Consider the following 71,831-nt stretch of genomic DNA (forward strand, 5'->3'; position numbering starts at 1 on the left):
TGTTATTCCTATTTCCATATCTTTGCCTGAGAACCCCTTAATTGAAAAATTATAATAATTTGGAGGGAGGGGGTTTATCTTTTCCATTTCAAGGAAGGCTCCTGCTTTCCTTAGCAGACACCTGTCTTTGCAAACCAAGACAGATTTAAACCACAGAAATACGCTTCTGGTTTAGCAAGAATGAAACAAAATAACAAAAAAGAAACCGTGCTTAATATAGCAAAAGAAGCTCCAAACATATGCAAATGCTGTGCATAGCCAAACACATACAAAAATTGTAACTTTAGAAACACAGATGCAGAAATTAGAAGATAAAAGAAAATCACAAAGAAATTAAAAAAAAACCTTCTTCAAATCTCAGCAATACAGATCAAAAATTCTAGTACCAAACACAATTGTACCCCAAATAAAGAAAAAAATATACATGTCGTGGTTTGAGAGGTAGTCAGTTTTTTGGGATGCTGTGGTCAAACCAATAGGTGCTCAGATTTGAATATTGGCACCTGGTGTGGCCACTGAGGACATGGATACGCCTCTGAGAACACAGGAGGGTTAAAAGCTGAGAACTCCCAGAGGGAAGCTCTCTCTTGGGTTCCGACCGTGAAAGAGATCAGACCTTCCCCTGCCCGGCTCCAAGCTGGGTGGGGGAGGGGAAGCCATGCGTCCGGAGGAGGTAGGCCGGGCCTGGGACAGAGAAGGGAGGTGAAGGCCCCTGCAACATGGAAGGGTGGAGGAGCACTGAAAGGCTTTGGGCAGCCCCCCCAGGAGAGAGAGAGAGGGAGAGAGAGAGAGCCTGTGCCTGTGCTTGTGTCACCTTGAAATTTGAAGTGTGAAGGAGAAGGTGAAGGAGAAGGGGGGGGGGTGCTGTGAGAAGGTGCCCAGTAGGGCAGCCATGGGAGTTCTGGACAGGCAGAGCCTGAGATTTTTAACCCTTTTCTTGGATTCTGGAAACCTTACAAATGCTGATTCCTACTGGAGTTGAATGAGAAGAGAGATAGAGATGAAAAAAGAAGAAATGGGCCACGAGAGAAGCTGAAAAGAATCCTAGGTGGGAGGAGATGATGGAGTGGCCTTTGGCTGGACTTTTCTTGTATGGCCATGGACAGAACCATTTTTCCTGTGACACAGAGACTGTATTTAGTGGGGAGGCCAAGGCTTGGAGCCAAGAGAGTGCAGTGATGTGATGTGAAGGAGTGGCATGAACAGAGACGACGGGTGAGGAGGGTGGTGGTGGTGCCCTCCGTCTCCAGGGAAGAAGAAGAAGATCTCTGTTCTCGAGACCCCTCGGCCGCAGGGGGTGCAATTTGGTGGGGGACAGGTGTCCCAAAAGTGAGAGACTGTGCTTTTTTCGGAACTGGGCAAAGCACCCTTTAAAAAGGAAAACCCTAGAAGCAGCTCTGGTCCATGCACAGTGGTGAGAGCACTGGGCATGGAAGGAAGATGTCCATATGGCAAATGATGTCCAGGCAGTGCCACGTGTGACATGGAAACACAAGAGGTTTCAACTGTGTTTCCTGGGGAAGCCGATGGTACAAGAGGGACTCCTCTCTCCTTGATGAACTGAGAATTGATTATCTGAAGGGTGGTGATGGAATGAGAGTTGATGATCTGAGGGGTGGATGTACTGGAAATTTGGTGGGGGGAGGAGGGATGGTTTTGGAAGGTTTTCATCCTGAATTCTGTGTGTTTTCTTTTATAGTTGTAGGTTAATGAAGTTTTTTTCCCTTTTATTCCTAAGCTGGAGCCTGCTTTGCTCTATTTCTGATCACATCTCACAGCAGACACCAGGGAGGAAGCATTTTCATGGGGGCACTGGCATTGCACCAGGCTCAAACCATGACATACCCCACAATCTAAGCTATAGTTCTTCCTATGTAATTATAAAAAAAACCATAAAGAAAAGAGATAAAGAATCTACTGCTTCTCTAGCACGAGTGCATAAATTAAAAACCAGAAAAACTCAAAAAAGATGTTCCACTAAAAAACCAGCTCCAATTACCCATTACCAAATTACCAAATATAATAATGCTGACAACTTATCCAATTCCCTTGAAAAACCCTCCAAGACATATACCCCCCCCCAAAAAAAAAACTTACCAGTCTTAGAGGCGCCCTACCTCTAGCTAAGTAAAAGCTCAACAAAACCATATTTTTTAGACTTTATACATTTGTTAGCCTATCACATCAGAACCACAAAAATATAAGGCCTTGGTCAATACTAATACACAATATACATTAATCCCATCAAAACATATAAAAAACAAAATCTATTTGTATTACTAGCATAACAAAGGGATCACAAATTTTTACTTTAACAAAAACTAATATAAGCCTAACTAAAAAAAATAAAAGCACCCTATTGTAACTAACCCAAAAGCCTCATCTGTTTTAAGTATACATTTCCTCCAGAGTAGATATTTCAAACATCCCAAAAACTTAAATAAGCATTTAAGATAACAGCTATAAAAACAAAAAGCATCAAACAGTCAAACACCTTACCTATACGATCAAAAAACTCATGTACAATAAAATTCCTACAAGTCGAAGAACAAATACCAATTGCAGCCTCAACAATACACTGCCAACAGTACAAAACAACTCAAGATGCTGTAATTCCCATTCATAAGATAGTCCATAAGCTAAAAAAACAAAAAATAGTGAACAAAACCCACACATCCTTCAACAGCCACCTTTAACCTATACACAAATCTAAAAGAAAATAAAAATTAACTATAAACTATCATACCTTAAATGAAATAACTCCACCCCTTTACACTGCTATGCCAAACATGTTAGAGCTCCAATACAAACTAAAGTCCAAAACAACAAAATAGTATGACACTATTGACATCACCAATGCATCTTTCTCCATTCCTCTAGCAAAAAATACAAACCCAAATTTGCCTTCACATAAGTGTACAATATACCTAAAACCAACTACCCCAAAAGTAGCATAGACTAATCCAAATGACACTAAAAAAGAGTAAAGTTCCAAAACATTTACAATACATCAATAACATCATTGTGTAAAAAAAACACAAAACCAAAAATATTTTTAAAAAAGAAAAAAATAATTCAAATTCTCCTAAAAGCCAATTTCACCATAAAAAAAATTAAAAACCTATTCAAAAATCCAATTCCTAAAAATAAATTAACAAGATAAACAATGTCAAATTCCCACCAATTTCATGAACAAGATCACAACAAAGTCTCCACCAACCAACAAAAAATAAAACACAAACTTTCCTAAATGCCATATGATTTTAAAAATACATATTCCTAAATGCAGCCAGACTGTGAGCCCTCTCTACTTAGTCACCCACAAAAAAAACACTTTCCAGCGGGGCCCTAAACAATAACAGACCTTTACCCAAATTAAGCAAAAAGTCACTCATACAATAGCCCTTAGCTCAATCAAGACAAAACCAAATGTAAAGAATGTACTCTACTCTGCAGCTGGGAGCCATAGCCTATCCTAAAGCCTTTAGCAAAAAGTGCCCAGTAAAACTCAAAGCAAACCACTAAGATTTTAGAATCAAAGCTACAAAAAATCAGAAGCCAACTACACTCCAACAGAAAAAAAAAATTAACAGCCTATATGAGAGTCCAAACCATCTCAAAAGTAATAAACACAAAAGCGCAACTCCTTCTAGCATCCCAACTACCAGTGCTAAAGTAAATGTTCAAAAGTTCCCTCTACCCACCATACCACCAATGCCACATAAAACAAGTAGATTACCCTCATCACACAACGCGCCCATACGTAGTGCTTACCTTGGTGTGTTTGGGGCAGTGTAATGTAGTTAATTTGTCAGGCTTTTCTATATTTATATTTGGAGTACTGCTTACTATATTATAGAGATTTTAATTGTTTGGTTTGTTTGATTGTAGTACGTTTCATAGTTATGGATGACTTGAGAAATATTGTTTATGATTGAATTTACTTTTTAGTTTAGTGCTTATTTATCGGTGGCATTTCTATTTTGATGACTTGAGGCATTATGGGCTTATTGAGCGTGAAAAATGCCAATCACTTGTTTTAAAATTTTAAAAGTTTTTTAGTAATAAAATGGTTATAAAAATAGTAATACATATTAGGGCAATAAAAATTTGGACAATCAAAGTTAGGACAATAAAGGACAATAAAAACAAAGACATATGGACAGTCCGGGTGCCTTCTGGGCAATTAAGCCCCGAAAGCACACACACTAACAGAGGATTAACCCTTAAAAGCAATAGCCTGTTGCATATTCATATATCTCATACATGATTCAAAAATTCTTTTCAAACAAAGAGTGTTCTTTGGTTATTGTCAACTTCTTCCTTCATCTTGTTAATCAATCATCTTGATACCTCAAAATCTGGTTCTCCCCAATGAGGAGGCAATAATTCTTTTCTTGGAGTTTTTTTGGTGTCTTGTTACCGTTAACTCTCCTTGAGCTAGTTAGAAATAGTATCTTACATCGGATAGTTTCTATTTTAATATTATGTTATAGCCTAAAACTATATTTAACACACTACTAAAAAGGATTAATACAGTATAACTTTCTAACATAACACATATAATATTCATTTTAATATTTGTGAAAAGCCAATCATATAATACACATTTTTCACATTGATCTAGGAACAGCCCTTTCTTGTGTTGCTAATCTAAGTTTATTTTTGATACTTTTATTTTTGTAGTTTGATTTATTTGTTGATTGGTTTGGTGTTTTTTACTAGTTTTATTTTTTTGGGATATGGGCATTTACATGGTGGACTTTTACAGGTAGTTTTACTATTTTGGTAGTGATTTTTTTTATTTTTTAGTAGCTTAAATTGGTTTTCCCCAGCAATCTATTCTATTTATGCTAAATAATAAGTTTTCACCTTTAAGGCTTGTTCCAAAAGCAAAAAAAAATAAAAAAGAAAGAAAAAGTGCAAAGTTTGTTATCAAAATTACACTTGCTCTCCCACATCCTTCTCCTAGACTGTGTTGTCTACAGCCCAAACAGACGGCAGAACAAAGCTATCCTTTGCTTTTTAGTTAATTTAGCTAACTAAAGCAAAAAAGTTACCTAAACTATAATTTTTTTCTTTTTTTCTTAAAACTGTTTAACCCTACTCTAAGCTAAAAACCCAAAAGGGCACCAACAGGTCACACCTATAGCCCACCGGGCCAGGCCTGGGCTGCAACATTTTCAACACCGAAAATACTAATAACAGACTAAATGAGCTGAGCTACAACCCACAAAGGAGACTTTTAAAGTTTATTATATCTTCAGAGTGACAAAAAGTTTTATTGTTTAATATTGTTCTTTTTTTGTGCCAATTAAATAAACAATTTTTTTCCACTTTTCTAAAAAAAAAAATATTTTCTCAAACCAATTAAAACATGGGCCGCTTAAATCTACTTTCTAAAAATAAACCTTTTAAAAGTTTTCCTCCAAATTTGCCCTAAACCAAGACACCCATCTAGGTCTGAAATGAAGCTTTGATCCTCTGGTATATTTTGGCTCACCTTCTAGGGAGATTTGCCCATCAGGGATCAAAGCTCCTTCTGTTTTTACCTCTCTTTTGGCTGCCTGTTTTGCGTCTCTGTCTGCCAGCTCATTTCCTTTTTCAATTCCGAGCTTACGTTTTGGTGTGCTTTGATGTGCATGACTGCCACTTTCTCAGGGAGCTGGACTGCCTCCAACAGTTTCAGGATCTCTTCTGCACGTTTAATGTTTTTGACCTGTGAATTCAATAGTCCTCTTTCCTTCCAGATTGCTCCATGCGCATGTACAACTCCAAAGGCATATTTTGAGTCTGTATAGATATTTACAGTTTTGCCTTGGGCCAATTCCAAGGCAGAAGTTAGAGCAATTAGCTGCCTTTTGTGCAGAAGTACTGAAGGGCAAAGGTTCTGACTCTATTATTTCTTGGCTGGTGGTGATGGTATATCCAGCGTGTCTTTTACCACTTAGAACATAACTGCTTCCATCCGTGAACTAGCTTTCCGTGTTCTCCACAGGACTATCTTTCAAGTCCGGACAGCTCAAATATGTCACTTCGATGGTTTCAGACAGTCATGATGCACTACTTCCCCTGTATTTCCACTGAGGAAAAAAGCTGGATTGACAATGTTAGTTACTATGATTTTCACATTGTCTTGTTCTCCTATTGTAGACTGATATTTCAAAAATCTTTGTGGGGAAAGCCAATGCCCACCTTTTATTTCTAGTACTGCAGATATTGTATGGGACACTAGCACAGCCATTTTCTGGCCCAGGGTAAATTTTTGGGCCTCCTGGATGTTTAGTACCATGGCTGCAACCCCGCAAACATCCGGGCCAACCTTTCTCAGTTGTGTCCATTTGTTTGGAAAAGTAAGCCACTTCTCGGTGATACAGGCCCAGATCCTGTGCTAATATTCCTAGGGCAATCCCCTGCTTCTTGTGGGAAAAGAGAAAAAATAGTTTACTCATATCTGGGAGTCTCAGGGCTGGAGCCAACATCAGAGCCTTTTTTAGTGACTCAAAGGCTTGTATAGCTCCTTTGTTCCATTGAAGATTTTTTTTTGTTCAGTGGTTGTCAGTGCATATAGGGGTTTAACCAACAGTCTTGTAGCAGCTTGCTACGAGGCGACCTGGTTCTCGGGTACGGCACGGTGACCCAAATACAGAGTCACTCGGTCCATATGCTGCGGACACCAATGTGGTGGATAGCAAATGGCGTTTATTCAAAGGTTTCAGGGGTATTTATGGCTTAGGTAGTTTGTGTCACTTCCTCTGCCCTTGTCCTGGGTGCAGCCAGGTAGCCAAGGTCAGACTGAAGGTGAGGAGGGGTCTTCCTGTCTACGCGTAACAGCCCGAGATCTTCCGGCCGCAATCCCTAACTCTCCCACATTTCCCCCCCCACCATGATTAGTAAAAATCTCATAAAGTTATAAAATGTAAAGGTTACAAAATTTCATGGGTTAGTAGGATTAGTGTAAAATCGTGTGTTAGTAACTTTAGCATGCTTTAAAGTAATTGTCGGCGCTCGAGAAACAAAATGTTTGCCGTTTCTAAACGCCTTTTAACGAATAACACTAGTTTGTTTAATATGCAAGGCCCGAAGATTAGGGTTAGTAAGATTATAGTGATTGGGCCTATTAGGGTAGAAATCAGCGTGGTGAGCCATGGAGACTGGTTGAACCACGACTCGAACCAGCCCTGTTGAGCTTCTCTGTCCATTTTTCTCTGGTTCAGCCGGTTTCTCAGTTCGGCCATGGAGTCCCTGACGACTCCGGTGTGGTCTGCATAAAAGCAGCATTCCTCTTTCAAGGCAGCACACAGGCCCCCCTGCTGCATGAACAAGAGGTCCAGTCCTCTCCTATTTTGGAGGACAACTTCTGAGAGTGAGGAAAGGGATTTTTCCAGCGAAGAGATGGACTTCTCGATCCTTTGCAGGTCCTCATCGATCGTCATTTGCAGTTGGGACAGTCCTTGGTGTTGGGTCGCTAGGGCTGAGACGCCTGTGGCCGTTCCAGCTGCTCCTAGGCCGAGCAGCATGGCTATAGTTAAACCTGTCAATATTTCTCTTTTGTGGAGACGGCTGGTTTGTTCGAAGAGGTAGTACACTTCTTCGTCTGAGTGGTACAGGACTCTAGGAACAATTAGAACTTGGACACAAAAGTCGTTAGAGTGATCGAATTTTTCAAGGAGTACACATGGGCTTACTCCGGATCGGTGACAGACCCACATCCCTGATGCAGCTGGGATCACCCACTGGAACTTCCCTCCCTTAAGTTTGCCAAATTCTTTGCAGACACTGCCCGTCTGCCTCGCCAAGGTTGCATTGCCGAAGCATTTGCCTTGGCCTGTAACCTGACTCAGGGTAATGCCTCTCCGGGGGGTGTCCCACCTGCATTGGCGTGGATTGTTTGACTTTGAGAAGATGAATGGGAGATCGAAGGCAACGCCTTCGTAAAAAGGCGGTTGTGCATCATAGCATAACCAGCATGATTCTGTGAAGTTTGGGTTGGACTGATTTAACGATATGAAGGTAGCATTTAGCATGTTTATGAATGAATTGGAAAGGTTCGGTTCGGCTAGGAGACTGGATGGGGAGACTAGTTCTGACTTCTGCGTATTGGGGCTAGAACTACTGTTAACTGCGATCTCTTCCCTGGGTTTGCTCGCTACTAGAACCGGATTGGGTCCGACTGATTGGGACATAGAGGCTGGGAGTCGGATAATTTGCACATTCACCCACTCTTTTGACCCTTGAACGGCTACTGTCCATGTTCTGCCCGTGGTCCAACTGGGGTGATTTGGCTGTAAAACTGTCATGTTATAGTTAGTGCATTTCCGAAATTTGGGGATTTTATGACTGTTTCGATGGAAATTTCCATGGAAAAAGAAGGGTGTTTTGCAGCCAGTGGGTGCCCAGGTGAACTGTAAGAACCTGTCGGGCTCTTGTGGATCCCACCCTGGCCCTGACGGTCTGGCATCTGTAACAATGGTTTCGCAGCCCCAATGCCCACAGTATCCCCACCCTGGGTGATTGCAGTAGCTTTTTCCTGGGTTTGAGGCTGGACACCAGTAGGTTAGGTATGTTTGTGTGACGTGCGGGGAAGAAGGGTCTACCTTTGGTCGTCCCGGAAACAAGTCGGTAAAGCGGAGTATGAAGGATGGTGTTTGGTGTGGTGACTCCTTTGAGCACCTTGCCACTGCTAAGGTGTCGCATGACCCACCTGAATGGCTGATGAGGGTAGTGGTCTGGGCTGGCTTGCCCTCTGGCGACAAGCCCCAACAGCAAGAGCACACAGAAACACCGTTGACGTTTGGGTCTCACCCGCACGGTTTTCTCGGGCGCTGCTGGACGGCTTGGCGGTCCGTCCTCTGGAACGGGGATGTACGCGTCACGAGGACGCCCCACGAGCATGCCCTGTAAACAGAAACTCACAACTCTCATCAGTCTCATTCTGCTCATGGTTAAGATCGGGCTTGATTGACTTAAGCGGACACCATTTAATGTGCCCGTCCTTTTTGACAGCCGCATATCCCCGCCCCGTGAGCACCAATCTCCAACCCTGTTCCCACTGCCCCAGTTCGTTTTTGATCACCACCCGCGGGCCCTCCTCTAATGCTCGAGGTGCCCAGTGTTTCTGAGCTGGACTGTTTGTTTCATCCCCCCTAGGGTATTGATTTAACGCTAGCAGCGCAGTTGCCAGGATGCGCGCTTGGTCACTCGGGGGAATGGCATTGGAGAAGCCTTCTGCCTTTGCTAGCACTTCTAGCTTAGCTTTCAGAGTCTGGTTTGCTCTTTCGACGATGGCTTGTCCGGTGCTGTTGTATGGGATGCCCTGCACCAAGGCGATGTTCCATTTCGAGGCGAATGTCTGGACTGCCTTTGAGATGAAGTTTGGGCCGTTGTCTGTTTTGATTTGCTTTGGAACCCCAAGCCATGCCATGGCTGTCAGCCAATGTTGGATGGTCGCTTTGGAGTCCGTCTTGAGATGCTGTGTGGCCACAATCATGCCGCTGTACGTATCTACAGTAACTGCGAGCCACGCTCGAGGTTTCAACAGCTGGCATTGTGTAAAGTCTGTTTGCCACACTTCTGAGGCTTTGAGACCTCTGGGGTTGACACCACTCGACCATAGTGGCAACTTCTGGCAGTGAGGGCACGTTGCGACGACGTGCTTTGCGTCTGCAGTAGAGATTCCGCACTTTTTCGCAAGCGCTTTTGCTCCGATGTGAAGGGTTTCGTGCAACTGACGAGCTTCTTTCAGCGTCCATACGCCCTTTGCTGCGGCGTCAGCTTTGTCATTGCCTATCTGGTAGAACCCTTTGATCGGGTCGTGGCTGTTGACGTGGATGACTGATATGGTGCCTTTCCGTGAATAGAGTGCTTCCTCCAGCATCGTTGCCACTGGGGACACTGACACGCCTGGTCCGGACATGGCTAGGCAGAGTTTTGCCACAAATATGGAGTCAGTCACAATGTTAAGGTGTTCCTCTGGGAACAGTCCGCACGCTAGTGCCACAGCTGCTGCTTCAAGCTGTTGGACTGAAAGCGTAGGGTCGGTTGCCTTGACACATTGCCACTGTTCTTCTGACTGCCACACTGCTGCCGCGGTGGAGGTCTGCGATGATGCGTCCGTGAAGATGGTTGGTCCTGCCTGTGGTCGATCGACCACCTTGGGTGGGAGGTCGATATCGATGACCGTGAGCAGCCGAGTCCAAGGGGGTTTCTCTGCGTAGCGAATTTCTCCTCCAAAGCCTGTGAGGGCTATCGCTAGGTACTCCGATATTGTTGTTGACTGCGCAGAGAGCTGTTTGCGGAAAGGCAAGCTTATCTTGGACGGCTCGATGCCTAGATGTCTTAGGGCGAGTTTTCTGCCTTTCATGATGAGGTTGCTGAGGCACTCGACTCCCGGGGAAAAGGCTCGTGACGGTTTCCCCAAGACCACCCATAGTATCGGTTGGGCCTTGTCAGGGGGTCCTTGGGCTAAGGCTCCCACTCCCCCCTTTTTTGTAAAGTGGACATACAGATCGACTGGAGCACTTGAATCCCATCTGGTGAGCATGCTCTCTGACATCTGACGTTCGATGAAGTCGAGCGAGCTTGTCGCTTCTGGTGTCAGGGTTTTCTGCTCCCATGGGTTCTTCCCTTTCAAGAGGTCATTTAGAGGGTCCATGACCTCGGGAGGAATCAAGACGATGTTGCGGAGCCACTGCAAGGACCCTACCAGCTGTTGCATGTCGTGCAGCGTCTTGATGTCCCGGTGGATTTTCATCTGGGGAGGGGTTACGTAGGAACTTGTGATTCCCACTCCCAGGAAGGTCACGCATGGTCCCTTTTTTATTTTTGCACTCGCCACCTCAAAGCCATTCGTCTTCAGGGTCTCGGAGATGGTTGACACCAGCTGGTCCACTTGTCTCGTGGTTGGTGCTGCGATCAGGATGTCGTCCATGTACTGCACGATGGTTACCGTCGGATTGCTTTGCCGGACAGGTGCTAGCGCTCGGTCCACGGTGATCTGGCAGATGGTAGGGGAGTTGAGCATTCCCTGTGGAAGCATCCTCCATTGGAAGCGTAGGTTAGGCCGCTGGCTGTTTGGGAAGACGATGGAAAAGGCGAAACGCTCTTTGTCGTCTTCATGCAGGGGGATAGAAAAGAAGCAGTCTTTGATGTCGAGCACTGCACAGGGTTGTCCTCTCGGTATCATCGAGTTCATGGGTAGCGATGTTTGGACAGGTCCCATAGGCTGGATTCGCTTGTTCACCTCCCGCAAGTCGTGTAGGAGACGGAAGCCTTCACCAGACCGCTTAGGTATCACGAAAATTGGAGTGTTCCATGGACTTGTGGAGGGTTCTATGTGATTCTTGTGTAATTCACGGCTAACCAACTCAAGGAGGGCAGTTATTCGAGGCTTTGACAGGGGCCACTGATCGACCCACACTGGGTCAGCTGATTTCCAAGTCAGCTTGATGGGCAATGGTGGGTATGCTACAGTGGCCCCTAAAATAAATTTGTCACCCTAACATCCAGCAGGGCAAGGGCATCTCTTCCCAGTAAGGGTGGACAGTCCGACATCACATATGTAGTGAGGGTGATGGTTCTTCCCGGTCCTCTCTCGGTGCAGAGGGTTATTGCCACTGGTTGGGCGCTCTTGTGGGCTCGGGACAGCCCTCCAACTCCGCCCACCATGGGGGCTGCTTCTAGCTTCCATGGTCGAGGCCAATGTATGCCTGGGATGACGGTGACGTCTGACCCTGTGTCCACCCAAAAGGGAAGGCAGATGGCCGAGTCGTCCGAGCTGTTGTGGAGACGACACACTGCCCACACGATCAGTGGGTGCTTGCCCACCTTCGCGGCAACGGCCACCCACGGGTCCCGTTCCCATGCTTTCATGGCCAGAGCCACCCAGGGACCTCTTCCCCAAGGGGCTGTTTGTGGTATTCCTGAGGCGCAGGTGGGTTCGGTTGGACCATTGGCTGGGCAGCAAAGTTGGACATTCCCTGAGGGGTTGGCAGTGGTGGGCACGGGAACCCTGTGCCCCATTGAGGGTTGCTGTAGCTGGGCCGTTGCATGTTCCCAGTGGGAGGAGGCTGGATACGGCCCGGCTGCCTCCTCCCTCTGCCGTTTCCCTGATGCTTGGATCTGCATTCCTTAGCTACATGCCCTTTCCTACCGCATGCCCAGCACGGTCCCCGAGGTTTCCCCTGATGTGGGGGAGCAGCTGCTGATGGGTGTCCTAACCGGGGACAGTTTATCGCCACGTGCCCACCCTGGCCACACTTAATGCATGCCATGACACTCGTTATTGCAGTGTGAACTGCTGCTTGGATGGGAGCAAGGTGCTCCTCCTTAGCTACATGCCTGATCATGGCAGCTGTGTTAGATCCCTGTGGCAGTGATCTTAAAATGTCCTTTGTGGCTGAGTTACATTGTTGGCGTAGGCACTCTGCTAGCACTGGACCTTTTGCCTCTGAGGGTAATGTGGAGGCGTCTAAGGCTGACTGCAGACGGTCCACAAACTGAGTGAAGCTTTCACTCTCACTCTGTTTTATTGTAGTCCAAGGTGAAGGCTTGGCTACTACTTTAGAGGCAACACGGATGGCTTCTCGGGCTGCCCGAGTTGTTGTCATAATCTCTGGGGCCCTCAGGCCTTCTGCCTGTGCCTGGGGGGTAATCATTGCAGGGTCTGTGCCCATTAGCCTCTGTATGCTGGAGTCGTGCAGTGGGTGGTCTGCCCCTGTTACCAGGGCTAGCTGTTTAGCACAGTTATCTTCCCACTCCTGCTTAAATAAAATCATCCCTGCCCCGTCAAAAATCATTCGGCAGGTCTGCTTAATATCAAAAGGTAGCATGTCGTCCCCCCCAAAAACGCCATCAATGAGAGTTGAAACCATTGCAGAATTAATCCCCTTATCCGCGATCGCTTTTGTAATCGCCTGCACGTCTTTCGGGTTTACCGGAGAATAGAACCTTTGGTTCCCGCCGGGTCCCCCCACCCGGACCGGAAACACCAGTTTCGCTGACGGGGACCACTCTGCGCATGCAATTTTTATTTTCCGCCAGTCTGTAAGTGGGGTTCGATCTTTCTCTGATGTCCCCTTTACCCATGCGGGAGCGCTGCGGCTAATTGCCTTGCGTGCCGCTGCTGTTCTTTTGTTAGAACTCGAGTCTGAGTCGGAGCTCCCCGACCCCCGCTCCGAGTCCTCCGAATCGGAGCTCGACTCCGAGTCCCAGTCGGAAGTCGACTGCTCGGAGACTTCCGGTCTGCTGCGCCTTTTTCTCGGGCTCCGACCCCGCCCCTTCTTGCGGGGGTCGGACCGTTCCCTCCCCCTGGGGTCCCCCCGCCTCCTGCTGGGGGAGGTCCTTGCCCTATAAGGACCGAAAGTGAGCTGAGCGCTCTGATTGTTCATACGCTCCTGCGCGGGGGCCGCCCCGTCCCCCCGCTCGCCCGCACATGCGTTGTTAAGCGAGCTGACTCCATTTCCGCCCGGCGCGGGTTCCTTTCTGCCCTGAACACACGCCTCCCCGCCATTTTCAAACACATATGGAGGGGGTGCATTCCTGTCCTCCCCTTCGGGGCTCGGCGGTTTCGCCGCCGCCCTCGCCTCCTCCGTGAGTTCCTGCCAAAACGACCGCGCGTTCTCCCCCCCCACCGATGGTAAGCCGATCTGCTCGGAGGGGTCCGGCGTTCGCGGCTTTTCGCTGCCGGTTTGTTCTAAGACCTCCGCGGTTTGTGTCGCCGCGCCCACCCCCAGCTGCGGCGTGGCCAGCAACCACGCTTTCGCAGCTTGCCAGGTGTCCTGCTCATTTCTTGCCTTTTGCAAGGCTTGCACAACCCTGCCCCATGACTTAAGAGCTTTTCCCGAGCCACAGGACATCGTTTCTTCAGCTAAAACCTTAGTACAATGGTCCCATTTCTCCGGATGGAGAATATCCACAGGGCTATCTATCGCCTCTAATTTAATAAGCCTCGAAATAGCAAGGCATAAATCCTTGAGTTTACATTCTATTCCCCACTGAACATGCATTTGGGTTATGACCTTCGCGACGGCTTCCATGTCCCTCGCTGGTCCGGGAGCGTCCTCCCCGCCGCACTAGACCCGCTGTGCAGCCGCCGGCCCCTGTCCAGGTGACTCCCGCACCCCGGGTGCTGGATCCCGGGTTCGGCACCAATATGTAGCAGCTGCTACGAGGCGACCTGGTTCTCGGGTACGGCACGGTGACCCAAATACAGAGTCACTCGGTCCATATGCTGCGGACACCAATGTGGTGGATAGCAAATGGCGTTTATTCAAAGGTTTCAGGGGTATTTATGGCTTAGGTAGTTTGTGTCACTTCCTCTGCCCTTGTCCTGGGTGCAGCCAGGTAGCCAAGGTCAGACTGAAGGTGAGGAGGGGTCTTCCTGTCTACGCGTAACAGCCCGAGATCTTCCGGCCGCAATCCCTAACTCTCCCACAAGTCTATAGTTGTAGATCCACAGCCGGCATCACCCAGTCATCCCCAAAAAGGTTTGTAACTCTTTTACTGTTTGTGGCCTTGCGGTTTGGCATATTGCCTCTTTTCGGGCTTGTCCCAGAGTTTTTTGTCCAGCACTGGTCTCATATCCCAGATAAATTCCCTCCCGCTGCATTACTTTGGCCTTCTTCTTAGATACCCGCTATCCTCGGAACTTCAAGAAGTTTTGCAGACTCACCGTCCAGGTCAGGCAAGCGTCCTTTTTCTTGGTGGCAATCAGGATATCATCCATGTAATGTAACAGCTTCCCTTCTTCAGATGGGGCCTCCCAGGACTCAAGATATTTTGCTAGTTGATTGCTGAATATAGTGGGGCTGTTCTTGAATCCTTGGGGTGACACAGTCCAAGTAAGCTGGGTTTTATGCCCGCTTTTGGAGTTTTCCCATTTGAACGCAAATATTTTCTGGCTGGCTTTATGGAGAGGGAGGCAAAAGAAGGCATCTTTCAGGTCTAAAACATTAAACCAGGTTATTTCAGGTGTCAATACAGTCAACAAGGTGTATGGGTTTGCCACCACTGGATAGAGGTCCTCAGTTATTTTGTTTACAGCTCATAAGTCCTGGACCACTCGATACCACCCATCAGGTTTATGGAAGGTAATATGGGGGTATTAAAATCAGAGTCACACTCCTTTAACAATCCCAGTTGTAAAAATTTTTCTATCACTGGCCAAATTCCTTCCCTGTCTTCCCTTTTCAGGGGATACTGTTTGATTCTTACTGGCTGCCGTCCGTCTTTGAGTTTGACCTCGACCGGCGGAGTATTCTTTGTTCTCCCAGGCACATTAGTGGCCCATACACCAGGATATACCTGGTCTGTGATTTCTTCGCTAATTTTTTCTGTAGGAACACTAGCTAGGAATAAGCTCATTATTTGTATATACTGCTGGTCATTTACCTCCAGAGTAATCTCCCCTTTTTCAAATTAATTACTGCCCCCAATTACTCTAATAAATCTCTTCCCAAAAGTGCCTTCAGGGAGTTAGGCATATACAGAAATTTGTGGATGCTCCATTGTTTTCCCAGTTTGTATCTCAGAGGTTCACAAAAGTACACCTTTTCACTTTGGCCAGTTGCACCTTTTACCATAATATAATCATTTCCCAGGGGCATCAAAGCTTGTTTCAAAACCAAATACATTGCCCCTATGTCGACCAAAAATTCTCCTTTCTTTTGCTCTTTCCCTAGCTTCATTACAACCAGTGGATCTGCTAGGGCGGATCCCCCAGGTCCCTGTCAGTCTCCTACTACAGGGGCCACTATTCTCCTTTTCTGGTTATTCTGTCCTGTCTCCTTATCCTTGGATTTTTTCTGGACATTCGTTTTTCCAGTAGCCAAACCTTTTGCATAACACACATTGGTCCCTGCCTAGTTGGGGTAGTCCCTGTTTGAGTTTTCTTTCTCCCTCCTCCCTGGCGACCGCCACCACCCTTCCTTGTCCCCGCTTGTGATTTTCTTCCCTGTTACTAAACACTCTCCAGGCTTCATCCAGCAACACTTTCAGGTTCCTGCTTTCTGTAGGAAACAGCTTTTGAAGCTTGCACCTAATATCTCCTGTACACTGGCCCAGAAGCAAAGAAACTAGTTGTTGTATTCCTACCTCTGACCCAGGATCCAGAGGTGTGTTACGGTGCATCACATCCCTCAGTCAATCCAGGAATTCAGATGGTGACTCAGAGGGACGGTGTTTGATTGCATATCATGCGGATGAATTTACGGTTTTGGGAATGGCCCTTTCCATTTCTTTTGAGATCCATCCCTGGTATGCCTGTAATTTTTCTGTATGTGCAGACCTGTTTGCATCCCATTTTGGGTCTTGGAGGGGGAGGTATTCTTTAATGTCTTCCCTGTGGTTTTATAATAATCCTCAGCCAAATCCTCTGCAGTTTTTAGTATTGTTTTTCTGTTTCAGTCATATATTCTGTGAAAAATGCGTATTTTATGATTGGCTTTTTGCAAATATTCAAATGAATATTAATGTGTAATGTTAGAAAGTTATGCTGCATTAATTTTCTAAAGTAGTGTGTTAAATATAGTTTTAGGTTATAACATAATGTTTAAATAGAAACTATGCTAGGTAAGATACTTGTTTTAAGAGAGGAATGAGGTACTCGCTCCGAGATAGCAGCCACAGGACACCTAAGTCGTTCAGAGAAAAAGAATTTATTGCTCCATTATCAGAAGAAACTAACTTCTTCCTGCCTCGCTCAGCCCTGAAGATGCCATCAGGATTAAGAGGAAGAAATTGACACTGACCAGACAGAATCCTTTGTTTGAATGGGAGTTATGCATCATGTATGAGATGTATGAATATGCAACAGGCTATTGCTTTTAAGGGTTAGTCCTCTGTTAACGTGTGTCCTTTTTTGGGATTATTTTGCCCAGAAAGAGGTACCCAGACTGTCCATAACTCTTTGTTTTTATTGTCTCATATTGTCCTAATCCTAATTGTCCAAATTTTTATTACTCTAATTATATTACTATTAAACTTTTAAAATTTTAAAAACAAGTGATTGGTGTTTTTCACAATTATGGTAGCAGAGGATGGTTACTAACACCTCGCTGCTGGTGCTTTAGGAGAGTCAGGGTGAGGAAGGCATGCCCTGCCCGATTAGGCAGCCTTGCTCTATTTCCCCTGGTGTGACTGACAGATGCAGGTTACAATCGATGGACAAAAGGAAGCAATAAAACAAAGAAAAGGGAAAGGATTCCCTAAAACCGCGGTAATTGGCCCCTAAGACTAAAGTGTACAAAAAGAACAAAGACCCAAGGATAAAGGATAGGTAAGTACTTCTTTGGACTGGGCGGATAAGGGGGGCGGGGATGAATGTGTGTGAATGAGAGGCGGGCTGGTTATCCCAGGCCTGCTATGTGAGTGATGAGTCTCCCATGCTGTGTTTCCGTCTTTTCGTCTTTTCGCAAGAAAAGCAGCCAGTAAAGATGAAGTGAGTGATAAAAAAGAGTGAGAGAATCCCCCCCCAGGAAACTGAGACTGGGTCTCAGGGAAGGGGTGGGACTCCTTGGAGAGAGGAAGCTGAGGGTTTTTCTGGCATGATCCACTGGGAAAAATAAAAGAAAAAGTGCGGAAGGGGCCCCTAAAAATTCTGCTGGATTGAGGGATAAGAGTGACCAACAGCATCCAGAATTAAAACCTACTGGGTTGAGGGATTAATATTCTAAGAACATCCAGGGTTGGGCAATATTCTGCCCGATTGAGGTTATGACCAAGAGTATCTGGGGTTGGACAACACAGCTGGATTGAGGGGATATCCAAGAGCACTGAGACTGTCCAGTAACACCTAAAATTGTAATTGGTGATTTGAAAGTAAAAGGTATCTTATTGTTGGCTTGTTGTGTGTGAGAGTGAGTCACACAGAAAATCAGCCTCAGCTTCCTGGGCAGGTGGTACTGTGACAGGAGGTGTATGTGACCTGCAAACAGGCCATTGTTCCCCCGGGCGGATGGGGGCAGTGGTAAAAAAAAGGTGTGTGTGACCCGCAAACAAGCCATTTTCCTTCTGGGTATGTGGAGAGGGCCGTGGCTAAAGAGTATGAGTGACACGCAGACAGCCTCACAGGCGAACAGGCACCAGAGGTGACCAGATTCTGGGCCCTCCCCGGAGGCCCATAGATACTGAAACCCAGAGGCCAACCCCAAGGAAAGGGGTGGCCACAGGGACCAGCGATTCTCTGGCGACAGGAATCTGCTTCACGTTCTAAGGGTGTGAAAGAATGTGTGAAAGTGAATGAGAAATAAAAGTGAGTGAATGTAGACGAATGAAACTATATGTAATGTAGATTGTTTATTTTAAAATTCACTATATCTCCTTGGAGGGAGGTGTATTGTATTGAATAGTTTTCTGTCTGAGAAAAAGGGGAATTTTTTTGTGTGTGTAGTTGGAAGAAAGTGGTATTTTGGTTGTTAGAGAAAGTGAAAAGCAGAGGCAGGGGGCGAATAGATAAGATCTTGAAAAATCGGACAGAAAACCAGCAAGTTGGATACAGAAAAGAACAAAAGGGAGCGGAACAAAAGAGAAAAAAAAAAGAAAAAGAGTGGGATCCTTTGCAGGTCTTGCCCCCTCCATTCCCGCTTGTGCCCCTGCTGTTCGCGGCCGAGCTGCCTGTCCCGGGTCCCGGCTCGCCACCTACATCAGCCCCACCAGTCCCCGTCTCAAGCGCGGGCTCGCTGCTCGTGGCAGCTCCGCCTGCCCTGGTTCCCGTCCCAAGTACAGGCTCACTGCCCACGGCAGCTCAGCTGGTCCCTGCCCATACCCCAGCGCCGGCCCCGCCGGTGAATTTGTCCACCCCGGTCCCGGCCGCCTGGTCCGGAGTTGCCCTATTGGCCATGCCGGGAGTCCCTCCTGCCGCATGGTCTATGACCACCGCCCCAACCGCACCAGGGGTCCCGACAGTCCCAGCCGTCCCATCTCCGATCGCTTCCCCCACTGCCCAATCCCCGGATGCCCAGCCCGTACTGGCTGCGCTGGGCGCCGCCGCTACTGCATTGCCTCTGCTGGGAGCTGCTGACTCAGCCGCCATGAGCCATGTGCAGGCTATCCGCGCTCCTATCTGGTATCTCCTGGAAATACTCCCTCCTCTGGTGGTTCCGGCAGCAGACCCTGCCCACGCTCCGCCCTTGGAGGACCGAGCCTCGGCGCTATGCCCTCCCCTCACCTCCCTTCCTGCCCTGAACTCTGTTCCCTTGGTAACCACAGCTCCGGCTCAAAGAAATTCTCTCTCCCTGGAGAAGGCACCTTACCAAAACACTAGAAGTTCAGTAAAAAGACAGCCCTCTCCTGATTCTTCCTCAAAACATAGGAAAAAGGCTATAGAGTATAAAAACAAAAAAGAATGGGATAAAGAGATTGGTCTACTTCCACTAAGAGAGGTCCCAATGGGAGGGGGTGGAACAGGGTTTGTAAATTACGCTTTGACTTCTTCTGAGGTCGGAAATTTTACAAAAGAAATCAAGAGGGTTTTGGAGGATCCCATAGGCACAGCTGAACAATTAGACCCATATTTAGGTCTGAACATTTATACTTGGGAAGAGATGCAGTCTATAATGAAAATATTTTTTTCTCAGGAAGAGAGGCAATTAATCAGAGCAGCTGGAATAAAAGCTTGGGGAAAAAATAATCCGCAGGGGCCCCCGGAGAAGACAAAATGCCAACTACACCTCCTGAGTGGGGTCAAAATAATGAGGAAGGGAGGAAACAAATGAATGATTATTGTAATTTATTAACCAAGGAAATAAAAGAGGTAGCACCCTGAGGGCAAAACGCTAAAAAGGCTTTTGAGGCACAGCAGGGGAAAGAAGAAACTCCAACTGAATGATTAGACAGACTTAAGAGAAATATGAAACAATATTCTGGAATAGACCCTGAAACTGATGTGGGTAAAGCTTTGTTAAGGATTAACTTTGTTACTAATGCTTGGCCAGATATTAGAAAAAAAATTAGAAAAAATTGAGGATTGGCATTATAGATCATTAGATGATTTATTAAAGGAAGTTTCGAAAGTTTATGTCCGGAGAGATGAAAAAAAAGCTAAACTGAAAGCAAAACTTATGGCAGCCACCATGTGAGAAAACAATTTCCAGAAAAATAAAAAACACCCAAGCACTACTCCTAGATATGAAGGTCATAGAGACAGGGGAAAGGAAAATAATAGAACCCTAATACAAACCAAGTCTCAGGAGCATTCCAGGAATGTCTGTTTTTACTGTGGGTGCGAAGGACATTATAGGAGAAATTGTCCTAAGCAGGTAAAAGATCTGAAAATCTTCAAAGAGATGGGCACAGAGGAAGAATAGGGATGTCATAGGCTCTATTTTTAAGGGGACAAATACCATCTGGGTCCCCAAGAAGAAGAATTGGAATTTGTAGTAGACACAGGGGCAGAAAGAACCTGCCTGTTAAATATTCCAAAAGGTTATAGTGTGAGCAAAGATACTGTAAAAGTAACAGGGGCAAAAGGAGAAAGTTTTACAGTTCGTGTCATTAAAGATGTGGTAATTGAGAGGGAAACTAAAATTTGGATGGGGGATGTCTTATTGTTCCCAGGGGCAGGTAGCAACTTATTGGGAAGAGACTTAGAAGTGAAATTAGGAATAGGGGTTATACCAGAAAATGGGAAAATGACAGCTAGAGTTTTAAAATTAGGCCAAGAGGATGAAGAAAAAATCAACAAGGAAGTTTGGGCTGGGGAAGGAAATAGGGGAGGATTAAATATTGACCCCATAAGGGTTACAGTTTAGAGAGAAGATTGTCCCATATGCGTACATCAGTATCTTATATCCTTAGAAGGACGGGACGGTTTGAAGCCAGTAATAGAAGGACTAATAAAGGATGGGACATTAGAACTTTGTATGTCTCCTCATAACACCCCTATTCTCCCAGTAAAGAAGTCTGATGGGAGTTACAGACCAGTACAAGATTTAAGGAAGGTTGATAAAAGAACTTGGACTCACTACCCAGTGGTACCAAATCCTTATACTCTTCTAAGTAAAGTCCCACCCCAGCATCAGTGGTTTAGTGTAGTGGATCTTAAAGATGCTTTTTGGGCTTGCCCACCAGCCAAAGACAGCTGAGATATTTTTGCCTTCAAATGGGAGGATCCAAAAACTGGGAGAAAGCAATAACTAAGATGGACAAAATTACCACAGGGGTTTACGGAATCTCCAAACTTTTTTGGGTGAGCGTTAGAAACAATACTACAAGCTTTCCCCACTCCTCACGGAATACAAATTATCCAATATGTGGATGATCTTTTACTATCTGGGAAAGCTGAAGTTGGAGAGGCTACTATACAATTTCTTAATTTTTTTTGGGAAAAAGGATTAAAGGTATCAAAAGGGAAGCTGCAATTTGTAGAACCAGAGGTAAAATATCTTGGACACTTGATTAGTAAGGGTAGTCAAAAACTCAACCCAGAGAGAATTGCAGGAATTTTATCCCTTCCCCCTCCCTCTTCAAAGAGGGAAATCAGAAAACTACTTGGATTATTGGGATATTGTAGATTATGGATTGAGTGGTACACACAGGCAGTAAAATTTGTGTATGAAAAATTGACAGAGGGAGATTATATAAAATGGACTAAGGAAGATGATGATAAATTAGAACTCAAGTTAAAACTGGCCTCAGTACCAGCTTTAAGCTTACCCTCACTGGAAAAACCCTTTCATCTGTACGTGATTGTAGAAAAGGGGGTAGCTCATGGAGTTCTGGTTCAGGAGTGGGGAGGAGTAAAGAGACCAGTAGCTTATTTACCAAAGATGTTGGATCCAGTGAGCCATGGCTGGCCAGTATGTATTCAAGATATAGCAGCTACTGCAATCCTGGTAGAACAAAGTCGTAAGCTTATTTTTGGAGGTAAACTAACTGTGTGCGCACCTCATGCAGTTTGAAATGTGTTAAATCAGAAGGCCAAAAAATGGTTTGCAGACTCTAGAATGTTAAAATATGAAGCAATCTTAATAGACAGTGATGACCTGACACTAGAAGTAAACAGAAGTTCAAATCCAGCTCAATTCTTCTATGGAGAACCAGCAGATAACCTAATACATAATTGTCTAGAAATTATCCAATACCAAACAGAAGTTCTAGAAGATCTTGAAGAACAAGCCCCTTCAGAAGGGGAAATAATCTATGTGGATGGTTCCTCCAGATGTCTACAAGGAAAAAGAATGTCAGGGTATGCAGTGGTTGATGGAAAAAACATGCAAACTATTGAAAAAGGAAAATTACCTTTAAACTGGTCAGCTCAAACTTGTGAATTATATGCTCTAAAAAGAGCACTGGAATATTTAGCACACAAGAAAGGAGCCATATAATACTGATTCAAGGTATGCCCTTGGAGTAGTACATACCTTTGGAAAAATTTGGCAAGAAAGAGGACTACTAAATTAAAGAGGAAGAGGATTGGTACATGAGGGGCTCATTTTAGAAGTTTTAGAGGCACTAAAATTGCCTGAAAGAGATAGCTATAGTACACATCAAGGGACACCAAAAGGGAGTGACCCCAGAAATAAGAGGAAATAACTTGGCTGATCAGGAAGCCTAGGATGCAGCAGAAAATGGAGCTGAAAGAGTTATGTTAATATTAACTCCAAATGAGGAAAAATTGGAAATTCCAAAGTTTAGTGAAGCAGAGAAAAAAGAATTAAACAAGACAGGAGGGCAACAAGATGAATCAGGGAAATGGAAACTTCCTGATGGGTGACAATTACTTAATAAAATGATTACTAGGAAAATATTAGAAGACATGCATCAGAAAACCCATTGGGGTACCCAGGCTTTGTGTGATCATTTTTTAAGGAATTATGGGTGCATTGGGATTTTTGGAGTAGCAAAGCAAGTAACTGAAAGATGCATAATTTGCCAAAAGATAAATAAAAAGGTAATGAGAAAAACAACATTAGGAGGTCATGAGTTAGCTCTTCGACCATTTCAAAGTATCCAAGTAGATTTTACTAAACTTCCTCAAGTACAAAGATGGAAGTATTTATTAGTAATGACAGACCATTTAACTCATTGGGTGGAAGCGGTTCCCACTGTCAAGGCCACAGCCAATGTGGTAAGTAAAACCCTTTTGGAACAGATCATTCCCAGATATGGAATGGTTAATAGGATAGACTTGGACAGAGGAACACATTTTATGTCAAAAGTGTTACAACAAATAATTCAAGTTTTGGGGATAAAATGGGAATTACACACCCCATGGCATCCACAGAGTTCGGGCTGGGTAGAGAGGATGAACGAGACTTTAAAGAGAACTTTGACTAAATTAATAATTGAAACCCGAATGTCATGGGTACAATGCCTTATTGAGAATCCGAACCCAACCCAGGTCAGACTGGGTGTCACCTTATGAAATGATGTTTGGGTTACCTTTTCTAACCACTCAATATGAGAATGAGGTAGGGAAAATGAGTGTCAAAGGATATGTTAACACCATTGCAAAAACTCTTGAAAACTTATGGTTAACAGGAATAATCCCTCAAACCACACCTTTAGATTTTAAAATCCATAATATTCATCCAGGGGAATGGGTGCTAGTAAAATCATGGAAAGAACAGTCTAACTCCACAATGGGAAGGTCCTTTTCAGGTATTGCTGATGACCGAGGCTGCGATCCGGACCAGGGAATGAGGGTGGATCCATGCCAGCAGAATCAAAGGAGCCGTGGAAGAACCTAAGGAGTGGACAATAACATCAATACCGGGTGATACCAAATTGACTCTTAAATAGGGAATGGGTGGTAATGAACTGGGAAGACCCAAATGATCCAAGAAACATACACAGGATCATACCTAACTGGGAAATAAGATGGAGCTTATATCAGTGGTTTCAAGTACCATCTGGACAAGCTTTGAGATGCCTCCGATACCCTCCTTGGGGAGGAATACTTCCACTCCAAACAGGAGGATCAGGACTGTTTCAGACAGAGAACTCTTGTATTCATTCAGGCCTTAGCCTGTGACTTATATAAAGAGGAGGAGGAGTTGCAACTTCCATCAGTGCCGTATCAAATACCCTGTTTGATTCACCCAAATACCAGACATGCTAGCTGGGTTAAATGTAAATGTTTAAATTGTGGGAAGAATTGGTATTGTAGTTCACATAATCGACACTCGTTGCAGGAAGTGTCAAGTGCCAAATCAATCTCCTATCCAGGTAGAACTCAAAGCAACTGAAATAATAACTTTGTTTTGTGGATGGGAATTATTAGTGCCTGTTGAATGGGAGATACCTGAGGAACGGTGGGAAACCACATTTAAGGAGTGTCGAAAACTATTTGCCTGGAAATTATCTAAGAGAAAGTTACAAGGAAATAAATGGCAAGACCAGATTGGCCTCTGTATTTCACCACCAAGAAGATCAAATACACCTGCTGTGGGTTACAACCTCAGAAGCATTGGAGGTGGGAGTATAAGCCATACTGGACCTCTGTTATTCCTGTTTCTGTCACTCATTTTTTGTCTTTTCCCTTTTGGGATATCGACAAGGCCATGCCAGAGGTGTTACCGCAAGCTATATATGGAAAGACACTGAGGTTCCTTTTTTATTTCTCACATTCATGTCAACAGTCACTATTATAACCCATCCAAATTAGGTAATTGCATGCACAATGGGAAAAATTACTGGATTGCGGAGAACTTAGGAACAAGTGGGAACAGGATGGGAAGTCGATGACCAAAAGAGGAGAGATGGATTTGTTTCACCTACGTTATTGGGAACAAAGCACAAGATTTAGTAAAAGAGCAATTGATAAACACAAAGACTAAGCCAGTACAACCACCCAAACCTGTGCCAATCTCACTTGACGATTTATATACGAAACTTGAACAGCAATTAGAAAAAGACATAGATATCTCAAGAATGGGTAAAAATCAGTTTGTGGAATTGGGGGAAAGAATAAGTAGAGAACTTAACATAACCAATTGTTGGGTCTGTGGAGGGGCTTTGATGTCAGAAGAATGGCCATGGAAAGGCAGCAGCTTAGGCCCAGCTGAGCTCTTTAAGTGAAACCAAGCAAGTATAAGTGGAGAGAAGCAACCAGAGGGGTGGATTTTGAGTTCAATAGTGATAGGGGAAGAATGTCTCTGGCACACTGGGAAAAAGTTCATTCATGAAGTAGGAAAAACTCCCTGTAAAAGAAACAAGGTAAGTAACATAACTTCTGTATGGCGGGTCCCAGAAGAACCAACCATGTACTGGTCCCAGGAAAAAGTAAAAAAAGGAAATTGTAAGTATGATAATAAAATCAGACTTTTTCAATGTAATGATACAGGCAAGAATCCTTACTTTGGCATCCCAGAAATTTCCAAATTTTGGGAGAATATAGAACAGCAAAAGTTTGACTATTGGAAAGCTCCAGATGGCTTATTTTGGATATGTGGAAAAAGAGCATACCCAAAACTCCCCTCTCAGAGGAAAGAGAGCTGCACTCTGGGAATCATACAGCCAGGATTTTTTCTTTTGCCAGGACCTGATGGGGATCAATCAACAGTTTATGAGGATCTAAAGAGAAACAAAAGAGATTTGATTGGAGGATTCCAGAAATGGGGAGATGAGGAATGGCCCCCTGAACGCATATTGGAAACATATGGGCCAGCCACCTGGGCACAAGATGGGAATTGGGGATATTGGACCCCAATTTAAATGCTAAATGGTATTATAAGACTGTAATCCACTGTAGAGATAATAACAATCAGAACTGGTCGGGCAATGGAATTAATATCAAGGCAACAAACCCAAATGAGAGCAGCCATGTATCAGAATAGGTTGGCTTTAGACTATCTATTAGCTGAAGAAGGGGGTGTTTGTGGAAAATTCAATGTATCCAATTGTTGCTTAAAAATAGATGACAATGGAGATGCTGTCCTGGATATAGTCAGTGATATCAGAAAAACTGCCCATTTACCAGTTCAAAAGTGGGAATCAATGCTAGATACTAGCTGGTGGGATAACGTGTTGGGAATAGAATGGTGGAAAAAGTTAGGCTTCTTCCTTTTATGCACTACAGCTGGTCTAATATTTCTTCCTTGTTTGATCCCCTGTTTCATTTGGCTCATCACCAGTGTAGTCCAAGGCATGCAATTAGTTACCATGGATCAAAAGTTGGCTACGACAAACACGGTGCAAAGGATTATGGTGTTAAGGAAACAAAATAATATAGAAGACCCCTTCAGAGAAGCGAGATTGATTTGTCAAGAAAATGAGCAACTAATGAAGGCTAGAAAACCATTAATATTGCTCAAGCCAAATTAATTATTAAAAGAAAGAGGGAGGATTGTGAAAAGTGCATATTATATGGCTCTATGCAGATATTTACTATATGTATTATGTTGTATTGATTAGTAGAGCTGTATTAACATTTTAATAGTGTCGTAAATGTAGTTTTGTAGTTAAAATGTAACTTTTGTAGTTAAAATAGAAACTATGGATGTGGGATATTTTTTTAAAGAAAGGAAGGAGGTACTTGCACCGTGATAGCAGCCACAGGACACCTAAATCTTTCAGAGAAAGAGAATTTATTGCTCCATTATCAGAAGAAACTAACTTCTTCCTGCCTCGCTCAGCCCTGAAGATGCCGTCAGGATTCAGGGGAAGAAGTTGACACTGACCAGACAGAATCCTTTGTTTGAATGGAATTTATGTATCATGTATGCGGTGTATGAATATGCAACAGGCTATTGCTTTTAAGGGTTAGTCCTCTGTTAACATGTGTCCTTTTTCGGGCTTATTTTGCCCAGAAAGAGGTAGCCGGACCGTCTGTAACTCTTTGTTTTTATTGTCTCATATTGTCCTAATCCTAATTGTCCAAATTTTTATCACTCTAATTATAGTCCTATTTTTATAACCAATTTATTACTATTAAACTTTTAAACTTTTAAAAACAAGTGATTGGCGTTTTTCACACAGAGCACAGGCGAGATGCCAGCACTTCTCTACTACACTTCTCTTCTACTACCCAGCTGCTACGTTGAGACGGGCGGTCAGGAGTGCAAGCACTCGCAGCTCCCATACAGGGGTGGTGAGGTCACTCCCCCAACTACCCCCTGCCCCGCCCCACCCCGCCGCCACTCTCCGCCTTTTCCGCCCGCCGAGGGACATTTCAAGGGCACATAGATATAAAAGTATGCATCGGTTACCCCATCGCTCAGAGGCGCGAAGGGTAAAAGACGTCCGGACACTTGAGAAGACTGGCGGGGGAAGCAATTCCCGACATCGCCCCGCCCCGCCTCCTGGGCGGGGCTCGTCCTTATAAGAGGCGGAGCGAGGTTCCGCCATTTTGGGCTGGTAGTGGTGGCTTGTGTCTTATTTTCTGTCTGCTTCGGTCTTCCCTGGAGGAGCTGTCGCTGCTATCGTCATGTTCTCCATCAGCGTGGCTGCCTCCCTTGCCCGCTCCCTGCCTCGGCAGGCTGGCCTGGTGAGCGCATTCTCCCCTCCCTGCAGTGAGCGAAGGTAGTGGGTGGGAGGCGGCCGCCGCCATCTTGGGGGCAGGGGTGACTTTGAGAGGCTGCGGCCTCCCGCTCTCGGGAGTTTGGGATGGGGGCTCACTTTAGTGCTGGGTGTCAGCGGGGCCAGATCTACTGCTGAGAGAGCCAAGGTGCCCTTACTTCGGAGGTGGGGGGGGAGGGGGGGTGTCTAGGGGACGGCCTGTCCTTCCCCAGTGATGTCGCTTGATGCTGTTGGGGTTCAGGTTAATGTCTGAAAGCTGCTCGATCCCAATCAAGGTGAGGGATTTGCACTGCAAAACTTTGCCAGGTAGTGGGTTTCCCCCCCACCCCCGTGTTGGTGGGGAAGAGCGAGGGTGAGAAGATCTGTCCCGACCTGTTCTCGCTGGTGTCCCTTGAGAAGATGAACGGAGGAGACGCCTGCCCAGGCGTTCAGAGAAACAGCATTAACGGTGCCTGGAGCTGCCCTGGGAGCTTTACTGTTTTTTGGTCGTTATTGCTCTCGTCTATGTTCTAGCCACACCAGAAATTTTGCCGATAATTTTTTTGGTTTTTTTAGGAAGGCCAACCCTTAGAAGACAGTATTATTTCTCTCTTGTGGAGAACCATGAGGGTTGTGGTGATTTCTTTCTGCCCCAAGCATTTGGTGTTCAGCACAAAGTTGGCAAGCGAGAGGAGGTGTTGCTTTGGGATCTGCTGTGGTACTGTGGTGGTGACAGCAGCGCAATGCAGAAAAATGCGGCAAATAACTTAGAGTAATCTCTTTTACCAACTGTCCTTGCTTAGTAGTGCTGGATTTGGTTCCATAACTAAAACTTTTGTGATTGGAGTCTTGTGGAGCTAAACTCAAAACTGAGAGACATTAAATTTATAAGCTCATGATCAAAAACGTCATAGTATTATCTTTCAACTTTTTTTTTTTTTTTTGATAAATGAGGAAATTTTACTGTTACTGAAGCAATTACTTGTTTTAGATTTCCAGAAACACCCTGGGTGCCGTGTTTGTTGCTACAAGAAACCTTCATGCCTCCAAAACATGCTTTCAGAAAACTGGTGAGTCTGAGGAAGGTCTTCATATAACAGTGTGGTTTAAGAACTTGCTCTGTCAGACAAAAGGGAATTTGAATATGGTGTGTGTATCAGTTGTCAGAATGCTTGAGGACATTTATGTACTGACAATATTTAACTGAACTTTTGCATAGTCACATCCAGCAGACTTCACTTTAATAACTATTTAGATTATGCCCAAACCAAGGAGTGGTCACATGTCAGTTTACAGAGTTTACCTGCTTTGTGAGGATTCCATTCAGAATTATCTTATTCCGATATTCCGAACTCTTGCAGAATTATTTGGAAAAATAAAAAGTCTCAAGTTCTAGTTTTCTGTCTTGTTTGTAACAGTATGAAGGAACAGATGACTCCCAAGCCTGCCAGTGTTTTATCCTTTAGCATAACTTTTTGCTGCCAGCATTTTGGTGTTTAGAGAAAACAGCCTTGCATAGCTGTGTTTTTGATAGCTGTGTTTTTGATAGTGGTTCATATACAATTTTCAAAGTGGCTTGGGGTATTAAATGTATTAGGAAATAAAAATTTCACGATTTCATTTACTGTTTCCTGGCTGGGGAAATAAAGGGTTGTTGGAGGTACATTGCCAAACAAGTTTGAGGAGTATGGAGAATACATTTTTACAGCTCATACTGAACAACTTGTTTCTTAAATGTATCAAGTTCCTTTAAATATATTTGGATCTTGGATTACAAATCACAGGGTGTTTTGATGCCTCCAGTTTAAGTAGCCTCTCTGCAAGTGGAGTGAGAATGTCTGTTCTTAGCCTAAGACTAATTATTTCATTTCTTTTTAGAGGGAGAGATTGTTAATAGTGTAAGACATGAAGGAAGCTGGTAACTAAAACAGTCATCAGTGTTTTAATTGGAGGTGTCTTGTAATGATATGTTGAAGCTGCTTTTTTTAGCTGGGAATACAGAAGCTGTCATTTATCTTATGCATCTAGCATGTTGCTTGCTAGACCTCATGGCGTACCAGAGAGAGCACCTTGGCTTGTGAATTCAAGACAAGCTTACTGAATTCATATCTTGCCTTAATGTGCTAAGTCAGGTGTGAACTATCTCTTTCCAGGTACTGCTGAGGTATCCTCTATTCTTGAGGAACGTATTTTGGGAGCTGATACCTCTGCTGAACTTGAGGAGACTGGCCGTGTGCTCTCAATTGGTGATGGTATTGCCCGCGTGTATGGCCTAAGAAATGTCCAAGCAGAAGAAATGGTTGAATTCTCTTCTGGACTGAAGGTAAGCTTTCACTAAAGCAGTTTGTTTAGCCTAGAAATATATATTTTTTTAAAAAATAAATACTTTTAAAGGAGAATGAGACTGTTCTTGGAGGTACCCGTATGAACCTCTTGCAAACTTCATTTCAAGTTTAATAAGTAGTAACTAATTAATGTAATGCTACAAAAAGCAAATATTCTTTGAATTCATAACACTTTGCTTTCAGTGTCTGGTTCTTGGCTAGCACTTAAAATTTGTCTTCATCTAGGAAGTAGAAGAACTAATCTTCTATTGGATTTTGTTTTCTTTGGTTTCATGCTGGCTTTTTTGTTTACTGTTGAATAACAGCCTTGTTTTATAGTAGAATAAAAAAGCTGTCTGACTATTCTGAGTACTGCAACAGCTCTTATAATGTTTTTAATAACCTAACTCACCTTGGCCTGAGGAATAAGCTAGCATTTTTCCCTCATACAATTCCTGGGCAAGAGATAAATATTGTATTTGAATCCTGCTTATCCTTTTTGTTCTTTTTAGAGAGATAAATGACAATGCTAGACTGGTGCAGTATAATTATGCGGTAAGTTGAAGGCTTAGGCAGGCAGGTTCTCTAACCAATATGGAAATAGATGCATTGTTCATAAAAGCAGAACATTGACTATTGTTACAAATAAGATTGAGGTAGATTGTGGCATACTCTACACTGTAGAATGATCACATTGATATTAAACTGTGACAGTTTTTGTAGATGTTGGTATGCCTTTTCTCAGGATAATGTGACCTTTGTCCTAGGGTATGTCCTTGAATTTGGAGCCCGACAACGTTGGTGTTGTTGTGTTTGGTAATGACAGACTGATCAAGGAGGGGGATGTTGTGAAGAGGACTGGTGCCATTGTGGATGTTCCAGTTGGGGAAGAGCTGCTGGGCCGTGTTGTAGATGCCCTGGGTAATCCAATTGATGGGAAGGTAAGTGTGACTAGGTGCTTACTACCTCTGCTTGTATCTATGTGATACAGACTGCAGTAGTTGCTTTCCTCTTTTTAAGGGTTCTGTTGCATCTAAGATGCGTAGGAGAGTTGGCTTAAAGGCCCCTGGGATCATTCCCAGAATCTCTGTGCGTGAACCTATGCAGACTGGGATTAAGGCTGTAGACAGCTTGGTGCCAATTGGTCGTGGCCAGCGTGAACTGATAATTGGTGACAGGCAGACCGGGTAAGTTAAATACCCAAGCCAAAAAAGTTTCCTTTAAGAGAGACTTGAGTGCAGTGTGCACCAATGTACAGAACTGAATACAAAACTGTGTAGAGGTTGGGAGAACTGCAGGCAGCTTAACTTACCAACCTCTGTGTTACCCAGGAAAACTTCAATTGCAATTGACACAATAATCAACCAGAAACGTTTTAATGATGGGACAGATGAGAAGAAGAAGCTGTACTGTATCTATGTTGCAATTGGCCAGAAGAGATCTACTGTTGCTCAGCTGGTGAAGAGGCTCACTGATGCAGGTACAGATTTTTGAAGGTGGTTGAGCCTGGTAACTAGTAACATCCTGTTCTCATAACGCTGAATACTGCTGTGACCTCTCCTAGCTGCAAGTATAGACAGAATTCCTTTTTTGATTAAATGAATGAACTAGTTTTGTGGACAAGAAATCTTTCTAGGTATCTGGGGGGAAAACAACCCCTTATTTTTGCTACATTGCATTAGAAGACTATTTTGAGGTCCCAAAACTGCTGAGTTTTTTCTGGAAAAGTCAGCCTATTTTTTTTTCCTAGCAGAGTTGAGAGGTTCCTCTTGGCAGGCCTGGTGACAAGCTATGGCCTACAAGTATTTATATGGACTTGACTTGATGTGTTTCATATGCATGTAAGTGTGAATGGCAGTAAAAAATTTAAGTGGAGAGACTTGACTGCCCAAACGTAAGGGATTAAATGATAGCATCTTTTCAGGAACAGTTGACCAAGGCTGCATATGTAATAGGGCAACAAACATGTTAATTTAGTACAGTGGGCTTTCCTGTAACAATGTAGTGGTGCTGCCTGGGCTTGCTTTAGCAACTTATTATTTCACATGTTTGTTGTATTTGCTGATTACAACCATGGTGTGGTAATATACTCAATGGTGTGTTTCTCCAATTCTTTACAGATGCCATGAAGTACACTATTGTGGTGTCTGCCACAGCATCTGATGCAGCACCCCTTCAGTATCTAGCTCCCTATTCAGGCTGCTCCATGGGTGAATACTTCAGAGACAATGGAAAACACGCATTAATCATCTATGATGACTTGTCCAAGCAGGTCAGGAAACATTGTTTATAGGCCTCATAGTCTAACATTGGTGTTTATAGCTGTAACATCACCTCAAGTTTAGAAATCCAAAATGTTAAATGAGCTTCTGAGGTCTGAAAGCTTTTTTATACCATGCAGGCTGTTGCCTATCGTCAGATGTCTCTGCTGCTGCGTCGTCCACCTGGCCGTGAAGCCTACCCAGGTGATGTGTTCTACCTGCACTCTCGACTGCTGGAAAGAGCAGCTAAAATGAATGACTCCTTTGGAGGCGGCTCTCTGACTGCCTTGCCTGTTATTGAAACTCAGGCTGGTGATGTGTCTGCTTACATTCCAACCAATGTCATCTCCATCACTGATGGACAGGTAGGACTTCTTCACATCCCAGTGCACATCTTTGTTATTTACTGTCAGGTCTCTGAGGAGGCTTCCAAGCTTCTGACCAAGATAATAAAACGATTCTCTCTCTTACAGATTTTCTTGGAAACTGAGTTGTTCTACAAAGGTATCCGTCCAGCCATCAATGTTGGTCTGTCTGTGTCCCGTGTAGGCTCTGCTGCTCAGACCAGGGCTATGAAGCAGGTAAGCATGAAACTACTGCTTCTCTTGCTAGAGATGAGTAGTGTGTAGGCCTTCCAACCCATTTCACTCTAAAGAGCTGTGACTAGAGAGGGAATACAGCTTTGGATTCCTTAGTGTTATGAAACTATAAAAGAACAAACTTTGGGTATCTCTTTGATATTTCCATTACTTGTTGAATGAGGTGGGGGAGAAAGGAAAATAGTATCTGCATAAAGATGTAGGATTATGTTTCTGTATGCTGAGCTGGGTACTGATCTAACTATAAATAGAGAATGCTCTCTTAACCCTGTGCTTTTAGTCTATATATGGAGTTAGAGGTTTAATATCAATGGTTACTGTTTTAGGGAGGCATGCTTATATTAAAAAGTGGGATATTTAGAAATTCAAATAATCATCTGTCAGAATCTTGGGATTCATTTTTCTGGGATAGAAAGTAAAGCTGACTTGTGACAACTGTCATCTGAAGATAACCTGCAAACTCCTAGATACCTTTAAAAGGTGATCAAACTCAGTCTCATCTCTATCTTGTGTTGTAGGTGGCAGGTACCATGAAGCTGGAATTGGCTCAGTATCGTGAAGTAGCTGCCTTTGCCCAGTTTGGCTCTGATCTGGATGCTGCTACACAACAGCTGCTGAACCGTGGCGTACGTCTGACAGAGCTTCTCAAACAAGGACAGTATGGTGAGTGTCTTGAACTTAAAAAGTCTGCATTTCACATTAGTCTCTTGTGCTAACAAGATTGGTCTTTGTGGCAGCATTTACCATGTCCATTCTGTGCACATGGTAAATGCAGACTTGCTTGGACCATGTTGTATATATGCAGTTGATCTTCAGAGGAAGGACTGCATAGTACTGGTGTGTCCTGATGTGAGAGTTACTGGTGGCATGAGTGCTCTCTTTTCTGCAGTTCCCATGGCTATCGAGGAACAGGTTGCAGTCATCTATGCTGGTGTAAGAGGTCACTTGGACAAGCTGGAGCCCAGCAAAATTACTAAATTTGAGAGTGCTTTCCTAGCTCATGTACTGAGCCAGCACCAGGCCCTCCTATCCACAATCAGGTATGATTTATCCTGCTTCATCCCAAGGATATTGATTTGATGGCTGGAGTGCAGATAATAGTCCCTGAACTGTTAATTTAGTGTATCCCAGAACATCAGGCCTTAAGCTGCCTGTACCAGAATGGGAAATTAAATCAGCCTTCCAGTTGTCCAGTGCACATCTTGATGACTTTAGTTCTTAGGAAATCCAGTTGATCCTTAAAATGGAGAAGGGGTCTTATGTTAGTAGTACAAATTCATGCATCAAACAGAAATGTTTTAATTCATCTACTAATTTTGTTAGAAATTGGAAGGTTTGCTGTGAAGCCTTTTTCTTTGTCTGGGGGATTGACCATCTATCTATTTCTGTGTCAGAAGTTTAACTAAACTCTTTCAACAGGACTGAAGGGAAGATCTCTGACCAGACAGAAGCTAAGTTGAAGGAAATAGTCACAAGTTTCCTGGCTACTTTTGAGGCATAAACATAAAACTGTTCAAACAGACCAGGCTCTTGTGATCCAGTGCTCCAGTTCAGTCAAAGATTTGAAAGTATGTGCAACTTGAATGTACAGATCTCAATGAGAATAAAAGTTCCTATGTAAAAAGGCTTGTATATTCTGATTGCCTTCTGGCTAGCTGCTTTCACCTTTAAAACTGTGGAGGACTCCTTGTGACATGTGCTTGCTTAAAGAAACTCTGAAAAATTGGGGGCATCTTAACTCCCCAGCTGGATCAAACTCCCCTTACACGAATGAGGAGGTGTAGCAGTTTCTGGAGCTATGACCACAGTTCTCATTGTGACAGCTGAGGGTTGCTCTTGCAGTTTTCATACTTTTTGCCAGGCAGCTGATCTCTGAGAAAGGCATTCAGCTGCGCAAACAGGTTATGTTGTTTTGTTGTGGGTGGTAACTAGTTGGACTTCACAGGAATCTCTAACAGCCTGATACTGTTACAGAGTATTTCTTAGAATTGCTGTCAAACCTGTCCTGGGGCCTGGCTTTTGCAAGATGGGTTCTCTCAGAACTGAGCTCCTTGTGTCTCAGGACAACTGTAGTTGATTCTAATTCTGTCAGTAAACTGTCAGCAATTATTAGTGGGTGGGAGGGAGGTTATATACCAGAACACTGCTTTAATTTCCCAACTTCTGCATGCCATGTGAGGTATTAGATTCCAGTGTTAGACCTATCTGGGATGCAGGAAAGTTAAAAGTTGCTCTACTTTGTGTGGTGTATTCAACTTCACCTGGTACACTGGAGCTTGGTCCTTAATCGTTGGTGAGCTTTTGTACTGCAGTTACCTGTGATCAAGACTGCTTAGACTGCTCTTGAGGGTGTTCACTGTTCGCAGTTAACTTCCTTCACAGGAGCATCTTGCCTCCCAGTTCAAACCTGCTGTGTTACAAGCAGCTAGAAGCATTCTTACTCAGTTCCAGGCTAACAATCTGCTCTGTTGTACTGTGTCAGGGTCTTTCTAGCTGGTCAGAGTGACCCTGGCAAAAGTTCGGAAGTCTCTTTTCCCAGCCCGGTGCTTGAAGAAGGAGTCAGAGCTCTTCATTTCTCGGTCTCAAGGTTGTTTATTGTATCTTATCGATAAAATTTTCTCCCTGCCCAGCCGAGATCCGTTCGGCAGGACAGTCAGAGGCACTCTGCCTGCCCCCAGGGTGGTGTTATCTTTATATACTACAAACTACGTGTACAATATTTACAATTATTTTCCAATACCTATCATCTATATTAGACAGTGGGTTTCTACTCTAGACCAATCTAAAAGTGCCAACATCACCAGTGAAGATGGAGGTAGAGAAGAAGAAAGGCTAGACATGCCCAAATCCCTCCATCTTGTCCCCAGAAACCCCTATACCAAAAATCCTAAAACCTATATTTACACCCTGTGAGTACTTTATTTTTACACTATTTAAACTGCCATGGCTTTTATCTCTTCATGTAAAGGTGGCAATTTGTTCCATGGTTCGTAATTGAACCTGCTGGTGTTCTGGGCTGTGTGCCAGGGTCTCCGAGCCCCCTGGCAAGGGTCCTGGAAACTCCGGACTCCCAGAGGGATGTCCTGAGTTCTGACAGTACTGGGTTTGACTGAGGTGAAGTTCACAGCCCTCACAGTGCTGTGCTTTGCATTAGTAGCTGGAAGGGTGTTGATAACAGGCCAGTGTTTTGGCTACTGTTGAGCAGAGCTGTCCCTCTGACATTCCTTCCCCCATCACAGGGATGGGAGTAGTGGGCAAGATCTTGGGAGGGGACACAATCATGCCAGCTTAGCCAAAGGGATATTCCATACCGATGCCTTTTGGGACTACCTAAAAACAGAGGCCAGACAAAATTAAGGGACTAAAAAGCGGTTTTATTGGAGGGCCTTCAGGTATATTTTGGGCAGACGAAGCCTCCTCCAGGGGCTACACCCCAAAAAATGGATGAAAGGTCACAGGTTTTCATACTTTTATAAGTTTGGTACACTTACATATAGGGGGTTAATCTTCCAATTACAGCGTCCAGTAATGAAGTAATTTACCCTAAGTTGGCTCTCCCTTTAACTCACTTTTGTTTACATTTCTCAGGGCTTGAGACGGTAAGGTGTCCTTGATTCGCAGGCCTAGAGAGAAATTGTTTTGTCTGACCAAAATGGGAAAACAATAGCTAACTGTATATGGAGTTTAGAGTTATACACTAAAGAATTGCAGAATTACAAATATATGAAAAATAGAAAAGCTAAAATCCTAAGGCATCAATACTATATGATGTCAGCTCAGATAAATAAAGCTAAAGGGAGAGAAAAGGAAAGAGGGGTAATAATGATTCTTCAAAGTTTTCCTTCCTGAGGAGTTATTACACGTGCTGAAGCCCTGCTTCCCAGGAAGTGTCCGAACATCACTGCTGATGGGAAGTAGAGATTGACTTTTCTTTCCTTTAGCTTATGCATCTGCAGACTCTTGCTTATTTCTTTCCGTTCACTGTAATAAAACTGCCTTATCTCACCTACTGGTTGTTCTCCATCTTATTCTCGCCTCTGTCCCATTAAGAAAGGGAGTGATATAGCAGCTTAGTGGGCACCTGGCATGCAGCCACGGTCAATCTGCTACATCTGTCCTAGGTTGTTTATATGATGCTTTTATCCCCAATCGTCTTGTTCTGTTTATGCTGAATAATAAATTTTGCACCTTTAAGACTTGTTCCAGAGAGTGAAGGGGGGAGAGAAGAAGCGTGTGCAGTTTGTTTTCAGACACTGCACTCACTCCTCCACATTCTTGCTCCTGGACTGTGTTGGCTGCGGATGGACAGACAGTGGGACAGAGCTCTCCTTTGCTTTTAGTTAGTTTTAGCTAGCTGAGGCAAAGAAGTTCCCTGGACTGTGGGGTTTTTTTTCCTTTTATTTGGGCCTGTTTAAACCTGCTCTAGACTGAACACCCAGAAGAGCACCAACAGCTCTCACCTGTGGCCCACCGGGTCTGGGCCACGGCCTTTCTAGCGCCGGAGGGACTGATTAGAGACTGAGTGAGCTGAGCTGCAACCTGGGGAGGGGACTTTCTGAGTTTGTCATCTCTTTTGGAGCAGCAAGGGGTTTTGTTGTTTAATAAACAGCTTTTTTCCACTTTTCTCCAAGGAGGTATTTTTCTCCTGAACTGGTTAGGGGGAGGGGCCAATTGAATTCGCTTTCCTAGAGGAGCCCCTTTAGGGGTTTTCTCCAAAATTTGCCCTAAACCAGGGCAATCTGTTAATGGCCTGAGTGTTTGGAGTGTGAGCTCTGCAGTACAGGAAACAAAAGAACTTATTTTTAGCCCAGGAGTGTCAGACATCCTTCTGGGGAGAGCTGGCATGTTAGAGTAGGCAGGCCATGGGAAGTCAGCTGTTGTAAGCCCTTTAGGCCATAATGGCCTGAATTCGTATTGATGGGTTGTGCCTTCTTGGGAGTGTGGACAGGGTTAGTCTGGTTTAAATTAGCCTCAGGTTACAATTAAGCAGATTTGTTTCAGTAAGTGGAAAATGCTTTTTTTTTTTTACATTACTGTACTGTTTTAGCTATCCACATGTTAAAGTGGGCAGCAGGTGTGACTCAGGCTTTCCAGCACAGTGTCCTATCTCAGCTGCTTTCATCTTTAAGCACTGTTTAGAGATTGTTTACCTGGCCTCTCCTCTTGGTCAGCAGCCCATAACAAGCTATGAGTAAGAGCAGGATCTGTATTGTGAAGGAGGGTTGTGTCTTATGAGAAGTAGCTGAGGGAATGGGGGTGTTTAGCCTGGAGAAAAGGAGGCTCAAGGGCACCTTTTTGTGCTCTACAACCACCAGATAGGAGTAGTAGCAAGGTGGGAGTTAGTCCCTTCTCCTAAGTAACAAGGGACAGGACAAGAGGGAATGGCCTCCAGGTACACCAGGGAAGGTTTAGATTGGATATTAGAGAAATTTCTTCACTGAACAGGTAGGTGGTCAGGCATTGGAACAGGCTGCCTGGGGAAGTGGTGGAGTCATGTCCTGGTTTAGGGATAATTTGGGGGAGAGTCCCCAAAAGGGGAGCCTCTCCAGAAAGCAAACCCACACGGCCCCTCCCCCCAACCGGTTCGGGAAGAATTCCGCGGAGAGAAGTGGAAAGAACCTGTTTATTCAACAGGCACAGCACCCCCCAGCACACAAAATGAACAATACCAGATGACACCACTTTTTCACTGCTCTGAAAAAGATGACAAATTCAGAAAGTCTCTCTTGGGGGTGGTCGCTCTGCTATCAGTCCCTCTGGCGCTGGGGCAGCTGCTGCAGCCACAAGATGCAAACTCTCCCTCGGTGTTTCCCAGGTCCCAGTCCGGAGCAGGTTCCCGTAGATCCAAACAGGAAAGGAGGAACAGTCCAGGAAAGAATTTGGACTGTTTAGCTAAATTAACTAATGAGAAGAGGCAAAAAGCAAGAGCAAGCAGAAGCAAAGCAGAAGCAGAGCAGAAGCAAGAGGAGAGCGAAAAGCAGGGCAAAAAGCAGCACTATGTACTGTATTGTCTGTATGTCCTGCCGGCTGTGGGAAGTGGCTGATAAGAGGCCCAATACAAAACTTTCACTATGCAGAGCCAGTCTTGAAGGCACAGAACATAATATCCAGCATAAATAACACACACGAATGGGGATACAAGCATCCTAACGTCACCCTAGGACAAGTCGCCATCCCTCGAGGGATGTAAAAGATGTGTAGATGTGGCACTTGAGGACATGGTTTAGTGGTGGGTTTGGCTGTGCTGGGTTAATGGTTGGACTCAATGATCTTGGAGGTCTTTTCCAACCTAAACAATTCTGCAATTCTATGAAACCTTTCCAAAATACTCTGGCAACCCCCATGCCAAGCCAGCTGGGGAAAGCACTGCAGGTTGTATGGGCATGGCCGTGCAGCTGCTGGCTGTGTTGCTCATCCTCTGCTCCGCATTTCCTTTGGGAAACTGTTGGTTAATTGAGTTCAGCCATCACTAATCAGTTTCTCCCATGGCATGCCAATGCTGCTACATTGTGTTCCCCCTGATCTCACCTATCTGCAGCAGTGCACTGATGGCAATTGACGAAAGAGATGTGGGCTCCATGGTTTGCACACATGAAGCCGTTTATTGATTTGCAAAGCTGAGTTTTTATACTTTTTCAGCTGTAACTAAAAATAGCACAGCTATAACATCTATGTAACTAGGTAACATTGCTTAATTCAAAGCCTCATACAGACTAGTGCAGGTATGTGAAATCTTACATAATTTCTGCTTACTAAGTACATTGTACCAAGCACACTGCTAACTTCTTCACTCCTTCAAAATTCTGCTTTCTGTTGCCAAGGCTTGCAGCCTAGTAATGCTAACATATCCACTTCTGTCATGAGCTTGGACAGTGCTCCCAGCTTGGCTTTCTAGCTGTATTCCTACATTTCCCCCTTTCTTTTCCACCATAAAAATTTTCTTTGTGGATTGATCAATCAGTCTCTGAACACATTGCAAGACACATGGCAAACAGATCATCATAAGCAATAATATGGCTAAAATATAAATTCGTTTTTAGCTAAGCCCTTTTTTAGTAAGCCCCCATCCCCCAAGTATGTGCCCAAGCCAATCGCTATCATCTACTACTTTTAATTTGGTTACACTATCTCAAAGAGCCTGTAAGCATGAATAGACAAAGAGTTGTCAGAAAGGTTCATGATGCACAAGCCTTCAAAATCCTTGCAACTGTGTCCATGTCTCAAAAGCAAAAAATCTATTGCAGCTCTATTCTGCAGTGTAGCATCTCACACTATCAACATCTGTTAATAAGCCTGTTAAAGCAGAGCTAGTAGCATTAGTTTGCTTTGCAAGCCAGCAGCCAAAGTTATTTAAAGTTTTTAATGCATGTGCCATGCCTATAGATGGAATAATTGAGGCAAACACTCAGGCTCCAGTGTTCCAGGATTTGATGTTATCATCACAATCTGGGCTATATGTGTGTGTGCTAGGCTTTGCTCGCACCAATCTTTGTAAAGATGGTAAGTTTACCTGACAGGAGTGAAACACGGTTAGTCGCAAAAATGTGCAAGGGCCTCCCACAGCCCTTCCTGGTATTCCTTTCCAGACTCTATTTCCACATATCAAAAATATGTGAAATAGAAGCCACTCCAGGTAAAATTGGCTGAGGCGGGGTATGATTACATCAGACAGAAGCATTGGCATAAATTCCCGTGCCTGAAACATCAAGGCTGACTCTTATCAGCAAAGGGTCCACTAGCATGATTTAGAAAGAAACACGCAAAAGACTCTGTGTATCCAAAAATGTCCAATTCTTGAGGAGGTAGGGAAAGAGTAATAAAGTCAGAAACTTTATTTACCCCTAACCCTCTGTCATTAGCAAAATACCATCCATCTGGTCTATTAGTCTGTCGTGGTTTGAGAGGAAATGAGTTTTTTTGGGATGGTGTGGTCAAACCAATAGGTGTTCAGATTTTAATATTGGCACCTGGTTTGTCCACTGAGGGCATGGATACGCCTCTGAGAACACAGGGGGTCAAAAGCTGTGAACTCCCAGGGGAAACTCTCTTGGATTCCGGGGTTCCGGGGTTCGTGAAAGAGAACAGACCTTCCCCTGCCCAGCTCTGAGCTGGGCAGGGGAGGGGAGCCATGCGGCCGGAAGAGGTAGGCCAGGCCTGGGCCGAAGGGTGGAAGAGCACAGCGAGGCTTCGGGCAACTATTCCCCCCCCCCCAGCCCCGGAGGGAGAGAGAGGGAGAGAACCTGTGTCTGTGATAGCACAGCCAGGGTCAAAGGAGAAGGGGGTGTGCCCTGCGGGCAGCCAGCCGTGGGAGTTCATGAACTGCCCGCAGAGCATGGGACTTTTAACCCTTCTTGGGATGATGGAAACCTTGCAAATGCTGATTCCTCCTGGAGTTGATGAGATAGAGTTTGGGATAGCAGGGAACGGGCGAGTGAAAGATGTTGAGAGAAGCTGAGAAGAATCCTAGGTGGGAGGAGATGATGGAGTGGCCTTTGGCTGGACTTTTCTTGGATAGCCATGGACAGAAGTCTTGTGTTCCTGTGACACAGAGACTGCATCTAGGGAGAGGCAATGGCTCAGAGCCAGGAGAGTGCAGTGATCTGAAGGAGCGCCTGAACAGAGATGAGGGTGAGGAGGGTGGTGGTGGTGCCCTCCGTCTTCGAAGAAGAGGATCTCTGTTCAAGAGACCCCTCGGCCCCAGGGGGTGAAATTTGGGGGGGACAGGTGTCCCAAAAGCAGAGGGACTGTGCTCTTTTTGGAACTGGACAAAGCATCCTTAAAGGGAAAAACCCTAGAAGCAGCTCTGGTCCATGTGCAGTGGTGAAAGCACTGGACATGGAAGGAAGAGGTCACCATGGCAAATGTTCTCTGGGCGGTGCCGCATGTGACATGGAAACATGAGAGGCTTCGACTGTTTCCTGGGGAAGTCTGTGGTGCAAGAGGGACTCCTCTCTTCTCGAGGAATTGAGAATTGATTATCTGAAGGGTGGTGATGGACTGAGAGTGGGTGATCTGTGGGGTGGTAAATGAATTTGAAATTTGGTGGGGGGAGGAGGAGGAAATTTGGAAGGTTTTCATCCTGTGTTTTGTGTGTTTCTCTTATAGTCTTAGGTTAATAAAGTTTTTTCCCTTTCATTCTTAAGCTGGAGCCTGCTCTGCTCTGTTTCTGATCACATCTCACAGTAGATACCAGGGAAGAAGTATTTTCATGGGGGCACTGGCATTGCGCCAGGCTCAAACCATGACATAGTCTTTTTGCAATTCTTATCATTGCACCACCACACCGGCTCAATTTGACCTAAGGTGGTACAATCAATGTGCATTGTCTCGTTTTAAAAGGCATCCTGTGGAAGAGGTTTTAGAGCGACTTTTGTGAGCCAGAGAGAAGTCTGATAAGACGATCCATGTTTACCCCTGAAAGAATTTCCTACCAAGGTTGTTGACATAGAAACCAAGAAAGAGAGAAGGATAAATAAGAGAAACCTGCAACTCTCTATTCCAATAAGCACTTTGTCTCTTCTGGCCAATGAGTAAAGTGTAAACTTAGGAGTTTTTTAAGAATGTATAAAAAGCATGCATGCTATAATAAAACCAGATATGAAGCCTTCTAAAAATGGAGTGTGTTGTTTTGTATTGTCTCCATCTCAGCCATGAATGTCTCAAATACGACAGCATCCCTTTCAGTTTTTCCTAAAGGCATGGCCACTAGGCAAGTCTTGAAAGGATCACCTGGGGAAGTCATAGATAGGCACAATGTAGATTCATTTAAAGCTTAAGCGAGCGTAAGCCACACATTACGTTCTGGAAGGGGTGGCATTGTGACCACCTCTCCTTCGTCAAGAAGGAGTCCTACCAGAAGGACCAGCGTGAGAAGGCAGATCCGGCTCCCAAAAATACTGATGTGGAAGCCAGCCATTGTAAAATAAATGGAGCCACAGGGGCTAGCTTCTTAGCCAGATAGCTATTTCCCCGCAGGGTAAGCGCCCCAGGCAAGCGGCCCAAGGCCAAACACCTCAGCCCTCTGGAGGCTGGGGTGCCCTAGGCCAGACTGCCGCACAGCCGAGACCCCTAGCAAGCTTAGTGATTGTCAGCTCTTAGTGAAAGTCAGCTCTTTTGTGATTTCAGCTCTCAGCTTGCTCGTAGGGGCTGCGGCTGGCCGTGGCTCCTGGAAGGCAGACGAAATGAGAGAGGAGAAGGCCACCAAGAGTGTTCCACGATGGTTTATTCTGAGGGTCTTGCGAAGGGTCTTGAAGCTGCTCTTCTAAAGAAAATGGGCCTAGACAGCCTCTTTGAAGGGTTAGGGAGGATTGAAAACTGACCAATTGTAAAGGTTAGGGAAACTAGCCTATGGGGTCACAGAGAGATAAGGAGGACCAGAGTGAGGACTCCTGGTTCAATTCCTATGACTAAGCAAATACCTATCTCTAAACATCCCTCCACAGAGCCGTAGCCGGCCCTGCGTCTGCTACAACTCCACTTTCTGTTTTTAGAAAAAAGACATTTCCTATGGTTCTTTTAAACAATGAACAAGGCATGAAAACATAGTTAATACAACAACTACAAGGATAACCCACAACATCCCCTTAACCAGTGATGCAACCCATCCAGATAATCCCCATTGACCAAAAAGATAATTAACCCAGTCTGGGGTTTTTTCTACTTTTAAGTCCTTCACAAGATCTTTCAGTTTCTCGATGTTCGCGTGGATGGATTCCGAAAGTGAAGAGAGATTGAAGCAGCACATCCCTTCAAAGTCTTCACAGCCATGTCCGTGGGCAAGCAGCAGGAAGTCAATCGCAGCTCGATTCTGGAGAGAAGCATGTGTTGTGGTTTCTTCTTCCTTTAGGAGATCGTTAAGGGCAGCAGATGTAGCATTCGCTTGTTTACTGAACCAGCACCCAAGGTGATTTATTTCACTGAGGGCTTTAGCTGCAGCTGCCCGGGGTAGGAATAGGGAGACAGAAATCTTTTTGGGTTTGTTCCAATTTTCATCAAATTCAGTGTAAGACCTTTTGTGGCGTTTTAATTCACTTTCTTTTCTCCTATTATGTAACAGTGTGATGTTTGGAGTAAGAGTAGAAAGTTTTCCAAGTGTACAGGGACCTCCCTGGAGTCAGGAGGGGATCCCAGCCCAAACTCTGTCACCACAGATGAGAAATGTTCCCTTGGGTAATACTTTAGGGTGGAGAGAGGACACAGATATCACACGAGCAGTGTAATTGCACCAGTCGGGATAGTTATAGGCTTTGTTAATGGGTGATATGTCTTTTCGATATGTGTTTTTTTGTCTGATCAATTTCTGGCCAATTGTTTTTCGGGCGTCTAAAGTAAAATTTAACACAGTATGCGGCCTTGGAGGACCCCAGCAGATCCAATTCTTGGGGTTCATCTAAAGCATTAGGCAGCATTTTTGTCCACTCGTCCCAAGTATCTGCCATATTGGGTCTCTTACCTGTGGTGCGGAGGAGCTCTGAGTTATAGACAGGCCAATCATCTGCTACAAAGGGAATTCCTACTAGACATGTGGAAAGTGGGTTATCAATGCTTCCCATGGATAAAGACAGATTATCCTGTTTTAATGTCTTTGCTAAGGTTACCCAAACATTATGGCTAGGCTGTGGACTAATCCAGCCGAAGGCACGCGGTACGGTGAAGCACATCCAGGCAGCAGTGAGGACAGCACCAACAGAGATATTTTTCATCTTTGGACAGGAATGGGCTTCTGACAGAGAATATAAGCAAAATTTGTTATCTTTATAGTGGGAGGGGAGGGCTAACTTCTTTGTTCTTTTCACTATTCTTTTCCCTCCTCCCTCCTTTTTTTATTTTTTCTAAGCTAAAGAAGAGGGATAAGATTAAGGGGTATTGAAAAGGAGTCAAGGAAAGGGGATAATAGGGTTTTTGAGGTATATAAGAAGTAACAACATATAGTTCAGAGTACACTTTTGTGTTCAGGCTATCAACAGTTTAACGCAGCAGAATATTATTCAGCTTTCTTCTTTGTCTGCTGTCTCGTGATGGGGCAGTCTGTTCTTCTGGTTGTGGGTATTTGGCGACGTATTCGTCTCCTGGCGGAACTGGTTTGATTTTTTGGAGGATCTGTGTTTGTTTCAGGAGAGTTCTTGTCATCTTTTGTCATGTTTACAGTGCCTAGGTAAGGTTTTATATTTTTTCCTGGGTACCATCTTGGACCAGAGGGTAGTTGCACACATGCATATCCTTGGCCCCAGGTAATTAGCTGGAATGGTCCAGAGATTTGGTGTGTTTCAGGGTCCTTCACAAGCACAGGTGGTTTCTCAGTAAGCTTTGCTTGCTTGGAATTAGCAAAATGGCGAAATACTGGTGGGTCAGGCTCTGATGCTGTACAGTTCAGGAAGTTGATAACATAGAGAGCCTTGCAAAGTCTTTCCACTGGAGATTTGATACTTGTGTCAAAATTCTGTTGATTGAGGACCCTTTTTAGGGTTTGGTGTGTCCTTTCCACGATGGATTGTCCTGTGGGGTTTATAGGTATGCCTGTTTTGTGTGCTATGCCCCAATCACTGAAAAAGTCCTTTAACTTGCGAGAAGTATAGGCAGGTCCATTATCTGTTTTGATCTCCTTTGGTACCCTTAGGGTGGCAAAGGCAAGGAGAAAATGTTTTATTGCATGTTGTGAAGTTTCTCCTAGATGCGATGATGCAAATACTGCTCCTGAAAACGTGTCGACCAATACATGCACATATTTGGACCTTCCAAAAGGTGTGAATTGAGTCACATCTGTCTGCCACAACTGGCAACTGTTCAGACCTCGGGGATTGACTTCCATCCCCATGGATGGTATCTGATAGCTTTGACAGTTCGAACATGTAGCAACAATAGCTTTAGCTTGATCTTTTGAAAGTTTGAACATTCTAACAAGGGCAGGTACATTTTGATGAAAAAACGCATGTGACAACTTTGCCTGGGCAAAGATGTTAGGAACATTAGCAGTTTGTACTGCCATGGCTAATGCATCCGCTCTCCTGTTCCCATCTGCAATGAAACCTGGGAGGTCGGTGTGGGACCTCACATGCATTATATGGTAAGGTTGCTTTCTGTGAGAAATTAAGTATATTAATTTAGACATCAATTGGTACAACGTTGGATTGGAAACCTCTTTGAGAAGAGCATGTTCTGCTCTCATAGCTATACCCGCAACATAGGCTGAATCTGTAACCAGATTAAAAGGTTCGTCTTTGAATTTTCCAAAGGTTCTGACAACCGCTGCCAACTCCGCAATTTGGGGAGATCCCTCCACTATTTGTATATCAGATTCCCATTTTTGTGACTGGGGGTCCATCCACGTCATAACAGACTTGTGGGATGACCCTGAACCATCTGTAAAGATGGTTAGAGCTTTGAGAGGTTCCCTACTTTGAACTGATTTTGGGGTCAAATGAAAAGATTCATTAAAAAGTTTGTGTTTTAGGAACTGAACTGAAATTTGGCCTGTATAACTGTCTAGGGCAAACTGGAGACTTTCATTGGTTTGGAGCAAATCCTCCAAGTCCTCAATGGTTATTGGCAAGTAAATGCAGTTGAAGTCACACCCTGCAAGAGAGCGGAGGCGAGTTCTAGCCTTTTTTATTAAATGTGCCATGATTTCCTGGTAGGTGGTAATTGTCTTTGTAGGTTGGTTGCTAGTAAAAATCCATTCCAGGATCAGCAAAGGGTCTCGAAGCTGAGAGTCCCATTGGAAAATCAGTCCATGGAATCGAGGTGCTTTTCCCAGGACGACGAACTGGAAAGGCAGGCTGGGCTCAAAGCGATGAGCCTTGCGTGAGGATAGGGCTTCCTGGACCTTGATGATGGAACCTCGGGCTTCTGTTGTGAGAGTGCATGGAGAATCCAGGTCTTTGCTGCCACGCAAAAGGTTGAACAGAGGAGCAAGATCTTCTGTAGTTAAACCCAGCAAAGGACGAACCCAGTTGATAGATCCACATAAGCTGTGTAAGTCTCTCAGGGTTTTTGGGTTGTCTCGTATGGAGAGCTGCTGGGGTACGATGGTCCTTTCCCGGATCTGGACTCCAAGGTAGGTCCATGGGCTGGTGTACTGTATTTTGTCCTCACGAATCTCAAATCCTGCCTTCACTATGGTTTCGATGGTCGTTTTGATCGCTTCCTCTAAGTAACCCTTATCGGATGCACAAACTAAAATATCGTCCATATAGTGGTAGATGATAGCACGTGGAAATAGTTCTCGAACTGGTGACAAAATGTGAGCAACATACCACTGGCATATAGTTGGAGAGACTTTCAGACCTTGAGGGAGAAAACGCCAATGATACCTTTTGAGTGGGGCCTCTTTATTGAGAGAAGGTACAGAAAATGCAAATTTTTCAGCATCATTAGGATGTAACGGAATGCTGAAAAAACAGTCCTTAATATCTATGATAGCAAGTGACCAGTCTCTGGGCAGCATCGATGGGGAGGGCAGGCCAGGCTGGAGAGAACCCATGTCCTCGACGACCTCGTTGATCTTGCGAAGGTCTTGGAGCAGCCTCCACCTGCCCGTTCCAGGTTTAGGTAGTACGAAAACTGGAGAGTTCCAAGGGCTGGTAGACTCTACGATGTGGCCTTTGTCGAGCTGTTCCTTTACCAGATCTTGTAATGCACGCAGCTTTACATCAGAGAGGGGCCACTGAGGGGTCCAGATCGGTTTATGGCATTTCCAGGTTAAGCGAGGAGTCTCTGGCAGTGCACGTGCCTCAGTGGCCCCAATTAAAAATCCGGAGTGGGAATGCGAAGGGTAGCACCCCATTGGGATAGAACATCTCTGCCCCAAAGGGTGATTGGAGCCCTTACCACAAATGGGCGGATGGTTGCCAGCTTGACTTCAGGTCCTTCAATGAGGATGTTGTTCTTGCTTCGCATGGATACAGTAGCCCCACCAATTCCCGAAATGATGCCTGCAACTGGTTGTAGGTCCTAGTGTGAAGGCCAGTCTGAGCCAGCGATGATGGTCACGTCAGCACCGGTGTCCAGCATCCCCAGCAGGTGGATCTTCTCCCCTTTGTAGTTAAGGCTTGCTTGGTCCCACAACTTGTGCCCACATTGCCGTAGGGTTGAGAGGAACCTGCTCCCTGTGATTTTTTGGGAGTAGAAAGGCTTGTGCATTGGAGTTCCCTTTGAAAGAAAAAATGGTAAGTCCATGCAGCACACCTGGACAAGAATCTCTTGTCCTGGGAGCACTGATTTCACTTCTGGAACAACAAAAATTTCCTTTGGGCTATTAAGCGAATCACCTATAATTAAGATGTCAGAAGGACTACCTTTTGGTCCATATTTGCCTGTGGGAACATGATAAACCTTCTCATTTTTAAAGTCAATAGACAAAGCAGTTACCAGTTGGCGACAGGTTCCCATCTGGATCGCATCGATTGTTGGAACCTCCTCCTGTGGTCCTGGATCTCCTTGGATGGAGCGTGGTTGGGTCTGGGTGGCCTTTGATTTGATGTCATAGCCCGGGGCTCCACCGGGCTGCACAAAGCGTTTCCCGGACGCTGTTGGTAGCGGTGCTGATATTGGGGTCTTTGATAGGTGTAACGAGGATATCGGGGAGGTGTCCTTTCTGGACAGTCCTTTATGTAATGACCTATATTACCACAGTGATGGCATCGAGCCTGTTCTTTAGAGGCCATTACTGCATATGCACCAGAGACACCTTCAGCAATGCCCTTAGCAACAGCTTGGGCCACTGTATTATCAGTGGACAAGTGGCGTGTACAACATTCCAGCATTTGCTCTATGGTAGGGTCTGTATCTATAGGTAAAGACCTCAGGATTGTTTTACATTTTTCATTTGAGTTACTCATAGCAAGCTTACATAAGAGTTCCTTTCTTGCCTCTGGACTCTCTATCTGTTTTTCCAGAGCATCTTTAAGTCTGTCCACAAATTTGATAAAGCTTTCATCTGCTCCTTGCTTAACAGTAGAAAAATGACAGGTTGGGATAGATTCGTCATTGATCATTAACAGAGAGGTTTTTGCTGCAAGAGCCACTGTTGTGGTGTGGGTTCAGTTTCCATTTGTATTGTTTTCCCCGTTGGTGTTGTTCTCCCCATCTTATAATGTTCTCCCCATTTTGCATCCCTAAGCCTATGTTGATGGTTCAGCCCTGGTTTCCCCCTCTCCCTGAAATGTTTCCCTCCCAGTCTGGGCATACTGCCAAGCCCTTGTCTCCATCCCCGTTTCCATAGTTACCACCCCTTGTTCCTTTTCCCCTCCTCCCGGGCCCTGTCCATCTCCCGGGGCCTTGCCCATTTCTCCAGAAACTTCTCCCTTCCTCAGAGGGTGATTGGGCAGGTGCTCCGGGCCCCTCCCTAGCTCTTATATCATTAGTTTTTGCCCGTGTCAGTTATGTCCGATTCCCCTCCTCAGTTTCCCCCACTGGTTCTTGTACCTATGTTCCACCTCCTTTATATACTGCTGTTACTCTTTGTTGTCTGCCTTTTCCCGCCTGGATCCCTTGGAGACAATAAACCTCTGGACTGCACCAGGCGAGTTAAGACCCTCGTTTCTCTTAAGCTTCTCCGCTTTTGCCGCTCCTCTCGATATTGCTGCCCTGTCGAAGGCGCTGCCTAACGCCCCGGCGCATTAAGGCAGTGCCCCCCCGCTGCTAGCTGCTGCTGTGCTCCCAGCGAGTCGGCGCCGCCTCCCCCCCGCTCTCAGGGGAGTAAAGTGCACTCGACGCAGCAGCGCGGCAAGCCACATCTTGGAGAGCATCCTTATTCAATGTTTCAAGCTGGTCAGCTGGTTTCTGTAACTCGCCTTCTCCAGCCAGCTGTTCTACCGTAAAATTTGTTTTATCAGCATCTGCTGAATAAGAGTCCGATAATGTTTTTAATTGTTTTTTCCAATGCCTTTCCCATAACATGTATTCACCTGGCGAAAGCAGGCAATGAAATATGTTTTTAATATCGTGTGGAAGCAAAACATGTGCTGAGAACATAGCTTCTAAGAAATTTCTAAAAATATGTGAGCCTCTGCCATGTTCTTTAGCTATATTTCTTAATTGTACAAGTTCCTTATTTGAGTTAGGCCTCCACGTCTTAATAGCAGACTCTCCTCCATTCCTCCCCTGTCTATATTCTACAGGGAAGGCATTTATTTTTTCTGCCATCTGCCAATCGCCTGCCTTGGTCGCCTCTATTTTAATTAAAGCCCAAGGATCAATTTGTAAAGAATCAGAGTCCAAATCACTAGAACTGTTGTTATTCTCCAATAAGGAGTTAGGGCGGGCAGACCTTAGCCTGTGCTTTTTATAGCAATTTGAAGCGGGTTTATTCAAAAGCTTTGTATTTTGTGGAGAAGCACCAGGCGTTTGAGCAGGAATCATTGAAACCGGAGTGGCACCACAGCAAACACAGACATGAGAGGGGGGAGTGACACCATGAGGGGTCCCGGAGATAACGCAGGGGTTGCATTGAGAGTGGGAGGAGGACTGGATAACATGATGGGGGGGACAAGAAGCAGGCGGGGGCGGAGGTGCAGCCAGATTGGTATGCTACCACTGGAATGCAATTGCTGGGCTCGGGGTATGGCTGTGCCCCGAAGGTTGTCCTGTGGAAAGGCTGGAAGCAGGGAGGGAACTCGCGTTTCCAGGAGGGGGAACGGATGAAATTCCAGGAGGGGGAATGGAAAAAACTGAGCTTTGAATCGGTAACACCGCGACCGAGGGGGAAGGGGGGGAGATGGGGCCAGGGTTGGGGGAAACAGAAAGGGGGGCGGGAGGAGGGGGGGGTGGTGGAGGAGTGGGCTCTGGCTTGAGGGAAGGAGGGGCGGATGTCTGGTGTGCCGAGATAAGGACAGGAGAGAAAACAGGGGCCCCCGCAGCAGCGAGCTGAACCCTGGTTGAGGATGCTAGAGGTTCAGCCTCCCCCGCAGAGGTAGAGCTGTTTTTTTTCGCCATCGAGGGAAAAAGCAAGGAATCCGCGCGCTGGGGAGAAGTTTGTGAGGCAGCTTTCGCAGAGGAATTTAGATGGTTATCGGGTTCATTAGCATGTAAAAGAGCCTCTGCCTCTGTTATGCAATCAAGGTTTTTTTTGTTAGATTTTTCGACCACTTTAGTTATAACACGAAAAGGAAGTGTATATATATCGTTACAGAAAAATCCTGGTTAGTCTGTAAGTTATATATTGTTTTCCCAATCATATCCCAAAAAGAATTTTTTGTAATTATTTCTGTGTTAGTATCAGGAAACTGAGAAAGTATCCATTTTATAAATTTTTTTAGGTTAGTCTTGGAAAGTTTACCACGTGATAAGGAAAAGTTGTTAGTAGATAAGATTTCCAGGATTAGTAAATATAAATCTCTCTCAATAGGGGATAGCCTTAAACTCGAAATTTTCATCCCCATGTGTCTTGGTTTTGGACTGGGCACAATGCCAGTGCCTCCATGAAAACACATCCACGTAGTGTCTACTGTGAGATGTGACCAGAAACAGAGCAAGCAAACACCAATTTAGGAATAAAAGGGAAAAAAACCTTTATTAACACACACACACACACACACAAAGAACAGAATGGAAATCTTTCAAACACATTTCTCCTCCCCCTCTCAACCCACATTACAACATACAATACGAACTCAAATCTTCCTTCAGTCCCCATCTCCCAGGTGTTAATTCTCAGTCCATTATCCTTCTTCAAACAATCAATACATTCTATTAAAGAGGAAGGAGTCTTCTCCTTGTGCCATTTCTTGACTAACCCCTTTCCATATTCCATGCTCTTACCATGGAAATGGACCAGAAGATTGCTTTTGGGGTTTCTCTTTTTAAGGATACTTTGGTCAGTTCCACAAAACGACAGTCTCTCCATTTTGGGATAACAAAATGCCCCCCATTTCCCCCGGGGCAAGGGCTTCATGACAGAAATCCTCTCATTTCTGATTTCTGCCCACCACTACTCTTCACTGCCTTTCTTGGGTCTGAGCCATTGCTTTCCCCCCAAAACCGCAGTCTCTGTGTTACAATAGAAAGTTAGTCCGTCCACAGCCGAAAAAAACTGCTCCTCCGTTTATCTCTTCCCAAGTAAATTCTTCTCATTAACTCCACTACTCCCTACTCACACAAACCTCTCATTTCACTTGTCCATTTCTTCTTGTTCTTATCTCTGTCCTCCGGGAGGATCAACGTCTGGAAGGTTTCCATCGTGAAGAAAAAAGTTAAAAATCATCTCTATAGATGCCGGACTCTCTTCTCACTCTTGGCCGACTTCCAGGAGCTGCTCGGCGCGTCTTATCTCTTTTCTCTCTTCTCTCTCTCTCTCTCTCTCTAGGAAGCGGGGTGAGGGGGGGAGGAATTTGCTCGCTGCTTTCACTACTTCCACCCCTCCATCCTTTCACTTCCCCCCCCCGGTCTCTCTCTCTCTCTCTCTCCAAGATCCAAGGCCTCCGGCCTAGCTCACGGCGCCTCGTGGCCTTTTCCCCTCCCCCACCCGGCCTACAGCCGGAGGGGGAGAGAGAACTGACCTGATCCCTTTGCTGACCGACAAGCAAGAGGGTGTCACTTCCTGGGAGTTCTACCTTTATACCCTGTGTTCTCAGAGGCGGAACCATCTCCTCATTGGTCCAAACAGGTGCCAATATTCACACCTGAGCCCCCACTGGGCTAACCACTGTCTCCAAAAAAAAACCACTTCCTTTCAAACCAGGACACCATGTTATGAATTCCCCTCCAGCAGCTAAAATGAGAAAAAAAAGAAAAAAAAGAAAAAAAAAATCCCTGAAAAAATTTCTAGCGCGCTTAGAGGCTGGTTTAAACTTAGATATTTTTTCAGCCGAGGGTCAAAAAGCTGCTGGAAGGAGTCTGCCGGGCCGTCTCCTCGGAACTTGGTCTACATGACTGATTTGAGGTTCGAATCGACCCCCCTGCTAGGAGATCCCGCTAAAACGAGGGATAACTTCACAGGGAGACGCAAAAGAACGGCAGTTACAGTTTCTCGGAGAGAAACGCTGCTCGGTCAGTGAAGAGTCTCTTGTTCACCAGTTCGATGCGTCAGATGTAAAATAAATGGAGCCACAGGGGCTAGCTTCTTAGCCGGATAGCTGGTTCCCCGCAGGGTAAGCGCCCCAGGCAAGCGGCCCAAGGCCAAACACCTCAGCCCTCTGGAGGCTGGGGTGCCCTAGGCCAGACTGCTGCACAGCCGAGACCCCTAGCACGCTTAGTGATTGTCAGCTCTTAGTGAAAGTCAGCTCTTTTGTGATTTCAGCTCTCAGCTTGCTCGTAGGGGCTGCGGCTGGCCGTGGCTCCTGGAAGGCAGACGAAATGAGAGAGGAGAAGGCCACCAAGAGTGTTCCACGATGGTTTATTCTGAGGGTCTTGCAAAGGGTCTTGAAGCTGCTCTTCTAAAGAAAATGGGCCCAGACAGCCTCTTTTATAGGGTTAGGGAGGATTGAAAACTGACCAATTGTAAGGGTTAGGGAAACTAGCCTATGGGGTCACAGAGAGATAAGGAGGACCAGAGTGAGGACTCCTGGTTCAATTCCTATGACTCAGCAAATACCTATCTCTAAACATCCCTCCACGGAGCCGTAGCCGGCCCTGCGTTTGCTACAAGCCATGCTCCTTCTCACAAACCGATTTTAAAATTACACAATCACCAAAAGAATAGCGCAAAGGATCACACTGTGGGCAATCACCATGCTGGTATTCTGATTTGCAATACCACTTCTTCTGGCACTTATGACACAAACACAAAGTCCATGCTTGGTGAGAAGAGTCTCTGCAAATAAAACAAGGAATTGGGTTATTTTCACATGTAAGTCCAAGCCTCCTTTCACTCCGTCTTTGCCATTTTTCTCGGAGAGAGACTAGTTCTACAGTTAGAGCTTCTACTGTCTCTGGAACGAGTCAACCCTGCAGCTTGCGAAGTGGTGAGAAGTCAATGAGTCCCCTCGGGTCAGGTAGAAGCTGGTTAGGGTGGTTGCGGTCTCTCGGTGGATCTGGACTCAGCTGTCTGAGAAGGCAAAGCTGGGGGTGAAGTGGGTGAAACCAGGGGGGAAGTGCCAGGGTGATCAGGATCCTCAGGAGAGGTATGCAAGAATTCTCTGAAAAGTCTCATGTTCTTGGCTGGGATCCACCTCGGGCCATATTCTGTGGAGACACAAGCAAAACCTCTTCCCCATGTGACAAGGGGATAAGGTCCCATGATTTTACCTGTTTCTGGGTCATTAATAAGGACTGGAGCTTTCTGTTTGACTTCTAACTGAGAGTTATTGCCAAATTGTCTTACAATTGGAAGGTTAGGATCCATGAGGGAACAATTAAAAAAGTTTAAAACATACAATGCCTTCTGTAATCGCTGTGCCAGGGTAGCGTTCGTCATTCCCCCTTTCTTTTGTAACAAAAGACACTTCAGTGAAGCATGGGCCCTTTCAATTATGGCTTGGTCCATTGAGGAATGAGGAATCTCTGTTTTGTGTGTCACCCCCCAGAGGGCAAGGAAATTTGCAACCCTCTGGGAAATATCTACTGGGCCATTATCAGTTTTGATTTGTGAGAGGATTCCCAGGACTGCAAAGGCACTCGTAAAGTGATAGCAAACATCTTTTGCTGATTCCCCTGTATGACAGGATGTAGACAAAGCACCTGAAAAGGTGTCAATAGAGGAATGAATGTACTTAAGTCTGCCAAACTTGGGAAAATGAGTAACATCTGTTTGCCAAATTTGAAGGTTTTCAAGTCCTCTCGGGTTAACACATCCTGCAACAGAGGGGAAGGAGTGTCTTTGGCACTCTGGGCACACAGCCACGATAATAGCAGCTTGGCATGTAGTCAAGTCAAAGGTGCGGGCGAGCACAGCAGCATTCTGGTGAAAAAATGAGTGACTGAGTTTTGCCTGGGAAGAATGGTCTGGCAGCCAAACAGGTAGGCAAGTAAATCTGCTTGCCAGTTCCCCTCTGCAATGAAACCAGGTAAAGTTGTGTGAGACCTGACATGCATAACAAAGTAGGGGTGCTCTGTTGTGGCAGCAGCTCTCTGGCCACAGAGAGAAACACACAACTTTCCCAGGCATCGTTTTGGGGAAGGCTGTGAGAAGATCAAGGAAAGAATGAGAAACAATTCTTATCTTAACCTGTACCTGTTGTTGTGGACATGTGGAATACGTTATGGAGATTTGTTTACCAAAGGGTGGTTTCCTAATTAGCCAATAGTGATGGGTTTTGACTGAAGGACCAATCAAGTCCAGCTGTATTGTAACTGTCTATGAAAGTATGGGTTTCTTAATAAAGATAGAGATTGATCAGCCTTCTGTGAATCATGGAGTCAATGCTAATTATTACCTGGCCAGGGGCCCACTGCGACAACACTGTCTAGTATCTAAAAGGAAAACAAGTTGTTGTAACCTCTGAAACAATTCCTTGTTGGGCACATCCTTTAGTACAGCAGCTTTAGCTCTCTCCACAAGTCCTACAATGTAAGCAGAACCAGTTACTAAGTTAAAAGGGGTGACAAATCGCTGAAAGGCTTGGATAACAGCTGCCAATTCAGCAATCTGGGGGGCACCTGAAATAGTAGTGACATCCGAATCCCATTGATTGAGATTGGTGTTCCACCAAAGCAGTACCAACTTGTGGGTGCAGCCAGATCCATCTGTAAAGACAGTCAGAGCTTGTAATGGGACCTCACTTCTCTTGGGTAGCGTTAGGAGATTAAAGCTGGTTGCCACAAGCTTGTGCTTCAGGGGATGTATAGAAAGCTGTCCAGTGTTGGGGAAGATGAAACAGGAAAGCCTTACAAATATGATTGCCTGGCAAAAGATTTTGAGAATATAGAAACCATAAGCGAGATTGAAATGAAAGCAAGCTTTGACATCCCTTAGTTACTGAACAACGGGAAAACAATGGTGTGGCCGGCTGAAGGTAATCCCCTTTTGATGAAACAATACCCTCTGCAAGCAGGCAGGTCCAAGGGTCAGAGCAGACCCTGCCAGCTTGGCAGAAGGGGTCCAAAGAGTAGTTTTTAGGGTTTAAAATGTAGCACAGTATGGTAATGTAGGGATTCTTATACGCTGTATGTAAATGCTATAGGATGCTGTACTAGATTGGTTAGTGAGAATCAGAATATACAACACAGAAGATGATTTATTGTATTGAAACGGGAACTTCGTACTCTTGCTCTTGCTCTTACTCTTGCTTTTACTCTTGCGCTCTTACTCTTACTCTTGCTCTCTTCCTTACTTTTCTATGCTCTTAGCTCTTGCCTTTTACGTTCTTACCCTCTCATCCTCTCTACCCCTCTCTTCTCTCGGGCCTGCTCCGAGCTGCAGCTGGCAGCTCCCAGCAGGGCCCTGTACCCACGCCCTTTGCAATAAACTGCAAGTTCCACGACCTGGCTTCAGAGAGCTCTCATCTTCATCCATCCTGACTGTGCTACCCCCCGTCTCGCCTACAGTCCAGAGAAGTCAGTGAGGGCCATTTGAAAAACTTCAGGTTGTTGCAACAGCCACTGTAAATACAGTAGTAATAGGCAAACAGATCAAACAAAAATCCACACCTGGAAGTGTGGAAAGTCTGTCTAACTCTTACAATAAGCAAAGACAACATCTCATGTTGTGTGGTTACAGTTTTAGACATCTGGTGTGGCAAAAAAATCCACTCTATGATTAGCAAGGGGTCAGGAACTTTAGAATCCCACTGAAATATCAAAGCAGGATTATTAAAGGACAACTCAGGGGCCCATTGGGCCACTTGCCAATTTGAAATAGCATCAGCTACGAGCTACAGTGCCTGGCAGGCTTCTGGTGTGAGCTGCTGAGGTGACAGGAGATCTGGTTCCCCTTTTAGCAGATCAAACAAAGGGCTCAGGTCAGCATTTGAAATTCCTAACAAGGAACAAACCCAATTAATTGAACCCAAAAGTTATTGAGCACCATGCAAAGTACAAATGTCTGTTTGAATCTGTAAAGGCTGAGGAGAAATACTTTGGGTCCTAATGTGCCAGCCAAGGTATTTCCAAGGGGGTTGATGCTGGATTTTTTCAGAAGAAACACAAAGCCCTGCTTGGGTTGCAGCAGCAATGACAAGGGCTAAGGCTTCCTCCCTGGCTTCCTGTTTTTCTACTGCAATAAGAATGTCATCCATATAATGATATAAAAAGGCAGCAGGCATGTTTTGGCGAATGGGGCTGAGGACCCTCGCAATAAACCACTGGCAAATAGTGGGACTGTATTTCATGCCTTGAGGAAGGACCACCCAGTGATATCTTTGCAAGGGTGCTTGCTTGTTAATGCTTGGAACAGAAAAGGCAAATTTAGGAGCATCATCAGGATGCAAATGAATGTCAAAAAAGCAATCCTTTAAGTCAATGACTGTCAAGTGCCAATCTTGAGGGATCATGGTGGGGGATGGGAGACCAGGCCGAAGGGCTCCTATTACAGGGGTTTTCTGTGGTCCCAGGATGAGGGAAGAGACGACAACGTTGACTCCATGTATCAGAAGGCTTTGATTTATTATGATATGATATATAAGATATAGAAACTATACTAAAAGAGTAAAGAGAAAGGTTTCACTACAATGCTAAGCTAAGAATAGAATAGGAATGTGTAAACTGAAGTCTTCTCAGCCCGAGACGGGCCGAACAGGTGAATTGTGATAGGCTCTTAATTGGAAACAGTCTGACGGGGCCAATCACAGATTTTCCCGTGGCATTCCACAGCAGCAGATAAGAATTGTTTAGTTTGTTCCGAGGCTTCTCAGCTCTAGGAAAGGAAAAATCCTAAGTAAAGGATTTTTCATAAAATATGTTGGCAACATCTCACCCTTTTAAGTTTAGTAAATTAAAAAGAAATGCAATCAAAAGATCAATCAAACGCTGGTGTGGAACCATCAGGGAAACCCTTCACCTGCAGAACACCAAATTCCCATCACATCACTAAAACAATCTTAAAATAGAAGAAATGCAAAAACAGTCCAAGGAAAGTTCATTGCTTCAAGTCCAAACAGCTGAGTTTCAGGAAAAAGTCCAAACTGAAGATGCTCTTCTTTGACAGTGCTGAAAAGTCCCTTTTGGTCCTGAAACAGGCTTGCAAAACTTTCTGAGCTGCTAGCTAGCTCGTTCAACCCTTTTTATTTAATTTAATTTTTTTTTTTTTTTTTTTTTTGAAGAGCAGTAGCAGACAATGGCCCACTGAGGCCCCAAACAGGCTGGTCCACCAGCCACCATTTGCGGGGGGCCCTGCACCCCGTGGAGGGAACAGAGACCCCAGACCTGGCTCACAGAACGGAGGTCCAGGGCCCGACGGGGGAAACAAAGCCCCCAAACCCAACAGGCGCTGGCCGGGAGGCCCTGGCCCAGGGAACCGAGCCAAACGGCCCAAACCCGGCCCGCGGAGCGGGCTCTGTGTTCTTTCAACCTGGCACACAGCTGCCGATATCCGGGCAGCCGGAGTGACCGAACGCTTCAGCCCCGCTGAACCGGTGCAGACCAGCAGCTGGGGAAGAAAAGCTTTCCAAGGGAACAACACCCCAGATATGGGGGTGCTTTGTCCCCACAGCAGATGAGCGATGCTCACTTTGCACTGTGTCTCCTGCCTCTGCATCGCAAACGCAAAAGATGTTCCCACTTTCTGCCCCTCAGTACCACCCCCACCCCCTGCGGGCTGGGGACCGGAGACAGAAGGCTCAGGAGACCCCTCCCCCACGCCGCAAGGGCGCGCAGGGGGAGTCAGGCATTCCAACCCCCAGCGGGAAACCCCGAACCAGACTCGGGTCAGCCCGCGAAAAACACCAAGATGGAAAGCAAGCAGACGGCCCGAGCTTGCTCTCAGCTGCCCAGCCACACCCCCCCCACGGAGGGGCAAGCCTGAGTCCCCTTCCCCCGTCCCAGCTCCCCTCGCAGGGGCAGCCTCGGGACAGCCCGAAAAGCTCGGGGGAGGGTCCAAGCTGATCGCGGGCGCCGCGGCGGCCGCTGCGGTCGGGTCTGATGACGGTTCCGCTGGGAGACTCTCAAGCCCAGCCCCCTCCACCGGCGCGGCAGGCGAGGGACCGACCCCCGCTGGAGGGGCTGCAGGTCCCGACTCCGGGACGGGCTGCCGTCGATCGTCGCTGCTGTTGATTGCATCGCCTAGCAACGCGGGCGAAGCCACTGGAGGCGGTGCTTTCGTCCCGGAACTGCTGACAAGCTCTGCTGGAGGCGATGGATCCACCCCCGCCGGAGGCGGGCCCGCCGGAGGGACTGCGGGTCCCGGCCCCTCTTCTGGGGCGGGCAGGGGCGGGGCCCTTGGCCCCGGTTCAGGTGACAGAGCCAACCCACCTCCCCCCTGAGAGGAGCGAGGCGGGGGCGGTGCCGTCGGCGCGGGATCCAAGGTCGCAGAAAAAAACTTCTCTTCTGCCGCGGGCAAAGCGTCGCCCCCCCACCCCGATTCGGGGGGGCTGGAGATTTCCAGGCAGCGGATTCGGACAGGCTTGCCTCTTTCCAGCTCCAGCGAGAAGGGAGACAAGCCCCGTGCATTTGCAATCCACTGATATGCTAAAGCTTTCCATTTCAAAACTAGGAAGAGAGTTCTGAAATGCTGGTAGATCGAAGGAAAACCGAGTCCCCGGTAGAAAAGACCTCTGATAATGAATTCCATGCATTCCCAAACATATGAGTCAAAGGCATACAGCACATCAGAGAAAAAACCATGGTATTTTGCCCACCGGAAAAACTCATAGAAATGTGTCGTTAGCATAGGAATGCTGTCCTCATCACCCCATTTTCTCCAGAGGTCAATAAGTTTCTCCTCTGAGGGAGAGAATGGAACCTCCGTCTCCGTAGGCACACTCTGCCATAACCGAATCTGCCTCACACGAAGGGCAGCATTTTCAGGAAAAGCAGTGTAAACAGTACCTTGCGACAGTGTCCTCTGGGCTTCAGCAGGCTGCATTGTGCTGCAAAGACTCCCGGACCTCTTGTCTCGGAGACTTTTCAAAGGTTCTCTCTGTGGCCAGCCTTGGCTGTGAACTCTGCCCAAGCTCAGGATCTTCAGTTCTTCAGCCTCCGGCTAGAAGCCACTTCTGTGGTCCCTGGTGTGGGCGACCATCAATGCTAAACACTCGGGGTTCACCCAAATGTAGCAATGCTCCTCTGGACTTACCAAATGAAGAATTCTTCTTCACTCAGGGTCCAATTGTGGTGATTTCTTCACTCGAGGCACCATCTGTCAGTTCTGTCCTCGGTGTTCACCTTTCGTGGTGGTGCTCCTTTTGTCACTCGGAGGTCACCATTTATTACAGGGGTTTTCTGTGGTCCCAGGATGAGGGAAGAGACGACAACGTTGACTCTATGTATCAGAAGGCTTTGATTTATTATGATATGATATATAAGATATAGAAACTATACTAAAAGAGTAAAGAGAAAGGTTTCACTACAAGGCTAAGCTAAGAATAGAATAGGAATGTGTAAACTGAAGTCTTCTCAGCCCGAGACGGGCCGAACAGGTGAATTGTGATAGGCTCTTAATTGGAAACAGTCTGACGGGGCCAATCACAGATTTTCCCGTGGCATTCCACAGCAGCAGATAAGAATTGTTTAGTTTGTTCCGAGGCTTCTCAGCTCTAGGAAAGGAAAAATCCTAAGTAAAGGATTTTTCATAAAATATGTTGGCAACAGGCTCCCATGTCCTCCATGGCATCATTAATTTTGTAGAGGTCTTAGACCAAGTGCCACTTGCCAGTTTGTTTTTTAACTACAGACACAGGCGAATTCCAGGGACTGGTAAAGGGGACTATGTGTCCCTTTTGAAGTTGTTCATGGACAAGGTCAGTGAGTGTGTGTAATTTAGGTAGTGGGAGGGGCCATTGGTCCACCCAGAGAGGTGTTTCAGTTTCCCAGATTAATTTCAGGGTGTCACGTGCCCCAATGGCCCCTGTTAAAAATCAGACTGAATTTTGAGACCCCATTGAGAAAGTACATCTCGTCCCCATAATACCATGGGCACAGGCAGAACAAATGGCTTTACAGAGGTTATATGACCTTCAGGTCCTGTCACCTGAATTCAATGGAGACTTTGGTAACTGCGATTGCTTCCCCCAATACCAGTGAAAGTTTGGGGTACCTCCGTGAGGGGCCAAGTGGGGGGGCATTTGGCTTGAGAGATAACAGTGACATCTGCTCTGGTATCTAAAATTCCACTGAGTGTTATCTGTTCCCCCTGTGATGACAGGGTACATTTGCAAGTGGGACCTGCATCAGAAATTGTTTGTGCCCATAATATTTGTGGGGTTCCTGTAGAACCAAATCCTCCCACCCTTGTATTACATTCTGTTAAAGGGGCTGACAAATTTTGTGAAAAATGAATCAATTGTGCAATACATGTACCTTGAGGGACAGTATAGGGTGGAAAGGAGGTCCAAGCCATGGTTTTAATTTCCCCAACAGAGTCTGAGTCTATAACTCCGAGGAGGACAAGAAGCCCTAAAAGGGTAGTTGAAGACCTCCCCACCAGCAAAGCACTTTTCTGGGGTCCTGGTGTGCCAAAAATTCCCATAGGGAGTAAATGAACAGAAGAGTCGAGCAACATTACTGTGATTGAGATTGCCAGGTCCAGTCCAGCACTGCCTGCAGTTGCTGGGCAAAGACTTGAGGCAATCCTCTGCTGGGTATCCTCGGTGGCTGTGCTTGCGGAGTCGGCAACTTTGTTGGCAGCATCTGCGGTGGCACCTGAGGTATTTGTGTTGGAGCGCAGTGCTGGCCTGCACTGCAGTTGCAGTTTTCCTGGATCAGGCAACCTTCAGACTCATACTTAGAGAGACACTGGTTAGCAAAATGATGACCTTTACGACATCATGGACATACATCAAGGGTTTTTGGCATAGCTCCTTTCTGAGCAAAGCAGTCTTTTTTAAGGTGGCCATGTTTGCCACAGCTGAAACAAACTGCCAGAGTTCCAAAGCCACCTTTGATGGCTGCAAAAGCTGCAGCCATGGCTTCATATTGATGTTCTATTGTCCCAATGCAGTTGCACACTTCAACCATTTCAATAAGAGTTGGTTTGTGGTTAGGTAGGGACTTAAGGAGTTTTATACAGTCTGTGTTTGCATTTTCAACAGCAAGCTTTAAAAGCAAAATTTCATGAGCGTCTACATTATCAATTTGGCATTCAAGTACTTGCTTAAGGCGGTCAATAAACTGCATGTAGGGCTCCTGAAGCCCCTGGACAATGCTTGTGAATGCTTTCTGAGGTGTTTTTGCATCGGGGACCTTAAGAAAGGCTTGGCAAGCTGCATCCTGGACTCCATCAAGGGCTTCCCTTTGGCAGTCTCACACCTGGGTGACAGGATCTGTCTACAGTCCCATTCCCATAAGCTGCCTGATTATGAGGGCTGCCAGGGTCTGATTAACATTACCCACATAAGTTATAAGAAGTCTTTGCAGACCCTTCTCCCACTCCTTCTCCCATAAGCCGTATTGAATGGGAGATAGCAGTAGCCAAGCAAGAGATTTTAAATCGTGCAGGGTCATTATGTGAGCAGCAAACAGAAACTAGCATGTTTGGAAAATGTGGTAAGCTGATACCGTGCTCTGTGGGAGCTCTTTAATTTCTGGGAAAGACAGCTATTCCCAATGGGCAGTTCGCCCAAATATATTATAGGTGCCACAATTCTTTCAGCAATGTCAAAATCTCCCTCCCTTAATGCTTCTTGTCTTAAGCGTACCCAGTTGTCATGAGGGTCAGGAGGATATAAATCAGGTTCATTGTCAGGATCAATGTGTCCAGGATCGAAGGGATCCTCCTTGGGACCCTCCTGTTCATTTACCTCACTGTTTTCTGGGCAGTAACCAGCAGTGAAAGCCCTTACAGAGCGTGAAGGGCTCCCCTCCCTTTCACTCACAAGAGATGATACCGAGGCTGTGGGTCATGTTTGCTGTGATATAGGAGACGGACATGCAGTCTCTTCAGAATGTAAGGAATTCTGAGGCTCCACCATAAAGGGGGGGGCAAACAACTTTAGCAGCAGTCTCTTCAGATTTTTAAGAGCAGTGAGCTTCTGCTGTAGAGGGAGAGCAGGCATTCCCTGCAGCCTGGGAGCTTTCTTGAGCCTTTAAGGCCTCAAAAATCACTTGCCAGGAGGGTAGCATTTCTGCAGCCGCTTTATTTACCTTGGTAGCAGAATCCCATAGCTTAATTCCCTCTTTGTCCCACAGATCTGTTGTAAAGACCGTGGACTCGGTGACTCCTGGGATTCAGCAGGTACCCATTGTAACAGGACTTTTAAGTCCTGCAAGGGTAAAGTTTTGCCATGCTGTCACAACAGCCTAGACACAAGTTCAAAAATGTCTCTTTCCTGGGCAGATATTCCTTGACCCATTGTCCCCTTCAGTGGCTAACCTCCTATATCTTGGAGGGGTATCTCACCTCCTTTATCCCAGAGGGGTTCATTGCTGGCCAGCTTTCCTGCTTCCTCTCAGCACCACTTAGTTCTGCAGGGCTCATCTTTAGTCGCTCAGCTAGGCGATCATCGCTTCCTCAACATGAGGGCACCATTTGACAGTGATTGAAAAAGAGATGGGGTCTATGTGGTTTGCACACATGAAGCCGTTTATTGATTTGCAAAGCTGAGCTTATATACCTTTTCAGCTGTAACTAAAAATAGCACAACTATAACATTTATGTAACTAGGTAACATTGCTTAATTCAAAGCCTCCTACAGACTAGCACAGGTATGTGAAATCTTACATAATTTCTGCTTACTAAGTACCTTGTACCAAGCACACTGCTAACTTCTTCACTCCTTCTTCAAAGTTCTGCTTTCTGTTGCCACGGCTTGTGGCCTACTAATGCTAACATATCCACTTCTGTCATGAGCTGGACAGTGCTCCCAGCTTGGCTTTCTAGATGTATTCCTACAGTGCACCTTGTTCCCCCAACCCATAGAGACCCAGGAGTGCACAGTGAAGGCCTACATGACAAGTGGAGTGAATGTAACCATGTGTGAGTGGGGACACTGCCCCAGAGTGGGACCTGCTGGGTAAGCTGGTGGCAGAGTGCAGTGGCAGAATGTGGGAAGCATGGCTCAGGGCCCACTTCTAGGTGAGTGGGTGCACAACGGGATGGGGGCAGTGGGGTCAGAGACAACCAGAGATGGGGGTCACCCCTCTCTGGTCAGAATTGGCTCCAAAGCTGCCTACAATCGTGCTCCTGGGGTGCCATTGCTGAACTCTCTGAGTATTCTGTGATGGTGAAACCCTGGCAAGTGGCTGCGCAGAGAGGTGGTGGATGTTCCATCCCTGGAAACATGCAAGACTGGGTTGAGCGTGGTGCTGAGCCAGCTGATCTAGTCGAAGATGTCCATGCTCAGTGCAGGGGAGTTGAACTACATGGTGTTTAAAGGTCTTTTCCAACCCAAATCCTTCTATGATGCCTTGGCAGGCACTCCCCCTCCACAGGTCCTGAGAGCTGTGGCTTTGCAACCTGCCCTGTGCAGCCAAAATACATCCTGGCAAGTGGCTCCTGCTGTGCTGAAGAAAGTGCCAGGCTGAAAGTTTAGTAATATTAATTGACCACTGGTGAACTTTGGAGATACCATGGCCAAAAAGGGTCTTTTGATGTTGTTATGAACTGGTTAAAACACAGAAGAACAAGGAAAATTAGGTCTCTGTGAATAAAAGGGATCAAACCCAGAAAGGTTTGAATAATACTCCTGAAAGGAATGAAGGACTTGTCATTAGAAACAAACTCTGGGTCTGCTGGTAGATAAAAATAGCACTGAGAGATAAAATAAACTGAACCTTTAAAACCAAAAATCATGGACAAAGACTCTAACTAGTTAAAGATAGAAAGTAATATGTTTATTATGGCAGCGGGCAGCATGGGGGGGGGTCATCCTCGAAAGGTGCGACTGCACTGCACAAGGTTCTTTGCCTTCTATTTATTTCCCAAAATAATACAAATGCATAACCCCAGTACCTCCCATGCCCGCTTTGTATTAAAAGGAGGTTATTAGTCCTTCACACGTGAGCAATTCTTCTCTTGAATTGGATCGGTGGTCTCGAATTGGGTCAGTGGTCCCAGGGATGAAGTCAGGAAGCTCTTTGTCAGGTCTCTGTGACCCTCTGGCATGATCCAAGGCCCCCTACTCTGTGATGGATTGACACAGAGTCCAGGTGCTGGGCATTGTTCTACTGGTTTGTCATCGATTGAGCCTGGCGCAATGCCAGTGCCCCCATGAGAATACCTCGTTCCCTGGTATCTACTGTGAGATGTGATCAGAGACAGAGCAGAGCAGGCTCCAACTTAAGATTGAAGGGAAAAAAGAACTTTATTAACCTAAAACTACAAAGAAAAACACACAGAACACACAGAACACAGGATGAAAACCTTCAAAATTTCTTCCTCCTCCCCCCACCAAATTTCCAATTCCATTACCACCCTTTAGATAATCAATTCTCAATTCCTCGAGAAGAGAGGAGTCCCTCTTGCACCACAGACTTCTCCAGGAAACAGTCGAAACTTCTTGTGTTTCCATGTCACGTGTGGCACCGCCCAGAGAACATTTTGCCATCGTGACCTCTTCCTTCCATGCCCAGTGCTCTCACCACTGTGCATGGACCAGAGCTGCTTCTAGGGTTTTTCCCTTTAAGGATACTTTGTCCAGTTCCAAAAAGAGCACAGTCCCTCTGCTTTTGGGACACCTGTCCCCCCCAAATTTCACCCCCTGGGGCCGAGGGGTCTCTTGAACAGAGATCATCTTCCTCTTCTTTGAAGACGGAGGGCACCACCACCACCCTCCTCACCCGTCGTCTCTGTTCACACACCTCCACATCACCGCACTCTCCAGGCTCTGAGCCATTGCCTCCCCCTAGATGCAGTCTCTGTGTCACAGGAACTGAAGGGTTCTGTCATGGCTATCCAAGAAAAGTCCAGCCAAAGGCCACTCCGTCATCTCCTCCCACCTAGGATTCTTCTCAACTCCTCTCAATCTCATCAAGTTCAGGAGGAATCAGCATTTGCAAGGTTTCCATCATCCCCAAAAGGGTTAAAAGTCCCAGGCTCTGCCAGTTTGGTTCATGAACTCCCACGGCTGGCTGCCCTGCTGGGCACCCCCCCGCTTCTGCTTCACGCCGGCCGCGCTATCACAGGCACAGGCTCTGGCTCTCCCTCTCTCCGGGGGGAAATGGGGGATGGCTGCCCAAAGCCTTGCAATGTTCTCCTCCACCCTTCGGCCCAGGCCTGGCCTAAGTCCCTCCGGCCGCATGGCTCCCCTCCCCCCCCCCCCCAGCTCGGAGCTGGGCAGGGAGGGTCTGCTCAGTTCCAAACCAGAACTCAAAAAAAAATTCCCCTGGGAGTTCACAGCTTTTAACCCCCGGTGTTCTCAGAGGCGAATCCATGCCCTCAGTGGACAAACCAGGTGCCAATATTAAAATCTGAACACCAATTGGCTTGACCACACCATCACAAAAAACTTCATTTCCTCTCAAACCACGACATGGTTTCAATATGTTCCTATAATGGTTCACTTGCTCCACTTCTTTCTACAAAGGAGCTCATAATGCAACAATTAGCTTTAGCTTAAGCATCTAATAATCATTAACGTATTGTTGGTGTATCTAACTTCAATAGGAATTGGTTCTAACCCTCAGCTAAAATCTTAACCCTTTAAAATCCTGATTCAAAACAAAGGGAAGGATTCCACTGATTGATGAATGGAATGAGAGAGATTTGTCTTTACATGTGAAAAATGCCAATCATTTGTTTTTAAAATTTTAAAAGTTTAATAGTAATAAAATGGTTAAAAAATTGGAATATAATGAGAGTAATAAAAATTTGGACAAGTAGGATTTAGGACAATGTGAGACAATAAAAACAAAGAGTTATAGAAAGTCTGGGTACCTCTTTCTGGGAAAAATAAACCCAAAAAGGGACACGTGTTAACAGAGGATTAACCCTTAAAAGCAATAGCCTGTTGCATATTCATACACCTCATACATGATGCATAAATTCCATTCAAACAAAGGATTCTGTCTGGTCAGTGTCAACTTCTTCCTCTTAATCCTGACGGCATCTTCAGGGCAGAGTGAGGCGGGAAGAACTCGATAAGAGAGCAATAAATTATTTTTCTCTGAAAGATTTAGGTGTCCTGTGGCTGCTATCTCAGTGCAAGTCCTCTCTTTAAAAAAACTATCTTACATAGCATAGTTTCTATTTTAACATGATGTTATAACCTAAAGCTATATTTAACATACTACTTAAGAAAAATAATACAACATAACTTTCTTGTCGGAAGTCAGGACATCCCTCTGGGAGTCCGGAGTTTCCTGAGACCCTTGCCAGGGGGCTTGGAGACCCTGGCACACAGCCCAGAACACCAGCGGGTTCGATTACAAACCACGGAACAAATTGTCACCTTTATAGAAAGAGATAAAAGCCACAATAGTGTAAATAGTGTAAGAATAAAATAATTACAGAGTGTAAATGTAGGTTTTAGGATTTTTGGTATAGGGGTTTCTGGGGACAAGATGGAGGGATTTGGGCGTGTCTAGCCTTTCTTCTTCTTCTTCTTCTCTACCTCCATCTTGTCTGGTGATGTTGGCTCTTTTAGATTGGTCTAGAGTAGAAACCCACTGTCTAATATAGATGATAGATATTGGAAAATAACTGTAAATATTGTACATGTAGTTTGTAGTATATAAAGATAACACCACCCTGGGGGTGGGTGGAGTGCCTCTGACTGTCCTGCCGAACGGATCTCGGCTGGACAGGGAGAAAGAATTTTATAGATAAGATGCAATAAACAACCTTGAGACCGAAAAAATGGAAAGCCCTGACTCCTTCTTCAAGCACCGGGTTGGGAAAAGAGACTTCCGAACTTTTCTCGGGGTCACTCTGACAGCTAGAGAGAAAGACCCCGGCACTTTCTAACATAACACATATAATATTCATTTGAATATTTGCAAAAAGCCAATCATAAAATACGCATTTTTCACATTACAAAACAAACTGTAGGTCTGCTGATAAATAAAATTGGATCCTGAGAAATGAAAGAAAAAATGGGAAGAACCAAAAATTCCATAAGGAATTCCACTCGTTTACACAAGGTAAAGACCAACCAGGGGTGGGGAGGGGGGGTATGCATTAAAAGGGGTTTTAGGCATTTCAGGGAGTCTGTACCTCAGCCAATTGGGAAAGAGAAAGGGACATGCAGACAGGAAATTAGGATAAAAAGGAGGCTGCATCTTCCAAAAATTTGAGAGACCCCAGGGGAAATGCCCCATAGCCTCTCCCTTTATTTAAATAAAGTAACAGGACTCCTCTGTCTCAATTTTGGACATAAACCTCTGGTGTTTGTGGATTAATTTTCCTGACACCCCAAAACTTAATTAAAACTACATGAGGTTAGATGTTCAGCCAGATAAGTTGATATATTTTATTTAATATTAAGGAAGGCAAAAAGAAAGAAAGAGGGAAAGAACGAAATAGAAAAAGAGATGTGCATGGGTGGGGGGCTGTTGTCATCATATTGCAAAAGTTCCCTACCTTCTTGGTGATTTCTCGTGGGCAGCTCCTCACACCACTCACTCCTTCACAGCTCAGCCAACAAACTGCAGCTCTCTTCACAGCACAACCAACGAACCCCAACTCTCTCCTCAACCAGCTAACCCACTCTTTTGTAGCACACTTCTTATTGGACACAGCTGTGGCCTATTAAGGGCAGGCCTGTTACTAATCTTTGGTGATTAGTACAGCTGCAACTCCTCAGGTGTGAGACTGCCTTTGCGCCACCTTTATTATCTTACATTCTATCCCTCCACAGGGGGACAGGGAGAGAGTGACAGGAGTTAGGTTGAAACATATCACCCAAGTGTCCCAATGACATCTTGTTGCTCCCCTCCATCTAGTGTTCTTTGCGGTGAGGGTACCCCACCACCAAAAACTATAGAATCTAATGGATTAATATATGTTTGGGCCAGGTGGGAACACCCGCATGCCTCCCCTGGGGAGGGCAAGTTTGATACTGTCCCTTGCAACACAGTGGATTTGTTGCATCATGTTGCGGTGCTCTGGTGCAGGGTCTGGGGACCCCTTTGTTTGGGGGGGGGGGTTAGAAACAATGCTCACTCTCTGAAATTTTTGGAAGTTTAATAAAAGGGACAATATCCAGCGCTGGGGTGTCTGGCAATATGCCAAAAGCACACGGTTAGCTTAAAACTATGTTCTTTATATTGAGACATGTGGGGTCGGAAAATTAACTTAGAGTAGAAATTAATTTTTGTATTTAGATGAATTGTGCATTTTTTGTTTCATCTGTAACTTGCTGTGCTCACAAAGGCCTGCAGAGATGGACAAAAAATGCAAAGCTCTGATAACAACAGTTTTCTCAAACAAGGTGGAAGGAATGTGAGCTTCCAAGCTGGAGGGAGATAAGAGGGGGCCTTTGGACCTTGAAATTAGAAGCAGACAAAAACTGAGTCTGCCATGATACCGGGGAGACAGACAGAGCAAAACTGAGGTTGCCCAGATACTGGGGAGACGGATAGATGACCAGAGAGCTCTCTGCGCAGGCTCAGAAGGTCTGATAAGGACTAATTTAACGTGAAGTGGGGCTAGTAGATGAATATGCATGGACCTATTGCAAAACTTAGTGTATATGCAACAGGTTAGGGAACAAAGGGGGGGGGGGGGTCTGGACTCTCGAGGAGTACACATGCACTTTGAGGAGAGATCCTGCAGGCATCCAGCACTGAATAAAGATGCATACCCACTTTGCAACTTTTACAAGTTGTGGAGTTTTTCCACAAATCAAGATACTGGTACATTACATGAGTAACATGCATAATTATGAGAGTTTATGCATTATTCAAACATTCCTGTGAGTTTAGATGTTCCAGGTGTGAAAAACGCCATTCACTTGTGTTAAAATTTTAGAAGTTTAATAGTAATAAAATAGTAATGAAAATAGTAATAAAAATTAGGACAATAAGAATTTGGACAATCAAAGTTAGGACAATAAAAGACAATAAAAAGCAAAGAATTACGGATGTCCGGGCGCTTCTGGTCTCTGCCACAAAAGCATGTTTTGCTATCAGAGGATTAACCCTTAAAAGCAATAGCCTATTGCACATTCGTATATCATATACATGATTCAAATATTCCTTTCAAACTAAGGGTGCTTCTGTTTAATGTCTGCTTCCCCCCCCGCCCCCCCATCTTGCAAATCAATCATCTTGGTCCCCACAAAGTCTGGGTTTTCTCGATAAGGAGGCAATAAATCTTCTCTTGAGATCTTGGTGTCTTGTTGCTGTTATCTCTATGTGAAGAATTTCTTGATTATCTTATCCATTCCGTGAACTAGTTACAAAAAGTATCTTACATCACATAGTTTCTATTTCAATATTATTCTATAGCCTAAAAACTATATTTACCACACTACTTAATAGAGATTAATACAGCATAATTTTCCAACATAACACATATAGTATTCATTTTAATATTTGCTAAGAGCCAATCACATAATATGCATTTTTCACACCAGGAATCCTTTTGCTTGATTTTAACCTTTGACTTGTCTTCATGCCATCCTGTAGAGTAAACCAATATATTTTATTTCTTCTTGTGGTTCCATTCTGTTATTTTTTGCACTCCCTGATAATGAGGAGTCAGTAAATTGGGTTCTGGTTTTTGTCACTTATCACTCAGATAAGATAATCCACAAATGTGAGGAACCACCTCATTATCTTACGCCATTCTCTGAGTTAGTTGCATGAATAAAAGCATTTTAACATCATATAGTCTCTATCTTAATAATATGCTACTGAAGCAATACGTGGAATAAATAGACTCCACAACCTGATGTAGTTTTGAATTGGGTATGTATGTCAGTACCCAGCACAAGCAAGATAGCTCTCATGAAAACTTGTGCCCCTTGCCCTGGTCTGAACCACATCTTTATTCGCAAAGGTGTTCCACATACATTACATTGCACAACCTTTCCATGCATATTCAACCCCTGGCCCCGCTTGTCCTCGCCTCACATGGTAATTAGATCCACACCTTTCTGAGCATGCATTGTTCATGGGGGTGGTCTCACAGGGGTCTTTCGGTGGTCTCTGAGGCTGAAGGCCGTGGTCGTCCTCATGGCTGAACTTTTGAACTTTTCTTCTTTGCACGTGCTCTTTCGTCCCTTGGTGCTTATCTGAGTGCGTCTGTTGATTTTGATGAGCTTGGAGACAGAGGAGACCCTTTATCTAGGTTTGTTGCATTCCTTGGTCTTTTCCCGGTATTGTTCTTTATCGCAAGAAGCTTCAGAAATCTGCATTTTTCTATGCCCTTTGTACCATGGCAGAGGTTTCTCAAGTTAAAGATTAAAATTCAATGCATAATTCTACAAGCTAAAATTTAAATGCTTAATTCATATTGCAAACTTAAGCGAAACCCCAAAACCTCAATTTCACTACCGCCTAAGATATATTTATCACACTACTATTTATATAAGCTATATGGTGCATAAATAAACTGACAGATTATACTATACCAAAATGCAGTTGAAAGGAAATATAAATGGTACCTTATCAAAATCTTTGTGATAATACATTGTGAAAAATGCGTATTTTATGATTGGCTTTTTGCAAATATTAAAATGAATATTAATGTGTTATGTTAGAAAGTTATGCTGTATTAACTTTCTTAAGTAGTGTGTTAAATATAGCTTTAGGTTATAACATAATGTTAAAATAGAAACTATGCTATGTAAGATAGTTTTTTTAAGAGAGGAATGAGGTACTCGCACTGAGATAGCAGCCACAGGACACCTAAATCTTTCAGAGAAAAATAATTTATTGCTCTCTTATCGAGTTCTTCCCGCCTCACTCTGCCCTGAAGATGCCGTCAGGATTCAGAGGAAGAAGTTGACACTGACCAGACAGAATCCTTTGTTTGAATGGAATTTATGCATCATGTATGAGGTGTATGAATATGCAACAGGCTATTGCTTTTAAGGGTTAATCCTCTGTTAACACGTGTCCCTTTTTGGGCTTATTTTTCCCAGAAGGAGGTACTCTGACTGCCCGTAACTCTTTGTTTTTATTGTCTCACATTGTCCTAAATCCTACTTGTCCAAATTTTTATTACTCTCATTATATTCCAATTTTTATAACCATTTTATTACTATTAAACTTTTAAACTTTTAAAAACAAATGATTGGCATTTTCCACATACATAAATGAGAAAGCCAATACTATATTGTCATTTATAACGCCTTTGATGGGCCATG

The 71,831-nt window shown here is 45.1% G+C and overlaps 1 protein-coding gene across 1 annotated transcript; it reads left to right on the plus strand.

Annotated features, from left to right (window-relative positions):
• The first annotated feature begins 27,181 nt into the window (after positions 1-27,181).
• Positions 27,182-34,243, plus strand: LOC103824915 (ATP synthase subunit alpha, mitochondrial). The gene is made up of 12 exons (XM_050986362.1): positions 27,182-27,424; positions 28,427-28,505; positions 29,589-29,758; positions 30,527-30,700; positions 30,780-30,946; positions 31,091-31,239; positions 31,880-32,031; positions 32,161-32,385; positions 32,494-32,601; positions 33,138-33,282; positions 33,509-33,659; positions 34,039-34,243. The coding sequence occupies exons 1-12, from the start codon at positions 27,365-27,367 to the stop codon at positions 34,118-34,120; spliced, it is 1,662 nt and encodes a 553-aa protein (XP_050842319.1). The 5' UTR covers positions 27,182-27,364; the 3' UTR covers positions 34,121-34,243.
• The last annotated feature ends 37,588 nt before the right edge of the window (positions 34,244-71,831 follow it).

Source organism: Serinus canaria, chromosome W (assembly GCF_022539315.1).
Source record: "Serinus canaria isolate serCan28SL12 chromosome W, serCan2020, whole genome shotgun sequence".
NCBI lineage: Eukaryota > Metazoa > Chordata > Aves > Passeriformes > Fringillidae > Serinus > Serinus canaria.

Bases quoted from the DNA above. Each gene is read 5' to 3' on its own strand.
- LOC103824915 (XM_050986362.1), top strand. From the start codon at position 27,365: ATGTTCTCCATCAGCGTGGCTGCCTCCCTTGCCCGCTCCCTGCCTCGG. The intron at 32,032-32,160 runs GTCAGGAAACAT...TATACCATGCAG, and splicing joins ATGATGACTTGTCCAAGCAG to GCTGTTGCCTATCGTCAGAT. The intron at 33,283-33,508 runs GTGAGTGTCTTG...TCTTTTCTGCAG, and splicing joins TCTCAAACAAGGACAGTATG to TTCCCATGGCTATCGAGGAA.